The sequence below is a fragment of the Hemiscyllium ocellatum genome (assembly GCF_020745735.1).
Source record: "Hemiscyllium ocellatum isolate sHemOce1 chromosome 27 unlocalized genomic scaffold, sHemOce1.pat.X.cur. SUPER_27_unloc_17, whole genome shotgun sequence".
NCBI classification, from domain to species: domain Eukaryota; kingdom Metazoa; phylum Chordata; class Chondrichthyes; order Orectolobiformes; family Hemiscylliidae; genus Hemiscyllium; species Hemiscyllium ocellatum.
This window is the reverse complement of record NW_026867484.1, coordinates 172436-242721: the sequence shown is the minus strand read 5'-3', so window position 1 is coordinate 242721 and position 70286 is coordinate 172436. Positions and strand designations below refer to the sequence as shown.

At 45.9% G+C, this 70286-nt stretch overlaps 1 protein-coding gene and 16 non-coding genes across 17 annotated transcripts; 4 read left to right on the top strand and 13 right to left on the bottom strand.

Annotated features, from left to right (window-relative positions):
* The first annotated feature begins 728 nt into the window (after positions 1-728).
* On the top strand, positions 729-800 carry trnaw-cca (transfer RNA tryptophan (anticodon CCA)). The gene has a single exon. It is a non-coding gene; the product is annotated as a tRNA-Trp (tRNA).
* A 15052-nt stretch (positions 801-15852) lies between these two features.
* Positions 15853-15926, bottom strand: trnan-guu (transfer RNA asparagine (anticodon GUU)). The gene has a single exon. It is a non-coding gene; the product is annotated as a tRNA-Asn (tRNA).
* Positions 15927-19412: 3486 nt separating this feature from the next.
* LOC132807433 (zinc finger protein 664-like) lies at positions 19413-22526 on the top strand. The gene is made up of 3 exons (XM_060821606.1): positions 19413-19448; positions 21834-22034; positions 22284-22526. The coding sequence occupies exons 1-3, from the start codon at positions 19413-19415 to the stop codon at positions 22524-22526; spliced, it is 480 nt and encodes a 159-aa protein (XP_060677589.1).
* Positions 22527-28845: 6319 nt separating this feature from the next.
* trnaw-cca (transfer RNA tryptophan (anticodon CCA)) lies at positions 28846-28917 on the top strand. Its single transcript has one exon. It is a non-coding gene; the product is annotated as a tRNA-Trp (tRNA).
* Positions 28918-31830: 2913 nt separating this feature from the next.
* Positions 31831-31904, bottom strand: trnan-guu (transfer RNA asparagine (anticodon GUU)). The gene has a single exon. It is a non-coding gene; the product is annotated as a tRNA-Asn (tRNA).
* Positions 31905-35990: 4086 nt separating this feature from the next.
* Positions 35991-36064, bottom strand: trnan-guu (transfer RNA asparagine (anticodon GUU)). Its single transcript has one exon. It is a non-coding gene; the product is annotated as a tRNA-Asn (tRNA).
* Positions 36065-49652: 13588 nt separating this feature from the next.
* On the top strand, positions 49653-49724 carry trnae-cuc (transfer RNA glutamic acid (anticodon CUC)). Its single transcript has one exon. It is a non-coding gene; the product is annotated as a tRNA-Glu (tRNA).
* Positions 49725-50428: 704 nt separating this feature from the next.
* trnae-uuc (transfer RNA glutamic acid (anticodon UUC)) lies at positions 50429-50500 on the bottom strand. Its single transcript has one exon. It is a non-coding gene; the product is annotated as a tRNA-Glu (tRNA).
* A 638-nt stretch (positions 50501-51138) lies between these two features.
* trnae-uuc (transfer RNA glutamic acid (anticodon UUC)) lies at positions 51139-51210 on the bottom strand. Its single transcript has one exon. It is a non-coding gene; the product is annotated as a tRNA-Glu (tRNA).
* Positions 51211-51847: 637 nt separating this feature from the next.
* Positions 51848-51919, bottom strand: trnae-uuc (transfer RNA glutamic acid (anticodon UUC)). The gene has a single exon. It is a non-coding gene; the product is annotated as a tRNA-Glu (tRNA).
* A 638-nt stretch (positions 51920-52557) lies between these two features.
* On the bottom strand, positions 52558-52629 carry trnae-uuc (transfer RNA glutamic acid (anticodon UUC)). The gene has a single exon. It is a non-coding gene; the product is annotated as a tRNA-Glu (tRNA).
* Positions 52630-53254: 625 nt separating this feature from the next.
* Positions 53255-53326, bottom strand: trnae-uuc (transfer RNA glutamic acid (anticodon UUC)). Its single transcript has one exon. It is a non-coding gene; the product is annotated as a tRNA-Glu (tRNA).
* Positions 53327-53951: 625 nt separating this feature from the next.
* On the bottom strand, positions 53952-54023 carry trnae-uuc (transfer RNA glutamic acid (anticodon UUC)). The gene has a single exon. It is a non-coding gene; the product is annotated as a tRNA-Glu (tRNA).
* Positions 54024-54648: 625 nt separating this feature from the next.
* Positions 54649-54720, bottom strand: trnae-uuc (transfer RNA glutamic acid (anticodon UUC)). The gene has a single exon. It is a non-coding gene; the product is annotated as a tRNA-Glu (tRNA).
* A 638-nt stretch (positions 54721-55358) lies between these two features.
* trnae-uuc (transfer RNA glutamic acid (anticodon UUC)) lies at positions 55359-55430 on the bottom strand. Its single transcript has one exon. It is a non-coding gene; the product is annotated as a tRNA-Glu (tRNA).
* A 625-nt stretch (positions 55431-56055) lies between these two features.
* Positions 56056-56127, bottom strand: trnae-uuc (transfer RNA glutamic acid (anticodon UUC)). The gene has a single exon. It is a non-coding gene; the product is annotated as a tRNA-Glu (tRNA).
* Positions 56128-56765: 638 nt separating this feature from the next.
* On the bottom strand, positions 56766-56837 carry trnae-uuc (transfer RNA glutamic acid (anticodon UUC)). Its single transcript has one exon. It is a non-coding gene; the product is annotated as a tRNA-Glu (tRNA).
* Positions 56838-70286: the final 13449 nt, after the last annotated feature.

Below are 70286 nucleotides of genomic sequence, written 5' to 3'. Positions count from 1 at the left end.
ATATTGGGGAACCGAAGCATAAACTGGGTGACTGCTGAACAGAACATCTGCGCTCTGCCTGCAAAAAAGACCCTGAGCTTCCAGCTGCCTGCCAATTCCACACCCACCCTGTTCCCTGGCCAACATCTGTGTCTCAGGTTTGCTGTATTGTTCCAGTGAAGCTCAGCACCAGCAGAACGAAGAGCACTGGATATTCCACTTGGGGACCATACATCCCTCCGGTCCCAATATCGAATTCAATAATTCTAGGGCCTGAACTCCATAGTATCCTCGTCCCTCCCACACACACCAAGCCTTGTTATCACATCGTCTGTCATTCCACACTACTTAGCCACGAACAGTCTCCATTAACAGTTATTCACCCTCCCACGCAGATCGTTATCAACTCCTTTATCTGTCCAACAGTTCTTCCTTCGCTTTGGGCTCTGTCCTGATCTCCGCCTTCCTCCCACAATATCTCCTGCATATAAACCGACATTTTCCCAATCACCATCAGTTCTGTGGAAGGGTCACATGCTACTCCTGTTTTTTTTGTTTCTGATATACAGCATCCACACATTCTTTCAGATTTTCATTGAGAGAGAGTTGGAAATTGTTTCGAGAGACAGAAAGAGAGGGGGAGGAACAGAACAGACATGAACTGTTGATCTCCGTTGCTACTCAAAACGTAAAATCATTGAAGTGCGATCATTTCCTTTAATCATGAATAGAGACCTCCGGCCATCAGTGAGCTTGTGGCGCAACGGTAGCGCGTCTGACTCCAGATCAGAAGGTTGCGTGTTCGAATCACGTCAGGCTCACTGAAGTCGACCATTTATGTTTCAAACCAAGGAAGGAGTATGTTTCTCCGTTTTTCTGTGAGCCAAATCTTCTTTCCGGAAACTTTCGATCACAGGAAAGCTTTGCTATCAGTTTGATTTGTGAACACTGAATCAGGGAGGTGGTGTGCCCAGTGTTTGGGTAAATGCTCAGCTCCCCCCAGTGTGAGAAATAATAAGACAAACTGTTCATCACGGGATTTAAACACACAGCCGCTTCGTTCAGTTGGTGACAGCGCGGTGTGAATAACATTATACCGATATTTTTACAACATAATCTAGTGATTATCAGCTTTGTGTTTCAAACTATCAGGAGGTCCCAGCTCCTCCTGTCATAGCAGAGTGACAAACGAGTTCAGATAGAAATGTTTCCCACCAACAGCAAATCCTTTCCTCTCACTGGACACAGTTAAAATTATCTTTATTCAACAGAAGCAGCGGAAACTACAGTCTGACGGCCCCTCTCCACATTAACGGTGAGCCTGAATTTTATAAACGGTGTCAGTAAAATCCAATGGAGGACACTGATTTGGTTCAATCGTTTTATTTGCCAAGCGTAATTCACCGAGAGGATGCTGCTGTGTGAGACAGCGTGGGGAATTACAGCAGGGCCTCCTGCGCATGGAACACACCGCAACTGATGTGTTTCACCTTCATCAGTTTATCCCCATCTCGGAGAAGAGAGGTTTGATGATTCGGATCATAGCAGGCCGACAGAGAACAGGAGAAGAGCACTCAGACCTTCACAAGCTTGTCACCACAGCTGGGTCATCGTGGCCCGTGGATCAGTATGGGACAGTAATCTGCATCTACTGACTGGAAGCACAGCAAATTGGAGTGCTGGTGGGACTATCACACAGGAGAAAACGGCTTCGACCTATCAACTGGAGTGGCTCCCAATGCGCAACTCCGCTCACCTCAACTGAATAACTGTAACAAATTACTCAGTGATTCAAAGGAATACTCAGTTTTGAATCTGCATAGTGGCATGGACCTTCGAGAATGATGTCAAAACACCTTCATTTCTGTGATGGAGTATCCTGTTGGGTAGAATATACCCGTTGTCAAATTTTCCACGTTCTGTTGGTCTAACTCCGATTTCACTCAGAATCACAAAATGTCTGACAGCGCAGACTGAGGCCATGCAGCCCACCTTAGCTCTGCTGGCTCAACACAATATGTAAATACGTGTCTCATTCTGTCGCCTTCTCCCTGTAAATCTGCACATTGTTACATTGAACATGTCCACCGATTTCCCTTTTGTGTCCATTGAATCTGCCTCTTTGTCACTGTCAGACAGCGACTTACTGACCCCAGTCCCTTGAAAACGGTCTTCCTAATGTCACTTTTACTTATTTTCCTGATGACTTTAAATCTCTGCCAAAACGTTCTCGATCTTTTCAGGCCTGGGAGCATTTTCACTGCATTATTTCCTCTGTCTAAAACCCTCATGACGTGGAAAACTTCAATCAGACCAGCTTTCAGCCCTCTGTTCTCCAAAGAGAGCTGCCCCAAACTTTCCAATCTCCCTTCGTTGCTGACATTCCTCAGGACGGTACCATTCACTTCAACCTGTTCAGCGCCATCTGCAATCACTTCACTTCCCGCTTCCTGAAGTATCACCCTCAGAATTGAGCGTAATACAGGTGGAGGATTCATTCAGACTCGGATTGCACGGGCGAAAAATCTGCAATACTTGTTTTCACTTTGAGCAAGTGTTTCCCTTCGCCGTGTTCACTGCAATGGCAGCTCTGCGCCGTCCCTAATTCAGGCAGTCCGATCTTATTTAACAAAGCGGCTTTTTGAAAAACTGACGCAGCATTTTTGCTCATGTCAATTTAAGAAATGAGGGTTCACCTGAGATTGGAACCCGGCCCCTCCCACCGTCTGTATATGCTAGAAAACCCAAAGCTAGCATCATACTCCGAGACCAACTAGCCAAGAACCATGGGCGCGCCCAGCTCCTGAAGCAACTGAGACTTGCTGAGTACGAAATACATTGTACATTGCTCCGGGAATTACAAGCAGCATAGAGTTTCAAGAACATCTGCTTCTCAATCTGTCTCCCTGCTCGCAGGACTACTGGTGGATATTGAACCATTTTGTTTCGACTTGCAAGCTGTGTCTGGTGGAAGAAGGAGCCCACTCGCTCTTCTGCTCTCTCTCTCTCTGTTTCGTGAGGCAGGAGAAGTCGGTTACACTAATGCGTAGGAAATGGGCAACTTTGAACGTGTTCCAAAGGTCCTGTTAACAGAGAGATAGGAAGATACTGTGCTGTCGGGACAGAGAGAAATGGACACCGAGACTCTTCCCTCAGGTAAATTGATATGAGTGCATTTTTGTGCAGCCTGCTTAGTGTTCAGAATTTGTCTTGACACAGCAATCCTGCAGAGAGTCTTTTCTTACACGGCGTTGGTTTCTTTATTGCAGGAAATGGGGCAAACCAGCAAGTCATGTGTTACACTTCACCGGTTCATTGCCATCTGAGCGAAGATGTTTCACACGAGATCAGGACACACCGACAGAGAACAGGACAAGACAACTCAGAGCTCCACAAGCGTGCCAGCACAACTGTGTAAATTTGACTTGTGTATCGATGTGACATATTTAACTTTTGAGGAAGACACACAACCCTCACAAAGAAAAGAAATCATCCTCATTTTTGTCTTTCTTCTTTTACAATATGACCCTCTATTTTCAGATATTAAGATAGGGATAGAAGCTGCATTCTAATAATACTTGTGGTACAGTTAACTATCTCAATGTGCTTCACGTAAACATAATGAGAATTCCTTTAAAAATCACAAGACCGGAACACAGATTAAGACAGGTGACCAAAGACTTGGTCAAAGGGGCAGGTTTCGAGCAATCTTTTAAACAGGTTCAATTTCCCAAACATCAGAGGACAAAGACGTAAAGAGCAGACACAAAATAACAAAGGATGGGAAGCAACAGTTTAGACATAATGTCACAGGATGAGTAATCCAGGGAACATGCGTTCACAATCCCACCACAGCAAGAGATGAGATGTGAATAATTCAAATCATAAATGGGGAACACAAAGTTAGTCTCAGTATGGTATCGATGGCACTGACGTTAATTGTCATAAAAATCCATGTTCACAATGTCCTTTCAGGAGGGAGCTGCAAATGTGTTGCTGGTCAAAGCACAGCAGGTTAGGCAGCATCTCAGGAATAGAGAATTCGACGTTTCGAGCATAAGCCCTTCATCAGGAATAAGAGAGAGAGAGCCAAGCAGGCTGAGATAAAAGGTAGGGAGGAGGGACTAGGGGGAGGGGCGATGGAGGTGGGATGGGTGGAAGGAGGTCAAGGTGAGGGTGATAGGCCGAGTGGGGTGGGGGCGGAGAGGTGCCGGAGTGGGGTGGGGGCGGAGAGGTGCCGGAGTGGGGTGGGGGCGGAGAGGTGCCGGAGTGGGGTGGGGGCGGAGAGGTTTTAGGGGAACTGCCATCCTTATCTGATCAGACTTACATGTGACTCCAGACCCACAGCAATGTGGTTGACTCTTAAACTGCCCTCTGAATTGGCTCAAACAAGATACCTTGCAATTAGGGTTGGATAACAAATATCAACCTTGTGAAAGTGTCAGAACAGAAATTGCTGGAGAAACTCAGCCAGTCTGGCAATACCGGTGGAGAGAGAGAGAAAGAAACAGAGCCAATATCCTGCCCTGCGTCCAGAACTGTTGTGAAGAAGGGTCACAGCACTTCAAATGCTAACTCTGCTTCTCTCTCCACATGTGCTGCCATTCCTATTGAGTTTCTCCAGCAATTTATGCACTTTTGTGTTTCAGGTCTCCAGAATCTGCAGTTCTTCATTACACTGATGTAGGGAAGCTCAAATCCCATAAAAGAAAAAAGCAGAAGGGCTGGAATTACTCAGCAAGTCTGGCAGCAGCTATGGAGATAAAAACAGTTAGTTCTTCGGGTCATTGAAAGATCATACATCAGGGACAAACGTTTGGGAAGCTGCAAGAGTAAAAGGCACTAGTGTAACTTCAACATCTGGGAGAACTCTCTCAGTCATGGAGGTCAGACTGATTCAGCATTCTGGTCCTGCTCATTACTTGTTAACTTCTCAATTTGTTGTTCTTGTTATATTTCTACATGGTTGACACATTCCTATGTTTTAAAATGATATTCCAACCATACAGGAATTTTCCATGTAAGTAATCATACATTAGAGGGTTTGGAACGTGAATGTAACTTTTAAACAGAAAGTATTTATTCATACATGGAGTGTGGGCATCGCTGGCAATGCCAGCATTTATACCATCCTTAACCACCCTGTGGTTGGTTGGAAAAGTGAATGAAGGTGTCTGAGATTGTCTTGATCAGCACAGAAATCTCAAAGATGGGTCTGCTCAGGTAGAAGTACCCTTCACTCCCACAGCCAAGTCTGCATTCATTGCAATTATAGACGCCATCTAAAACTCCCAGGACAAGGACAGCATGGGATCACAATCAGAATAAAACTTCCTCTACTCTTAATTTGTAAGTGAAACTACTTCAACACTGTCCCCAACAAACACAGCCAAGACAGAGACAGCATTGGGTTAGATACAGAGTAAAACCTCCTCTACACTTCCCCATTCATATAGTTCCAAGACAATGACAGCAAAGGGTTAAATAAACTGTCGAGCGTCTTCCACTATGACTGACACTGAGTACGTTCTACACTAGTCCTCAAGGAAAATTCAGAACTGAGAATATTATCTGGAACTGAATTCACACCCCCTAATGGGAATGACAGCAACAGAAAATCATGTCGTGAAACACAGATAAAACACACACAATGTACAACAAAACTAGACTGTTATTGAGATCAAAGATATTTAAATGACAGGAAACATTGTCTCCGCAATGATCCGAATGAGTGCTGAACAACTTATTCACTTGAATAATATTCTCTGGGAATGCAATGTCCACCTCACTACTGTCTGTTCAGTTCCCCTGCTCTCGTTTAGGGCTGAGTTGCACATAGTGGCGTGGGGGGTCAAGAGGTTAGACAGTTAAGGTCAACTTAGATTGAGGGCATCCTGTGTCATGCCAGTGAGGTCGAGGGTCGCTGATTTACTCAACTTATAATCGGGGACAAGGGGATGTCAGGCTGGGCTTGTATCAGTTTGAGTTTAGAAGAAACAGATGATCTTATGGAGCCTTACAACATCTGGAGAGGACTTAATGTAAATGTAATGTCCACTCACTTCCACCCAGAGACTAGTCTCTCATTTCAGATAAGAGAGTCTTATTTTTCTCTCAAGTGTTCCCGAGTCTTTGAAATTCACTTCTTTAGAGAGCAGCATGTGGTGGTGGCACGGTGGTGAGCACTGCTGCCTCACAGCATCAGTGACCTGGGTTTGATCCCACCCTCGGGCCGACTGTGAGGAGTTTGCACATTCTCCCCTTGTGTCTGCGTGGGTTTCCTCTGGTGCTCTGGCCTCCTCCCACAGTCCAAAGGATATGCAGGTGAGGGTAGATTGACCATGGGAGGTGCAGGGTTACAGGGATAGGGTAACGAACTGAGTCTGGGGTGGGATGGTCAGTCAATGTTGACTCGATGTGCTGAATGGCCTACTTGCACGCAATTGACCTATATCAATCAATAGTGTACACTTGCTTTATGGTTACCGACATCCAATTACATTCGTGGTTTGGTTATTTCATCTCTTACGTTATCGTATTCAACCAACTACAACATCTCGAAACTTGTGTAATTACAATATCCAATATCTTCAGAGTACTTTTTCTTCTTGTCACGACCATTATCTTGAACTCTGACGTGTGACCTCTTCATTTCTGCCAAAGTTCCTTATTTGTCCCTACATTGTCATGGTTTTACTTTGTCGAATGTCTTCCTGGCTTTTGCAGTTAACACCCTATATTCCGCCCTCGTCAACTTTTTCCCTTACAATTGTGTACTAAGAATTTCATGAAAAACCTCAGAGTGTGGTGAGACTGTGGAACTTCCTACCACAGTGAATAGTTGGGTTGGAAGACATTACAACTAAGGGTAAGCAACCTAATACAAATGAATGTCACTGTCACCAGATTCACAACAGAGTGAAATTAAAACATGCAACGTCCCTCCATTTCTCAACTGTTCTTAACCAGACTTGATGAAGAACAGACCTTGCACATCAACATAATAATTTAAACAAAAACCCAACATTGTAATTTAAACACGGTACTTTTCCAGGGCAAATTTAAAGAAGATAATCTAATTAGTAGCAATGATTTAAATCCTTTGATCAAGTCCCCCACCATCTCAGAGACAGAAACTTAAGCGGCAAATTAAGAAAGATTTTTTTTAAACTTACCAATTCAAAGAAACAGTTTCCAACAATGGATTGCCAAGCCTTCGTGCAATCCTTGGACTATGAGTTTTTCACAGATACGTAACTGAAAATCTAATTTAAAGGCCGCTACTGAATGTGAATAGACACCCCAAAGTATTTAGCTATTTCTTACAGGCTGGGATTCATTCCCAGAAAGAGCCAACAATTCTTTAACTGGACAGTAGAATCAAGAGAGAACAGTGCCTGGACTCAACAAGCAGCAATGCCTAATGGAAGCAAAGTTGGCGGCGGGGCAAGGCGAGGCAAGGGCATAAATCAAAAAAGATCACTGACTCTCCCACTGCAACACACACTGTCAGAATGCACAGGGGCTCAGTCCTGGGAGTGACCCACAGCAGTTTCATCAAGAGAACCACACTTGATGAACAGATCTTGCACACCAGAATTATAATTTAAACAAAAACAAACAATTATGAATACCACAAATTTACTAGGGCAAAATTAAACATGATAATCCAGTTAATAGCAATGATTTAAGCCCTTGATCAAGTCCCACACCATCTCATAGACAGAAACTTAAGGCATAAATTAAGGAAGAGAATTTTAAAAATTATCAATTCAAGCAGTTTCCAACACTGGATTGCCAAGCCGTTGGGCAATCCTTCGACAATGAGTTGTTCACAGGCACATAACCATAAATTTAATTTCAAAGTCACTGCTGAATGCGAATCGACACTCTGAAGCATTCAGCTATTTCTTACAGACTGGGCTAGTTCCCTGACAGAGCCAATAATTCTTTAACTGGACAGAAAAAAAAACTAGAGAGAACAGCTCCTGGTCTCAATGAGCAGCAACGCCCACTGGAAGCAAAGTTGCGGGGTGGGGGAGCACGACAGCATAAAACTAAAAAAATCCGACCAACTCTCCCATTATAAGCACTGTCAGATTGGGCAGGGGGTCAGTCCTTGCAGTGACCCACAGCAGTTTCACCAGCAGAATCAGATTTTGGGAGCACTGGGGTGCCCGCTGGTGCTTCTGCAAGGTGCAGAATGATGAGAACCTCCGCCTGCACTTGGGGTAGGTGAACGGCCTCTCTCGGTGTGGCCCCGCCTGTGTCTCAGCAGGAGGGAGGAATTGCAGAAGGTCTTCCCGAACTCTGGGCAGAGTAAGGGCCTCCCCCCGTATGGACCCGAAGGTGGGATGCCTGGGTAAACCCTTCCCGCACTTCAGACAGGAGAATGGCCTATCCTCGTGTGGACCCGCTAGTGCCTCAGCAGGGCAGAGGTATCATTAAAGGCCTTTCCGCACTTGGAGCAGCTGAAGGGTTTTCTCCAACATGTGGACACGGCGGTGGTCAGCAGGACGGAAGAATAGCTGAATACTTCCTGCTTTCGGGGCAGGCGAATGGCCTCTCGCCTGTGTGGACCCGCTGGTGCCTCTGCAGAATGGAGGAACTGCTGAAGATCTTGCAGCACTTGGGACATCTGATGGGCCTCTCTCCCGTGTGGACCCCCTGGTGCTTCAACAGGCAGGAGGAATTGCTGAAGCTCTTTCCACACTCGGGGCAGGGGAAACGCCTGTTGCTCGTGTGGACCCGCTGGTGCCTCTGCAGTACAGAAGAATTGCTGAAGGCCTTCCCGCACTCAGGGCAGCTGAAGGGTCTCTCCCAAATGTGGACCCGCTGACGGCCCAGCAGGTGGCAGGAATTGCTGAAGCCCGTCCCGCACTCAGGGCAGGAGATCGGCCTCTCCCTGGTGTGACTGCGCCCATGAATCTCCAGGTCAGAAGGGAAACAGAAGCTTTTCCCACAGTCGCCACACTTCCATGGCTTCTCCAAGGGACGGGATTCCTTGGCTTTCTCCATGACCAAAGCTTCAGCTGCACACAAACGCGAGTACAGCATCTCCCTGCCGTGAATTCCTCTTCCCAGTCTGTATAACGTTTTCTGGCTCCACAATCAGAATGTTGCAACAGTCGGGTCTCTCTTCCAGTCTCACTGATGCTGAAAACGTACTGAAACAGGAACCAAAAAGCTTGGTTCCTTCTCACAGAATCAGAGTCGAAAATTGTTATAGTACCGATGGATTCAGTGACTGTCAGACACTGACGTGAAATTGAGGACTGGAGAGTCAGAGTCACAGTCAAAGTGCAATGCTGGAAAAGCACAGCAGATCAGGCAGCATCTGAGGAGCAGTAGAGTCAATGTTTCAGGCAAAGCCCTTCAGCTATTGATTTTGAAACTTCTGTCTTCAGATCTTCAAATAATCTGTAAAAAGAGATTACAAAAATCATCACTGTCAGTCCAGGTTAGAAATTCCAAACAAGCAATTCTACTTTCCGCTAAAGATTCTTTTCTTTTCCAAAACATTTAAAGCACCATCCCACCCTCTCTCACCCCTCTATTCTCACTCCGCTCAAACTAATTCTCCCGATGGTACTGATTCAGGATCTCACAGAGACCGAAAAGTGAAAACATCAAGATAGGCATCTCTGAATTTTGGCATCTTTCACGACATCTAGGAGCGAGTAAGTCTGCTTTTGGGAAGCAAAAAAAAAGTCAATTCAGGATGAACCTTCAATGAAGCTTCTTGAGAAACCACCAGACACGAAATGGTTAACATCTGGGGAGGTGGAAGTGGGGAGCTGGAGGAAATGAGATATCACCGACACCAGACAGAAACTGAACATATAGGCATGGCAAACATTACAAGCAAGCCAGGGTCATAGAGATACACAGCACAAAAACAGGTCCTTCAGTCTAACTCATCTGTGCCGACCAGATAGCCTAAATTAATCTCGTCTCATTTACCAGTACTTGGCCCATATCCCTCTGAACTCTTCCTATTCATATACCCATCCAACTGCCTTTTAAATGTTATAATTGGAACTACACCCATCACTTCCTCCGGCAGATCATTCCTTACACTTGCCTCCCTTACACCAAACATATTACCCACCTTTTCTGGACTTCTCCCATCTCTGGGAAATGACCTTGTCTATTTACCCTATGCTTGCCTCTCATGATTCGATTAACGTCTGTAAGGTCAACCCGCAGCCTCTGGTATACCGGGGAAACAGCTCAAGTAATGCACTACGTTTAGTTGTAGCTTCACACTCACCAAACCTTCCTCCCGTGTAAAACACTGTTTCCCTCCCCCCACACTGTCCATGGGAAAAGCCAAGAGCTCTGAGATTCTGGAGTTGGGGAAATGCCACGTAGAAGTCCTACAATGTGGAAATACGCCATTCAGCCCAACAAGTCCACACTGCCTGTCCAAAGTGTAACCCATCCAGACACATTCCTCTATCCCATTATTCCACATTTACTCCTGACTAATGCACACAGAGGGCCCGTTTAGTTCGGCCAACTCACCAGAACATTTTTAGATTTTGGGAGTAAACCAGAGCACCCGGAGGAAACCCACGCAGACACGGCGGGGAGAACGTGCAGACTCCAAACAGACAGTCGCCCCAAGCCTGGAATCGAACACGGGTCCTTGGTACTATGAGGCAGTGCTAATCACTGAGCTATCGTGCTACTACTGTGGGCAGAACGAGGTGGGGACTGGGACCTTTGTTAATTGTACCACACAGTGGGTTGTTGAGTCAGGATAAATCTCACGGGATCTCGGGAGAGCTAACCAACTGGGTACAAACTTTAGAAGTGCGTTGCTGTAGATGCTGGAATGCTTCTTGAAAACAACCAATGATGGAGATCACAGTTGGTCAGGCAGCGCTGTGCTACTCTATGACTGGATAGTGTGGATGTAGAGATGATGTTTCCACTCGGAGAAGGGTTGAGGATGCCAAGTCATTGAGGGCATTTAATACAGAGATTGGTTCTTGATTAGGAAGGGGTCAAGGGTTATGAGGAGACGGCAGCAGAATGGGATGGAGAAACATATCAGCCGTGATCGACAGGTGGAGCAGACTCGATGGGCCAAATGGCCTCATCCTGCTCCTGTATATTATGGTCTTAAAGCTGGGCAGATGACTTAAGGGGTTCTCACAAACTATTTCAGAATCCTGAAGAGGAGTTGTTGGACTCGAAACTTTAACTCTGCTTTCTCTCCACAGATGCTTCCAGTCCTGCTGAGTTTTTCCAGTGTTCTCAGTTTTTGTTTCAGATTTCCAGCATCCACAGTTCTTTGTCTTATTTATCACAGTCATTTCTTGCTCTTCCCAAGTGTTTGGAACTTCATCTCCCTGATCAACAAACTGTTCACTTACCGTAGAAATGACCACTACCTCCTTATCAGAGTAGATCACTTTGTTGCAAAATGATTGCCCAATTCTGTGACCAAAATAATTGCATTCGTAATTACTTACACCAGGGACTCTCAATATCTCAGGCAAGAACACAGCCAGATTGTTTCAGACAGTACATTTATGTGATTTGATACAATTCCTTATTCCCTACTTTACCAGGATGTTGCTGGGAATGGAGGGTTTGAGTTAAGAAGAAGCTGGGACATTTTTCCAACGGAGCCTAGCAAGTTGACAGATAACTTTATAGAGGTTTTTAAAATCAGGAGAGGTATAGATAAGGTGTCATTTTCAGGAGGCTCAGAATATTTTATTGCCCCAGAAGGTGTAAAAGTGGGTCAAAGCTTCAGCAGAAATCAAGCAGAGCTGAGAACAGACAACATCCAGCTCTGTGGGAACAGGGAGATCAGCTGACAGAGAAATCAGGACCTGACATCCGAGCTGACATCAGACTACCGTGTTATCAGTGTTTTGATTAGCAGTGCCCATCCTCTACCGTTACTGAGCTTCCCACTCGTCTTGGATGCCACGTATCACCTCGATATTCCGGATCCAATCCTTATCATTCTGAAGCGATATCTCTGTAAGGAGTCTCAGATCAGAATTATTCTCTTCAACATGTGCAGTCAATTAATTCGCTTTTGGTACAATGCAGCACACATTCACATACTGAGCTTTTAGTTTTAATTTTTGTGATGGTTAGAATCCAGTTTTGATTGCTAGTACATTTATTCTCCTTGTCCCTTTCTCTCATTCTCTGATGTTTATTTCCACATCACTCCATTTCTCACCGGCCTTGATTTGGATTCGCCATGTTAAATTGCCCAGTGTCCAGGGTTGTGCAGGTTAGGTGGGTTAGACATGGGAAACGTAGGGTTATCGTTTCAAAGTAATAGAAGCAGTAGGCCATTTGGCCCATCGACCCTGCTCCGCCATTCATTAAAATCATGGCTGATCTATCAATCACCTCAGCTCCTCCTACTTGCATTATCCCAACTACACTTAATTCCCCTACCACGCAAAAACCCATGCAACAGGGTCTTAATGAAGCTGCTTTTACTGCTTCCTTGGGCACAGAATTCCATAGATGCACCGACCTCTGGGAAAACCAGCTCCTCCTCATTTCTGTCCGAATTCTACTCCCCCCTAATCTTGCAGCCCAGTCTCAACCGCCAGCAGAAAAGACCTGATGGGATGGTGATGGTGGAATGGTTGGGAGGTGTGTCTCGTTGGTGTATTTTTGGAGGGCTCCGTGTGGACTCGATGGCCTGAATGGCCTGCTTCCACACTGTAGGGATTCAATGATATACTGCAGTTATGTTTGCCCCAGATCACAGCACCCAGAATGCCCCATCTTCCACAAATCGAAAGACAAATCCCACCCTGCCCTCTTGTATGTGTATTATCTAAATGCTTAATCATTTCTAGTGAATACAGCCCACACCTCCCACTGCTGCCAGCGACCTTTACAGTGCTGATGAAACAATGCAATACCTGCAGTACTGAAAATAGTAAGGCTTCTAACGATACCAGTTACTGATTCACTGCACCTTCTGATTGACAGCATTGGAAATGCAATGTTGGAGCCTGACAGAAATGAGCAGTTTAAACAAAAACCGACCTAACCCTTCACTAGGCTCCCCGCTCAGCACACTGTACTTACTGCCGGTAAACCTTAAAACACTACATCCCCACAGTGCAATGAATTCCCACTTTCTAACAAAGTCCTGGATGTCACTCACTCAGCTGCTATCTTACAAAAAAAAATGAAGATTTATGCTCCTTGTAAGGGCAAAACATCTTTGAAAGCTGCTTCTGAAAGTCCACTCTTCACAGCGACATTTTTGCTTTCACCAAAGATCATTAGAGTCATGCAGTACGAAAACAGACCCTTCGTCCAACTCGTCTGTGCGAAACAGATATCCAAAATTAATCTCGTCCCATTTGCCAGCATTTGGCCCATAACCCTCTAAACCCTTCTTATTCATATACCCATCCAGATGCCTTTAAATATTGTAATTGTACCAGCCTCCACCATTTCCTCTGGCAGCACGTTCCATGCACACATCATCCTCTGCATGAAAATGCTGCCCCTCAGGTCCGTTTAAAGTCTTCCACCCCCCTCCCCTCACCTCAAACTTATACTCTCTACTTTAGCACTCCCATATCCTGGGGAAACGATCTCCGTTATTCACCCTATACATGCCCCTTATTAACTTCGAATGGTCACAGACGCTCCAGGGAATACAGCCCCAGCCGATTCAGCCTCTCCCTGTAGCTCAAACCCTCTAACTCTGGCAACAACTTCCTAAATCTTTTCCGAACCCTTTCACTTTTCATAACACCTTTCCGACAGCATAACACCTTTCCGACAGCAGGGAAACCAGAACTGAGCGCGGTATTCCAAAAGTGGCCTTTCCAGTGTCCTGTGCATCCACAACGTTACCTCCAAACTCCTATAACTCAGTGTTCTGACCAAGAAAGGAAAGCGTACCAACGCCTTCCTTGCTATCCTATCTACTTGCAACTCCACTTTCAAGGAACTATGAACCTGCTTTGCAAGGTTTCTTTGTTCATCAACACTCCCCAGGAATTTACCATTAACCACATAGGTCCTGCCCTGATTTGCTTCATCAAAATGCAACAGCTCATATTTGTCTAAATTAAACTCCATCCGCCACTCCTTGGCCCATCGGCTCATCTGATCAATTGCAATTTATGTCAAACTTTCTTTCCTCTTATTCCCTCAAAGCTGAAAATCTCCATCCTACTCACTCTCCCTCCATTCTCACTTTGTTGAACCTAATCCCTGCTGTCCTCATCCTGAAGGGTCTGGTTCATGCTGATTAATAGGCCCACACTCGGGGGGATCTAACTGAAACGTACAGAATATTGAACAGCCTGGACAGAGTGGACATTGGGAAGATGTTTTCATTGGGAGGAGAGACTAATACCCATGGGCATAGCCTCAGCATAAAGGGAGAATGGGATTAGGAGAAATTTCTTTAGCCAGAGGGTGGTGAATCTATGGAATTAATTGTCACAGAAAGCTGTGGAGGCCAGGTCACTGAGTATGTTTAACACTGGGATGGAGTATCAGAGGTTGAGAGTTGCGGGGAGAAATTGGGAGAATGGGGCTGAGAAATGCAACAGCCAGGATTAATTGGGAGCAGGAGTAAACCACATGATCTTTCCAGCCTGCACCAGCATTGAACACGTCATAACTGGATATGAATATACCTACATCTAGGGTGGATAGGCTGGAACTTTTCTCACTGGAACATAGGAGATTGAGAGGTGACCTTGTCGAGGATTATAAAATCATGAGGGATACGGATGAGGTGAACAACAGGTGTCCTTTCCCTCAGCTGGGGGTTTCAGGATCAGGGAAGCAAATATTTTGAGGTGAGTAGAGAAAGATTTTATAAAGACAGGACAAGGGTTTTTTTTTTAGAGAGTGGTCTGACTGCAGAATGAATGACCAGAGAAAGTCATCGAGTCATAAAGATGTACAGCACAGAAACAAACTGTTTGGTCCAACTTGTCCATGCCGACCAACTATCCCAACCCAATCTTGTCCCACCTGACAGCACACGGCCCCATATCCCTCCAAATCTTTACTATTCATATACCTCGCCAAATGCCTTTTAAATGTTGCAATCGTACTAGACTTCACCACTTCCCCTGGCAGTTCATTCAAAAAACGCACCATCCTCTGCGTGAAAAAGATGCCCCTTAGATCTTTTTTGCATCTTTCCCCTCTAACGCTAAACCCATGCTCTCTCGTTCTGGATTCCCCAACCCGGGAAAAGACTTTGTCTATTTATCATATCCATGCCCTTCATGATTTTATACATGCACAGTTACAACGTTTAAAAAGACATTTGGACAAGTACATGAATATGAAAAATTCGAAGGTTTATGGGTCAAACACTGGTAGGTGGGACGAGTTTAGTTTGAGGATATACTCAGCATGGAGTTTAGTTTGAGGATATACTCAGCATGGATGAAGGGTCTGTTCAGTGCTGTCTGACTCTGTGACTGACCTGTACTAGCCTTAGAACCATTTTCTTACCTCCCCCCAAAACCATCCACTTCTTTGTTGTTCAAAACTCAGATGAACTTAGCCTTGAATATGTTCAATGACCCCACTTCTGAACTCAATTACTCTTCGTAATATATCACTTGCCTTGCTCATTGCCTGCTGCATCTGCCCGACAACTGGCATTGACTGGAGGGTCTCTGAGACCCCTTTGTACATCCTTACATCATTCCTGGTGAAGGGCTGGTGCCCAAAACTCACTGTCCTGCTCCTCAGATGCTGCCTGATCTATTGCGCTTTTCCAATGCCACATTTTTCGACTTTCACCTCTTGTCCTCACTTTCTCCACATTCCAATATATCACCATTTAAACAATTCACTGATTTTGTTTTTAAAAAAATCCAAACACTCCATCCCTGGGTGGTTTCGAACAACCAACCTTTTGGTTAACAGCCAAACGCGCTGACCAATTACGCCACAGAGACAGGTACCAGCACTAGCCCCGCAGTCTCTTTGAGGAAGCTACTATTCAATTCATAATTCAACTTGCCCCGCCCAGAATTACCTTTGTCTTCTTTCAGTTTTTCTTTTCCATAATAAAGCCTTGGACATTCATTGTGGAGACATGTGGACAGTCTGATCCCACCATCTGCAGGCACATCCATGTCACGAGGAATTAGCTCTCCTACATCGGGGCCATTGCCCTCCGAGCCTTTCAGTGTTTTGCCTCTTACCAAATTTTCTCATTGGCCCCGAGCCACATTGCAGCACTGCACTTGCCATGTGTTTGCCAATTGAGAAACAGACCTGGACCAAATTCGGGAAGAGGCAAATCACTGAGTTCTGAACAAAAAACCGTAGCACACTCAAAACATCGGCTTTGTTTACCTTTCCACAGATGCTGCTCGACCCGTTGGCTTTCTGCAGTATTCGCTGTGCTTGTTCTACACAAATGTTGCTTTCCATTAAAGAACTTCAAACCCTGTCCTCTGGTAACTGATCCTGGTCAGTGGTAATAGGTTCTTCTGATCATTAACCTGCCCAGTCCCACCACTTCTTCTCCCATCATTGCCAACAGCCCTAGAAATCTCCAGTTAACCTTCTTTGTTTCAAAGAGAACATTCCCAAATTGGGAATGTCTCAACAAAATGGAAATTCCTCATCCCTGGACATGATGCAAGTGTTACAATAGGGAGGAGATTTTGGCAGAATATTGTCAGTTAGCAGGTGGAATAATTTTCAGGAAGTAAAAGAGAAATCCCAGTCTCCAGCTTTGTGAAGCTTTAGAAACTCTTTGGGAAGTGGAATTAGAGGAGAATGAAGGATGAACTGTCCGACTGAGCAGAGACAGTCCAGACACCGTCCACTTGTTTAAGAGGCCGGGAGATTGACTCTGATATTCTCAGGACATGAACTGATCTGAGACATTGAAAGAATTCTCTGCATATCAGGAATTCAAACCCCTTCACAGCTGGGGGTCAATGAGAAAATTCGGTAAGAGGCAAAACACTGAAACGCTCGGAGGGCGATGGCCCCGGTGTAGGTGGGATAGTTCCTTGTGACATGGATGTGCCTGCAGGTGGTGGGATCAGACTATCCCCGGTGGCTCCACAGTGAATGTCCAAGGCTTTATTATGGAAAAGTAAAACTAATAGAAGACAATGGTAATTCTGGGCGGGGCAGGCTGAATTATGAATTGAACAGTAGCTTCCTCAAACAGACTGCGGGGGTGGGGCGTCCAATTCTGTCTCTGTGGCTCAATAAATCAGTGCGTTCGGCTGTTAATCGAAAGGCTGGTGGTTCCAGACCAGCGAGGGACAGGGTGTTGTGTGTTCCTCGCTCCTACCGCTGCGAATTTCGCGTTTTTAATGGTGTCAGGAAAATGTTTCCCAAACGGAAATCTTCTCCACTGAGGAAGGACAAAGGAGTTTCTGAACTGATTGAATTTCTAACGTAAAGGACTACGGATGCTGAGAATCCAAGACAGAAACAGAAACTGCTGGAGAAACTCAGCGGGTTTGGCTGTACCTGGGGAAGGCAAAAAAAGTTCTGAAATGTTGTCTCTGATTCTCTTTCCACGGATGCTGCCTGACCTGCTGAGTTGCTCCTGCAATTTCTGTTGTTGTTTTTAACTGAATGTCCATTTCATCTTTCGGGATGAAACATCCAGACTCGCCATGTGCAGATATTTAACACTTTCGAAACCTGTGAAGTGATTGGTTTCAAACAAACTCTGCAATGATTCACTCTTTCTCAGCTCCACAGGCAGAGAGACCTAGGAAATGAAGCTGTCAGTGTGGTTCTGTATTGGTGGGCCGAGTGGTTAATGCGATGGACATGAAATCCATTGTGGTTTCCCCACGCAGGTGTGCACCCTGCCGACTACAGTTGAGAAACGTCGTCAAAAGGAAAGGGAGATTGCTCCACGGTTTTTTAAGATACAAATCAGTGGAGGAGTTGAAATATTTCAATCACATTGGGACTGGTCGGGAATCTGCAACCCACTGCCTGTCAGGGTGGAACAAGCAGATACCCGCAGAGCTGCTTTTGAGGCTATGTGCCAAGTGTTTGGAAATGAGACTTGAACAGTGAGGGGCTGGAAATCGAGATCGAAATGAAGCAGGCACCTGAGGACAAGGGTGTTTTATTTGTCAGTGAAAGATACTGTTTCACAAAGTTGGGACTGTGGAAGGGAATCAGTGACGCTGATTATCTTTGGTTGTTGACCTTGTGACTGTTCCCATTGCTGCACATGTCCGTGTTAACGTCAGAATTCTGCAGCATGGCAGCGTCAGGCACGCACAGGGCCGGGCGCAATGGTTGACGCATCTGTCTCCACCTGCCTGTTTGAAATGCAGCTCACAGCTTCTTCACACACCCCAATTAATCTTTCTCATTGTCCTGAAGCCGGTATACTGTTTGAATTCCTGATCTGCAGGAACAAGACTCTTTTCACTGTCTCGCGTCAGTCAGTGTTCCTGAGAACATCAGTCAAGTCACAGCGTTGTCAGATGAGGGGAAGCTGAAATAGCCCCACACGCTGCTCACGAGCACATTTCACTTTCCCCAACTCACCGCCCCAACCACTGCGGCTCCTGGGAATGGAAAGGTAACAAACACCAAAACCCAGTCTCAGCTTTGTAAATCTTCAAAAAATAAGAAAACTGCTCATCCCTTCGGATCTTCTATCCTGGGCTGACAGCGTTTATTTTAAACGGCTGTCCAGTCAGTGCCGATTCGTTTTGGCTGAAAAAAAATCTTTATTATCTCATCCCAGCATTTCTTGCCACAGAGAACTGTGCGGCAGAGTTCATGCATATATTTTCTTGGATGGTATTTTGGGAATAACATGCGTTTGCGGGTTGTTTTTATCAGGTATTTCAGGTTCATTAGCAGCTGTTTAAGTGCGTTGGTAGATTTGTGGGCTACCATGATGCTGAGAGGGTTGAGTTGTCTGGACATCATTTCCCAGATGTCTTTAATGTAAAGTAATGTGGCTAGGGTTTCTGCAGACGTTGTGTCAGTTTGTTGATGTGAAATCGGCACACTGGGTTTATTGTGTAGGCAAAAGTGAGGACTGGAGATGCTGGAAACCAGAGTTAAGATCAGAGTGGTGCTGGAAAAGCACAGCAGCTCAGACAGCTTCCGAGGAGCAGGAAAATCGACGTTTTGGGCAATAAAACTTCATCAGCGACAGGACGTCTCCAGGGTGGAGGAATAAATTGAGGGGGTGCTGGGCCGAAGGTAGCGAAGAGTACAATAGATGAATGGAGGAGGGGATGAAGGTGAGAGTTCAGAGAGAAGGGTGGAGCGGATAGGTGGTCAGGGAGATTGGCAGGTAGGACAGGTTAGCTGTAAGGTTGGACCTGAGGTAAGGTGGGGGGAGGGAACATGAGGAAACTGGTAAAGTCCACATTGATGTCCAGGGGTTGAAGTTATCCGAGGTGGAACCGGGTGGGGAGGGAGCGGCGATGGAGGAGGCCCAGGACCTGCATGTCCTGGACAGGGTGAAATGGCTCGTTGAAATAGCATCCTGATGCAGATTTGTTGGGATGATTGCTTCTGCAGCTTAAATACTTGGTTCGCGCGTGTTGTTTTCCTGAAGACGCTGTTTTGAATTTACCATTGACTGTTCGCTCTACTGTGACATCTAGAACAACAGCACTTCGTTGTTGTTCTCCTCTTTTGTGAATTTTTATGCCAGTAAGGAGATTTTAATGGTGTTGTAGGTTACCTCTAAGTTGTTCCATTATCTCTGCATTATTGCTTCTGTTAGGAATCCTGGTATTGGTGGTTTCATGGGTGTTCCGTTGATTTGTTTGTTAGTCTTGTTACTGAATAGGAAGTGGGAGCTAAGGCACAGCTCCACGAGCTTGACAGTGTTATCTTTGCTGATGATTTCGGTGCTGTTTCGTGTTTGTGTCTTTGGTTCTTCAAGTAGTGTCTTCAGAGTTCTTTGGTCACGTTGATGTTAATGGATGTGAACAGGGCTGTATGTCAAAGGACAGCATTATTCCATTCTCTTCTATCTTGGTGTCTTTGGTGTTCAAGAATTCTTGGATGGAGTAACTGGAGTGGCGGGAATCTTCAACTTGGTGTTTTCGTTTTCAGTGGAGGTCTTTGACTAGTCTGTATATTGGTGTTCCAAGTGGTGAGACTGTGGCTTGAGGGGGACTCCTGGTTTGAAGAGAAGGAGAACAGCAACAAAGTGCTATTCTTAGATGTCACAGTAGAGCGAACAGTCAATGGGGAACTTCAAACTAGCGTCTACAGAAAAACAACACACACAAACCAAATACTTAACCGCAGAAGCAATCATCCCAACACCCACAAACGAGTGAACAATCCTCACTCTCTCCGCGGAGCAGGTAAGGGCTGTTTGGCAGTGTCTGTTTGTAGACACGGTCACGTTTGTTTGACGGTTTAAATTATAGGTTTTTTTTAGAAAAAGCGCGGAGCAGACCCGGAAGCTGGTGTAGCGCAAACTTACCTGGGTAGGTTGTTTTTCCTATAAAGGCGCGCAGGAGAGTCCCAGAGATGTGACTTGACTCTCCAGTCTCCCCAATGTTATAGAGATCGCATCGGGAGCAATGGATACAAAAAAATTACATTGATGGATGTACCGGTGAAAGTCTTCTTACTACCGCAGCCCGGATTTGATTCCCGGGCAGCGAGGCCATTTTCAGTAAAAGTAAAAAGTAAGGATGTATGTCTCCCTGGTCGTCTAGTGGTTAGGATTCGCCGCTTTCACTTCCGCGGCCCGGGTTCGATTCCCGGTCAGAGAAGCGGTTTTCAGCGGGTTTACGGGCCATCCATTATTCTCAAATGCGCTGTGCAGTTGCTTATTGATCTTCGTCGTTCTTAGGTGCTGCCGTGTGAAGTAGCTCGTTAAAATAACATCCTGATGCAGGTTTGTTTGTATGCGTTGGGATATTGCTTCTGCAGCTTAAGGACTTGGTTCGCATGTATTGTTTTCCTGTAGACGCTGTTTTGAATTTACCATTGACTGTTCGCTCTACTGTGACATCTAGAACAACAACACTTTGTTGTTGTTCTCCTCTTTTGTGAATTTTATGCCAGTAAGGAGATTGTTGATGGCGTTGTAGGTTTCCTCTAAGTTGTTCCATTATCTCTGCATTATTCCTTCTGTTAGGAATCCTGATATCGGTGGTTTCATGGGTGCTCCGTTGATTTGTTTGTTAGTCTTGTTACTGAATAGGAAGTGGGAGCTAAGGCACAGCTCCACGAGCTTGACAGTGTTATCTTTGCTGATGACGTTGGTGCTGTTTGGTGTTTGTGTCTTTGGTTCGTCAAGTAGTGTCTTCAGTTTTCTTTGGTCACGTTGATGTTAATGGATGTGAACAGGGCTGTATGTCAAAGGACAGTATTATTCCATCCTCTTTTATCTTGTTGTCTTTGGTGTTCAAAAATTCTTGGATGGAGTAACTGGAGTGGCGTGAGTCTTCGACTTGGTGTTTTCGTTTTCAGTGGAGGTCTTTGACTAGTCTGTATATTGGTGTTCCAAGTGGTGAGACTGTGGCCTGAGGGGGCTCCTGGTTTGAAGAGGAGGAGGACAACAACAAAGTGCCATTCCTAGATGTCACAGTAGAGCGAACAGTCAATGGGGAACTTCAAACGAGCGTCGACAGGAAAACAACACACGCAAACCAAATACTTAACCGCAGAAGCAATCATCCCAACACCCACACACGAGTGAACAATCCTCACTCTCTCCGCAGAGCAGGTAAGGGCTGTTTTGCAGTGTCTGTTTGTAGACACGGTCACGTTTGTTTAGCGGTTTAAATTTAAAAGTTTTTTTTAAAAAGCGCGGAGCGGACCCGGAAGCTGCTGTAGCGCAAACTTACCTGGGTAGGTTTGTTTTTCCTATACAGGTGCGCAGGAGACCCCTGAAAATTCATCAGCGCAGTCACACCAGGGAGAGACCATTCTCCTGCCCCCAGTGCGGGAACAGCTTCACCCACTCCTCCCACTTGCTGGCACACCAGCGTGTCCACACCGGGGAGAGACCCTTCCCCTGCTTTAATTGTGTGAAGGCCTTCAGCAAATCCTCTGACCGACTGAAGCACCAGCGGGTCCACATGGGGGTAGGCCATTCAGTTGCCCCGAGTGCGGGAAGGCCTTTAGCGATTCCTCTGCCCTGCTGAGGCACCAGCGGGTCCACACTGGGGAGAGGCCATTTGCCTGCCATGAGTGTGGGGAGGGCTTTACCCAGCCCTCCCAAATGCTGACCCACCGGCCCGTCCACCCGGGGGAGAAGCCGTTCTCCTGCTTAGTGTGCAGGAAGGGCTTTGCTGTCTCCTACAACCTCGTGGCCCCACCAGCGGGTCCACACGGGGGAGAGACCGTTCTCCTGCCCAGAGTGCGAGAAACGCTTTAACCGCTCCTCCAACATACTGACCCACCGGAGGGTCCACACGGGAGAGTGGCTGTTCAATTGCCCTGAGTGCATGAAGGGCTTCAGCAATTCTTGTGCTCTGCTGACCCACCAGCGGGGCCATACAGAGGAGAGGCCACTCAGCTGCCCTGAGTGTGGCAAGAGGTTCACATATTCCAGCAACTTGTGAACACACCAGCGGTGGCACCGGTGCTCCCAACAATCAGATTCCGCCAGTGACACTACTGTGGACTAAACCTTCTGCCCCAGTCTGACAATGGGTGCAGTGGGAAAGTTGGTGGACTTTTTAAAAATGAAAATTTCTGGACTGCACATTGCCTCGCACCCCAATTGCAACCCCACGGTATGTGGTTTGCACAGCTTCCTCATAGAGCCATGGACCGGGTTTGATACTACTCTTGGCGTGACTGTCTGTGTGGAGTTTTTACGTTGTCCTGCCTTGACTGCGTGGGTTTCCTTAGGGTGTTCCAGTTTGCTCCCACAATACAAAGATGTACAATTTAGGGTGAGTTAGCCGAGCTAAATTGTCCATAGTGTTCAGGGATATGTAAGTGTGGTGCACTCGTCAGGGGTAAATGTAGACTGGTCAAGAGTGTGGTGCTGGAAAAGCACAGCAGGTCAGGCAGCATCTGAGGCGCAGGAGAATCGATGTTTTGGGCATGAGTCCTTCATCAGGAATGATTCCTGAAACATTGATTCTCCTGCTCTTCGGATGCTGCGTGATCTGCTGTACTTTTTAAGCACCACTCTCGACTCTGATCTCCAGCATATGCAGTCCTCACTTTCTCCAAATAAATGTAAAGTAATAGGGTTAAGAGAATGGGTCTGGGTGGGTAACTCTATGGAGGGTTGGTGTTGCCTTGTTGGGCCAAAGGGCCTGTTTACATTCTGTAGGGATTCTGTGATTCCATAAACTTTGCTTCTAGTTGGCGACACTCCTCGGAGTCTGGGACTGCACGTTCCCACTGAAACGATCCGCAGAAAGGTAAGACCACTGGAGCAGACATTAGGCCATTCAGCCAACTGAGTCTGCGCCGCCATTTGTTAGAAACAAATAAATTGCGGTTGCTGGAATCCAAAGTAAGCAAGCAGGAGGCTGGGAGAATGCAGCAAGCCAGGTAGCATTAGGAGGTGAAGTTAGCGTTTCCGGTATTACCCCTCCTTCAGGACTGAAGAAGGGCTCTTCCCAAAACATTGACTTGTTTATCAGAAACAAATTACCAGGATGTTGCCGGGTGTTGGAGGGTTTGAGCTGCAGGGAGAGGCTATTTGGCTGGGTGAGAGATTTAAAAGGGACGTAAGGGGCAATGTTTTCATGCAGAGGGTAGTGCGTGTATGGGATGAGTTGCCAGAGAAAGTAGAGGCTGGTACAATTATACCAATTAGAAGGCATCTGGTTTCGGACATGAACAGGAAGGGTTAAGAAGGACATGGGCCAAATACTGACAAATGGGACCAAATTAATTTAGGATGTCTTGTCAGCATCGATGAGTTGGACCGAAGGGTCTGTTTCCGTGCTGTACATCTTTCTGTCTACCTGTCCTGATGTAAGTTTTAAAATGGAGTCCAAGTAACTTTGAATTGCTCAGTCTTGTTGAACTCACTTCTTGAAAGGGTTCAAATTAATCCCTCCAAGTGATACTGTTTGAAAATGCCGTGTTGGGCAAAATATCCCATTAAGTTCGACGCAAACCTACAGCTGAAGACATCAGAAGTCACACAACTTCGGGTTGTGAGTTCATGGCGGGTTGTGAGTTCATGGAATGCCCTGCCAGTAGCAGTGGTGAACTCTCCTTCTTTATGGTCATTTAAGCGGGCATTGGATAGGCATTTGGAAGTTATTGGGCTAGTGTAGGTTAGGTAGGATTCGGTCGGCGCAACATCGAGGGCCGAAGGGCCTGTACTGCGCTGTATCTTTCTATGTTCTATGTACAACACCAGGTTACTGACCAATAGGTTTATTTGAAATCACAAGTTTTAGGAGCATTGCTCCTTCTTCAATGTTGCTTCTTCGTCACTTCACTGACAAAGGAGCAGTGCTCTGAAATCTCGTGAGTTCAAATAAACCTGTTGGACGCTAACCTGGTGCCATTTGACTTCTGCCCTTGTCCAGCCCAATCCAACACCAGCACGTCCACATCAGAGTTGACTAATGAGATCAGATTTTATTCAGTGTGATTAAGTGAGATGCTCATCTGAAAACTCAAAACTGTTGGAGAGACAAAGAGACACGAGTCAGAGTGCAACAGCACGGAGACAGGCCCATCGGTTCAAACTGGTCCATGCCGACCAAAACATCCATCAACAGTAACCCCATTTCCTTGCACTTGGCCACTATCCTTCTAAGCCTTTCCTCTCCATGTATTTGACCAAATGCATTTTAAATGTTGTTAATGTACCTACCTCAACCACTTCCGCTGGCAGCTCATTCCATACACAAACCACACTCTGAAAAAATATGTGGGGTAAAAATTTTACAATCTCTCCGCTCTCACCATGCAAATGTGTCCCCAGTCTTGAAATTCCCACATACTTGAGAAGAGACAACAATCCTTAAACCTATCTATAACCCTCTTGGTTTTATGAACTTCAGACCATAAGACCATAAGACATAGGAGTGGAAGTAAGGCCATTCGGCCCACCGACTCCACTCCACCATTCAATCATGGCTGATGGGCATTTCCACTTACCAGCATTCTCCCCGTAGACCTTAATTCCTCGTGACATCAAGAATCTATCAATCTCTGCCTTGAAGACATTTAGCGTCCCGGCCTCCACTGCACTCTGTGGCAATGAATTCCTCAGGCCCACCACTCTCTGGCTGAAGAAATGTATCTGCATTTCTGTTCTAATTGACCCCCTCTAATTCTAAGGCTGTGTCCACGGGTCCTAGTCTCCTCGCCTAATGGAAACAATTTCCTAGCGTCCACCCTTTCCAAGCCATGTATTATCTTGTAAGTTTCTATTAAGTCTCCCATCAATCTTCTAAACTCCAATGAATACAAACCCAGGATCTTCAGCCGTTCCTCGTATGTTAGACCAACCATTCCAGGGATCATCCGTGTGAATCTCCGCTGGACACTTTCCAGTGCCAATATGTCATTCCTAAGGTGTGGGGACCAAAACTGGACACAGTACTCCAAATGGGGCCTAACCAGAGCTTTATAAAGTCTCAGTAGTACAACGGTGCTTTTATATTCCAACCGTCTTGAGATAAATGGCAACATTGCATTCACTTTCTTCATCATGGACCCAACCTGCATGTTTACCTTTAGAGAATTCTCGACTAGCACTCCCAGATCCCTTTGTAATTTGGCTTTACGAATTTTATTACCGTTTAGAAAGTAGTCTATGCTTTTATTCTTTTTGCCAAAGTGCAAGACGTCGCATTTGCTCACGTTGAATTCCATCAGCCATTTCCTGGACCACTCTCCCAAACTGTCTAGATCCTTCTGCAGCTTCCCCACTTCCTCAGTGCTACCTGCCTGTCCACTTAAAACTTCGTATCATCGGCAAACATCGCTAGAATGCCCCCAGTCCCTTCATCCATATCATTTATATATAATGTGAACAGCTGCGGCCCCAACACTGAACCCAGCGGGACACCGCTTCTCACCAGCTGCCATTCCGAAAAAGAACCTTTTATCCCAACTCTCTGCCTTCTGTCAGACAGCCAATCCTCAATCCATACCAGTAGCTCACCTCGAAGACCATGGGCCCTCACCTTGCTCAGCAGCCTCCCGTGTGGCACCTTATCAAAGGCCTTTTAGAAGTCTAGATTGACTACACCCAGTGGGTTTCCCTGGTCTAACCTACTTGTCATCTCTTCAAAGAATTCCAACAGGTTTGTCAGACACGACCTCCCCTCACTAAATCCATGTTGACTTGTTCTAATCTGACTCTGCTCTTTCAAGAATTTAGAAACCTCATCCTTAATGATGGATTCTGGAATTTTACCAACAACTGAGGTTAGGCTAATTGGCCTATAATTTTCCATCTTTTGTCTTGATCCTTTCTTGAACAAGGGGGTTACAATAGCGATCTTCCAATCACCCTGACTCCAGTGACTTTTGAAAAATCTCAACCAATGCCTCCGCTATTTCCTCAGCCACCTCTCTCATCCTCCGCTGCTCCAGGGGGAAAACATCCAAGCCTGAATTCCAATTTGTTAATAATGGCGCAGTGATGATTTCAGCTGTGTGTGTGTCAAAGATCTCTCATTTCGAAGCCAATGCGGCGCCACGCAAGTTTATCTGACTTTAAAACGAATGGTACCCCATTCATTTAAAATATCTATGGTTTCTGTGCAAAGTCAGTCCTCATTGGAAAACAGCCAATAGTGTCTTAAGTCCCATAGGCTGCTTCTGACTAGGAGTTTGTATGCTCTGTTTTGAGATGTAGGAGTAAAACTTCACAGTAAAAGATTAATGCAGCCTTTATTCATGACTCATTATTAAACACACATTCTCCATTTACAGTTGTAATTGAGAGGCTTCTCTGAATTAGTCGACGTGTTTGTAACAAGTTGTGAAACGTGAAAGGGTTCTAAAAAGACTTACAAAGATACTGCCAGGGTTGGAGGGTTTGAGCTGCTGCAAGAGAAAATAGACTGGGGCAATTTTCCCTGAAGGGTCAGAGGCTGAGGGGTGACATTACAGCCAGTTTTGCGGTAGAAGCGTTTTAGGAAAGAAAAATCTCAAACCTTTGATGCCTTTGCCAATATCTGTTGGCCATTAGTGAATTCCCTAAGCCCAAACCAATCAGACCCTCTGCCTTTTACAACCCCGATGCGAAAAAAAATTAAGAACAACATAATCTTCTTAAAGGAGTAACATCATCACAACAGAGAGCACACAAGCTGAAACATTTCTATGAAAAGGTCGTACAGTTAGCAGGATGAGATAATGACTTTTCAATTTAGCCAATTAATTTAAATCAGGTCCTTTGGCTTCCAAAACCTATTAAATTTAAATCTGACAGCAGAGGACCAATCCTATCGTAAAAACCCAATATAGCATCAAGGGTAGAAAAGAAGGGGACAGTTGGACACAGCCCCAGTGCTAACTCCCCATTGCTAGATCTAAGAGTCCTCAGCACGAGAGAGAGAAATCAGCCCTGACAGTCATCTGTGAATGAGAGAGCATCATTTACAAAAAAAAAGCAGAAGAGCAGGAATTGGAGGAGACATTCTTGACAAAAGTTTCAATAGAAGGATGCTTAGAATATTCTGGAAGACATGTAACCTGGCTGTAATCAGAGAGACTAAATTCTATTTTTTGTTATATTAGTGAGTCTTGTATTTATTGGAACAGCAGATGACAAGAATCCTGTTTTATGCCAAAATGGTCAGTATTCGAAAGGATGTATTCAGTTTGTTAATAGATTAATTCAGTTGTTCACCATTCAAGTTGGATTGGTAAATTACTTTTTGTTCATTTTAAAGTGTCAGGGATTTATTTTTGTTTGTAAGCCTAGAGCAGTTGACACCACCTTTCACACTAATTTTACAGATTATAGGGCAACGCGCCCCTCTTTTGGTGTTTCGGTTTGAGATCTCAGAGAGGGGAGGGGATTCAGCATTCACTTTATAACAGTATTGATGTGCCGTCCTGCTAAATGCAAATGAGTCATTATTAATCCCAGCCTCCCACTCTGGTTGTGGGTGAATAGCTTTAATTTGAATACTGATGCAGAAACTGCACAGACAACCAACTGTTGAAACAATGCTTTACACTTTATTGTAGGTAGCAACCATAAAACAAAACCCCTCAAGTAAGCAAGTTCAGCCTCTCCACCCACACCTCCCCCACCCCATCCCCAAACCCCCAATCTTGGCTATCACCCAGGTGTTTAACAGTGCCCATCTCTGGAAGTTTACCAGTGTTTGATACAGTGTTGTTCTTCCAAGTACTGCTGCTAAATCATTCTGGAGTTGAATTCTGTTGGAGTTCCCTCACTTTCAAATTTGTGGTGCCACATTTTTTTAGATTCTGACACCACCTCCCCACGATTCTGGAGACCCCTGGTCTGTAGCTTACCTTGTTATCCTTGAGGGTTCTCCACCTGTTTGAAGCAGCGTGTCCTGCAATTAACCCCTTTACGTCAAGGCCTTCCTTCTACAAGCAGAATTAATTGTTCTTTTGTCACACAGTTATTAAAGACCATTGTCTCATCTGTCCAAAGAAACAGCTCATTGTTTTGCCTCCTCCTTCCCAGCGATGGTTAATGTATGTTATTTGTGAACTTCCAAGGAGCAGTTTCTCATTGGCCCTTTCGTTTCTTGGTCCAGAAAGAGTTATTGCTGACTCATGAAGCTATTCTTTCAGATTTTTTATTGAGAGAGAGTTAGAAATTGTTTCGACAGACAGAAAGAGTGTGGGTGAAACATAACAGACATGAACTGTTGATCTCCGTTGTTAGTCATAACGTAAAATCATTTTCGTGCGATCACTTCCCTTAAGCATGAATAGAGGGTACCCATCACCCGTGAGCTTGTGGCGCAACGGTACCGCGTCTGACTCCAGATCTGAAGGCTGCGTGTTCGAATCACGTCGGGCTCACTAAAAATCAGCTTCTTACATTTCAAATCAAGAAAGGATTATGTTCACTCCGTGTCTGTTGAGTGAAGTCTTCCTTGTGGAAACTTGCGCGAACCTTTGCTGTCAGTCTGATTTGTGAACACTGTGTCAGGGAGGTGGTGTGCCCAGTGTTTGGGTGGATGCTCAGCTCCCCCCAATGCGAGAATGAAAACACAAGCTGTACATCACGGGATTTAAACACGCAGCCGCTCAGTTCAGTTGATGACAGCGCGGTGTCATTATACCGATATTTTTACAACATAATCAAGAGATTACCAGTTTTATGTTTCAATCTATCAGGAGGTCCCAGCTCCTCCTGTCATAGCAAAGTGACAGCGAGTTAATGTATGTTATTTGTTAACTTCCATGGAGCAGTTTCTTGGTCCAGAAAGAATTATTGCTGACTCATGAAGTTATCAAAGTTCTGGAGTTTACAGGACCACACCACATTCCTCTCTGCCTCCCCCAGGAATAACGATTGCTCCTGAGATACTCGCAGTTCCTGACATTCCTTGGTATCCCCAAGTACAATCCATATGTCAGGAAATCACTGGTGCTGCCCTGACACCAGATAGTCGCTGTTGGAACAGAAGGATTAGGGGGAGAAAATGCAGAAATCCGAAATGCAAAGAGACTTGCGAGTTCAAGCCCAGGATTTTCTCAATGTAAAGTTGCAGGTTGAGATGCACTTTCGCCCGCAACTGCCGAATGTGTGACACCAGCTCGTTTACCAGCTCCCTCCTCGCTATCTAAGGGGCCAAACTTACCTTCCAGGTGAAGCAGCAATTTACCTGCACGACCCATAACCCAGTCTACTGCATTTGCTGCTCGCAGTACAGGCTCATCTCCATTGGGGAAAACGAAGCATAAACTGGGTGACTGCTTCACAGAACATCTACGTTCTGCCTGCAAAAAGACCCTGAGCTTCCAGTTGCCTGCCAATTCCACACCTCACCCTATTCCCTGGCCAACATCTCTGTCTCAGGTTTGCTGTATTGTCCCAGCGAAGCTCAGCACCAGCAGAAGGAAGAGCAGTGGATATTCCACTTGGGGACCACACATCCCTCCTGTCCCAATATCGAATTCAATAATTCTAGGGCCTGAACTCCATAGTATCCTCGTCCCTACCATACACACCAAAGCCTTGTTATCACATCGTTTGTCATTCCACACTCCTTAGCCACGAACAGTCTCCATTAATAGTTATTCACCCTCCCACGCAGATCGTTATCAACTCCTTTTTCTGTCCAACAGTTCTTCGCTTTGGGCTCTGTCCTGATCTCCGCCTTCTTCCCACAATATCTCCTGCATATAAACCGACATTTTCCCAATCACCATCAGTTCTGTGGAAGGGTCACATGCAACTCCTGTTTTTTGGTTTCTGATATACAGCACCCGCAATTCTTTCAGATTTTTGTTGAGAGAGAGTTGGAAATTGTTTTGAGAGACAGAAAGAGATGGGGAAGAAACAGAACAGACATGAACTGTTGATCTCCGTTGTTACTCATAACGTAAAATCATTGTAGTGCGATCACTTCCCTTAAATATGAATAGAGGAAGCCACTGGCACGTGAGCTTGTGGCGCCACGGGAGTGCGTCTGACTCCCGATCCAACGGTTGCGTGTTTAACTCACGTCAGGCTCACGAGAGGTCAGCTCCTTACATTTCAAATGAAGAAAGGATTCCGTCTACTCAGTATATCTGTTGAGCCAAATTTTCTGTGTGGAAATTTAGGATCACACATGAAGCTTTGCACAAGCTTACCTGTGCAGGTTTTCTTCCCGATAAAGGCGCGCAAGAGAGTCCCGGAGATGTGACTTGGCTCTCCAGTCTCCCCAATGTTATAGAGATCGCATCGGGAGCAATGGATACTAAAAAATTAGTTTGATGGATGTACCGGTGAAAGTCTTCTTACTGCCACAGCCCGCGTTCGATTCCCGGGCAGAGAGGCAATTTTCAGCAGAGCTACAAGAACGAATCTATGTCTCTCTGGTGGTCAGGATTTGGCACTTTCACCACTGCGGCCCAGGTTCGATTCCTGGTCAATGAAGCAGTTTTCAGCAGGTCTACGGGCTATCCGTTCTTCTTAAATGCGCTGTAGAGTTGTTTATTGAACTTCGTCAAAGCCTCAAAAGAGTCTCAGCGAACACAACTCCCCGGCCAGGGCTCCAGCCACCACCCTGTCCGTTAACAGACAAACGTGCTGACCCATTGCGCCACCAGAACAGGCAGTGGGTTGTAGATTCCCACCAGTCCCAATGTGAGTGAAATATCTTGCCCCCCTCCACTGACTTGAATCTTAAAGAAGAAGCCGGGGAGCAAGCTCCCTTTCTTTTCGAAGACATTTCTCATTTTGTCGTCGGCAGGGGTCACACCTGCGTGGGGAAACCGCAATGTATTTCAAGTTCATCGCATAAACCACTCCGCCCACGAATACAGAACCACACTGGCAGCTTCACTTCCCAGATCTGTCTGCCTGTGGAGCTGAGAAAGAGTGAATCATCGCAGAGTTTGTTTGAATCCATTCGCTTCACAGTGATTCGAAAGGGGTAAATATCTGCACACGGCGAGTCTAGCTGTTTCATCCCAAAATATGAAATGAACTTTCAGTTAAAAACAAATCTAGAAACTGGAGGAGGAACGGAGAAGGTCAGGCAACATTTTTGGAACGAGAATCAGACACAGTATTTCAGAATTCCGTTTTCTCCGACAGGTGCTGTCAAACCTGCCGAGTTTCTCTTTTTTGTCTCGGATTCTCAGCATCCGCAGTCCCTAACGTCAGACATTAATTCAATTGAGAAACCCCTTTGTGGGGAACGGTTCCGTTTGGGGAACATTTTCCTGACCCCATGAAAAGCACAGAGCTTCGAAGCCAAGGAAGAGCAGCCAACAAAGCGTCCCTGGGTGGGTTCAAATCAACAACCTTTCGGTTAACAGCCGAACGCGCTGACCAATTGCGCCACAGAGACAGGTTTTGGCAGGGGCTGCGCAATCGCTTAGAGGAGGCTGTTAGTGAATTCATAATTCAGCCTGCCCCGACTAGAATTACAATTGTCGTCTATCAGTTTTACTTTTCCTGAATAAAGCATGAGACATTCATTGTGGAGACACTGGGGACAGTCTGATTCCACCCTCTGCAGACACATCCATGTCACGAGGAACTAGCTTTCTTACTCCGGGACCGTCGCCCTTCGAGCCTTTCAGTGTTTTGCCTGTTCCCGAGTTCCCTCATTGGCTCGGAGGCGAGAAGGGGTTTGAATTCCTGATGTGCACGAACGACAATTCTTTCAATGTCTCAGATCAGTTCATGTCCCGAGAACATCAGAGTCAATCTCCCAGCCTCTTCAACAAGGGGACGGTGTCTGGACTGTCCCTGCTCAGTCGGACGGTTCATCTTTCATTCTCATCTACATCCGCTTCCCAAAGAGTTTCCAAAGGTTCACAAAGCTGGAGACTGGGATTTCTGTTTTGCTTCATGAACATTTTTCCAATTTCTAACTGACAATATTTTGCCAAAATCTCTTCCCAAGTGTACGCCATGCTTCATTTCCAGAGATGAGGAATTTCCATTGTGGGGAGACATTCCCAAGGTTGGGAATGTTCGCTTTGGAGCAAAGAAGTTTAACTGGAGATTTCCTGGGGCTGTTGGTAATGATGGGAGAAGAAGCGGTGGGAATGGGCAGATTAATGATCAGAAGAACCAATTGCCACTGACCAGAGTCAGTTACCAGAGGACAGGAATTGAAGTTCTTGAATGAAAAGCAGCACTTGTGCCTAATAAACACAGAGAATACTGCAGAAAGCCAACAGGTCGTGCATCATCTGTGGAAAGGTAAACAGAGCTGACGTTTTGAGTCTGGTACGTTGTTTGTTCCGAACTCGAGTTTCCTGCATGGCAATCAATTCCCAGACTTGAGAAAACGTGACTTTATTGAGACGGGTTTTGTGAAGTTTGAGCGATAATGCAACCAACAGGAAGTCATTTAAAATCGCCGGCGAAGAAAGCATAGTCAGCAGGTTACCACCCTGGGCGGGGGAGCCCCAAAGGATCTCTACGCCAGCACCTTAAGTATTCGGCCACAACTACACGCCCAAAGTTATGATCTAAAATTTCTCATGGAATTGCTCTAACAGGAAAGGTGAGTACTGGACTTGTCCTGTCCGCGCCATAGCCCCAACGTATCCTGTTCCGCTGGATTTGATCAGGACAGAGGAGTCTGATGGGAAATCGAATTGAACTACACACATTGATGAGGGACAGAGCGGGTGGGAAGGATCCATTTCCATGCGTCGAGAGATGAATAATCAGGGCCGAAAATAAGGAGCCACTTCAAGAAATTTGGGGTTCATTCAGCAAAGCTAATGTAGAACTGTTCACAGAAAATGGCGATGAAAGTCTCTCGAGTTATTTTGATGAGAAGTGTTCATGATGCTAATACAATCGAAAGGATGAAGGACGATTGGTAAATGTATTTGGTGACAGTTCTGTTCATGCCTTGTGAGCAAAACCTGGATCTGAAGGAATAAAAGGGACATTAACAATATCGATCTGAAATTGGATACGTGACAAGAAACAGAGCCAATATCAACAGTTGGCTTTTGAACTGGAGAAGGTTTCTCGTGAAATTAGCTTAAGGCTTGAGGTATGCAAGGTCAAGATAATTTAGGTAAAACACGGAAATGCTATCCTCATTAGCAGACAGTGAAAGGATTACAAGACGCAAATTAAGCATTTTCGACAAGTGGTACAGGGGACTGGGAAGAAAAGTATTATAAACTGTGAACAACAAAGTTCTGGAGTACAACACTTACATTCAAAGACCGAAAACATCCAGATCCTGATTAATCAGATTGCATTGTGGTGCTTTTCTGCAAAACATCCACTTGCAATATCCGACAAAAGAGTGACAAAACCTATCCCTGTCAGCCCAGGATAGAAAATCCGAAGGGATGAAGGTTTGCTTATTTTCTGAAGATTCACAAAACTAAGACTGGGTTTTGGTGATTGTTTCCTTTCCACTCCCAGGAGCCACAGTGGTTGAGGCGTTGAGTTGGGGAAAGTAAAATGTGCCCGTGAGCAGCGTGTGAGGCTATTTCAGCTTCCGCTGTGACTTGACTCCGATGTTCTGAGGAACATTTATTGACGCGAGACAGTGAAAAGATTCTCATTCCCGCAGATCGGGAATTCAAACCGTATGCCGGCTCCAGGACAATGAGAAAGATTAATTGGGGTGTGTGAAGAAGCTGTGAGCTGCATTTCAAACAGGTAGGTGGATACAGATGCGTCATCCATTGTGCCCTGGCCCTATGCGTATCTAACGTCACCATGCTGCAGAGTTCTGACGGTAACACGGACATGCGCAGCAATGGGAACATTCACAAGGTCAACAACCAAAGATAATCAGCGTCACTGCTTCCCTTCCACAGTCCCAACTTTGTGAAGCGGGGGGAGGCGGCATGTAACACCAAAGGATCTCTACGCCAGCACTTTAAATGGTCGGTCTCAACTACACGCCCAAAGTTGTGGTCAAAAATTTCTCATGGAATTGTTCTCACAGGATAGGTGAGTACTGGGCTTGTCCTGTCCGCGCCATAGCCCCAACGTATCCTGTTCCCCTGGATTTGATCAGGACAGAGGGGGCTGATGGGAGATCGAATTGAACTACACACATTGATGAAGGGATAGAACGGGTGGGAAAGATCCATTTCCATGCGTAGAGAGATGAATAACCAGGGCCGAAAATAAGGACCCACTTCAAGAAATTTGGGGTTCATTCAGCAAAGCTAATGTAGAACTGTTCACAGAAAATTGTGATGAAAGTTGGGGCGGAGGGTTGGAGAAAGTAAAATGTGCCCGTCAGCAGCGTGTGGGGTTATTTCAGCTTCCTCTCATCTGACAACGCTGTGACTTGACTCCGATGTTCTCAGAGATAATTATTGACGCGAGACAATGAGAAGATTCTCATTCCCGCAGATCGGGAATTCAAACAGTATGTCGGCTTCAGGACAATGAGAAAGATTAATTGGAGTGTGTGAAGAAGCTGTGAGCTGCATTTCAAACAGTTAGGTGGACTCAGATGCGTCATCCATTGCGCCCCGGCCCTTTGCGTATCTTACGCCACCATGCTGCAGAGTTCTGACGTTAACACGGACATGCGCAGCAATGGGAACAGTCACAAGGTCAACAACCAAAGATAATCACCATCACTGATTCCCTTCCACAGTCCCAACTTTGTGAACGAGTACCTTTCACTGACAAAGGAAACACCCTTGTCCTCAGGTGCCTGCTTCATTTCGATCACGATTTCCAGCCCCTCACTGTTCTAGTGTCATTTCCAAACACTTGGCACATAGCCTCAAAAGAAGCTCTGCGGATATCTGCTTGTTCCACCCGAACAGGCAGTGGGTTGCAGATTCCCACCAGTCCCAATGTGAGTGAAATAGTTTTCCCAATCCACTGACTTGAATCTTAAATAAGAAGCCGGGGAGCAAGCTCCCTTTCTTTTCGACGATATTTCTCATTTTGTAGTCGGCAGGGTTCACACCTGCGTGGGGAAACCGCAATGGATTTCAAGTCCATCGCATTAACCACTCGGCCCACGAATACAGAACCACACTGACAGCTTCACTTCCCAGGTCTGTCTGCCTGTGGAGCAGAGAAAGAGTGAATTATCGCAGAGTTTGTTTGAATCCAATCATTTCACAGTGATTCGAAAGGGTTAAATATCTGCACACGGCGAGTCTAGGTGTTTCATCGCAAAAGATGAAATGAACTTTCAGTTAAAAACAAAACTCGAAACTGCAGGAGGAACTGAGAAGGTCAGGCAACATCGGTGGAATGAGAATCAGAGAAAACGTTTCAGAATTCCGTTTTCTCCGACAGGTACTGTCGAGTTTCTCTTTTTGTCTCGGCTTCTCAGCATCCGCATTCCCTCACGTCAGACATTAATTCAAACCAGAAACCCCTTTGGGGAAAGGATTTCTGTTTGGGGAACATTTTCCTGACCCCATTAAAAGTTGATGGCTTCAAAGCCAAGAACGGGCAGCAAACACACCGCCCCTGGGTGGGCTCGAACCACCAACCTTTCGGTTAACAGCCGAACGCGCTAACCAATTGCGCCACACAGGCAGGTGCGAGCGTGGGCTGCACCATCGCTTAGGGGAGGCTGTTAGTGAGTTCATAATTCAGCCGGCCCCGCCGAGAATTACAATTGTCGTGTAACAGTTTTACTTTTAGATAATAAAGCCTGGGACATTCATTGTGGAGACACCGGGGACAGTCTGCAGACACATCCATGTCACGAGGAACTAGCTTTGGGCTCCGGGGCCGTCGCCCTTCGAGCCTTTCAGTGTTTTGCCTATTCCCGAGTTCTCTCATTGGCTCGGAGGAGAGAAGGGGTTTGAATTCCTGATGTGCACGAACGACAATTCTTTCAATGTCTCAGATCAGTTCATGTCCCGAGAACATCAGAGTCAACCTCCCGGCCTCTACAACAAAGGGACGTTGTCTGGATTGTCTCTGGACAATCGATAGGATGAATGTAGATTGGTAAATGTATTTAGAGACAGTTCTGTTCATGCCCTGTGAGCGAAACGTGGATCTGAAGGAATAAAAGGGACATTAACAACATCGATCTGAAATTGGATACCTGACAAGAAACAGAGCAATCACTAACAGTTTGCTTTTGAACTGGTGAAGGTTTCTCGTGAAATTAGCTTGAGGCTCGAGGTATGCAAGATCAACATAACTTAGGTAAAACACGCAAACACTTTCCTCATTAGCAGACAGTGAAAGGATTACAAAACGCAAATTAAACATTTTCGACAAGTGATACAGGGGACTGGGAAGATAAGTATTATAAACTGTGAACACCAATGTTCTGGAGCACAACACTTACATTCAAAGACCGAAAACATCCAGGTCCTGATTAATCAGATTGCATTGTGGTACTTTTCTGCAAAACTTCCACTTGTAATGTCCTACAAAAGAGTGACAAAGCTCAGGATGGAAAATCTGAAGGGATGAACGTTGGCTTATTTTCTGAAGATTCACAAAGCTCAGACTGGGTTTTGGTGATTGTTTCCTTTCCACTCCCAGGAGCCGCAGTGGGGGAGAAAAACACCATCTGATTCACTCCTGTCCCTTTTTAGTGAAGGAAACTGCCTTTGCAGGAAAGGGTCCACTCAGTCATCCCAGCTGCATGCTTTACCTGGCTGTACCAGGGATCCAGTAACAAACGGACAACTCAGCTGACCAACAAAGAAAGTGGGGTGGGGGGACTGGGTGCACTTTGAGCTGGAGGTGTTTTCTTTTAAAAGCACTTATTGTATGCCTCTTTTCCTGGTGAAATCTGAAGCTGTAACAAAATAAGGTCGTAGTAAAGGTTACCTGAACATACCGCCAGGTTCAGACTCTGCGAGGTCCAACAGGTTTTTGTTTTAAAGCTGCTCATTTCTTTCAGCCTCCAGCACTAATGTCATGTCTCAGAAGGATCAGTGAATGAGTAGCTAATCTTGTTAGAAATTGTATATTTTTCAGGACTACAGGTTCATTGTTTCATTGGCATTGCAAAGTTTACTGGCAACAGTTGGAGGTGTGGGCTGTATTCACTGGAAATAAAGTTTTAAAACCTCACAAACACCAGGGTATCGTCCAACAGGTTTATTTGGAGGCACTAGGTTTCGAAGTGCTGCTCCTTCATCAGGTTGCTGTGGAGTAGGATCACAAGGCACAGAATATAGTGCAAAAAGATTATAGTGTCATGCAACATAAGTGATGAATTGAAGAAACCTAGATTTCTGTTAAATCATTCATCTTTTAAAATGGATTGCAGATTTCGGCTAATTAATCTGTACATTCCAGAACTTCTTTTAAGTCACGTTTTCCAGGAAACTTAATGCTTTATAAAAGGAGATAGCACCTCACGTCATACAACGCATGAAAGCTGTGAGGTTAGAGTCTGTCTGTATCCCAATCTTGAGTCAGAATGGTTCTACTTCCAAATATATAATCCTGCAAATGCAAATTCACTCCAAATGCGTGAGTGCGTGCATGAGAGAGAGAGAGTGTGTGTAAGTGCGTGTGCATGCTGGGTAAAGTGTGTGTGTGATGGAGTATAATCATGTGCGAAGATGTATGCATTGGTGTGAGTGTAGGGACGTATTATTGTGTGTCTGAGAGAGAGCATGTCTACCGGAAAGGCTCTGCACGAGCGTGTGAGTGTGTAAGTGTGAGAGAGAGCATAACAGTGAAGTGGGGTTACCTGTCATGTGACATGAACCCAAAGTCGCGGTTGAGGCCATCCTCCTGGTTTGCCAAATTGACTATTAGCCTTTGCTGGGCCACTAAAAGTGATTAAGCAGTTACACAACACACATGGGAGAGGGCAGGGTGGGACTTGTCTTTCGATTTGCAGAAGGTGGGACGTTCTGGGTGCTGGAAACTAGGGAAAACACACACTGGAGGACCTTTGGCACAGAGAGATGGAGCTGGAAGCCAGGCTGGAGACACGTTGGGGGAATCACTGTGGATACAGGCCGTTTGGCCCACCAAGTCCATACTGACCCTCGGAAGAACATACCCCCCCCCCCCGAACCACCCGATAACCCCCACAGCTTATCCCTGAATTTCGAACGCCCAATCCATTCTAGCCTGCACATTTTTGGAACATGGGAGGAAAACCAAGCACCCAGAGGAAACCCACGTAGACAGGGAGTGGGGGAGGGGTAGGAAAGGGCAAAATCCACACTGTCACCATGAGGGTGGGTTCAAACCCAGGTCCCTGGCGCTGCAAGGAATCCCCTCTCCAGCACTCGGCAACCGATTGGCTTCTGCCCAATCCTGGTGACACTCCAGTCAGTTTGAGGAAATCAATTTGCTTCCATAGAGTTTCCACGGGTCAGGGGTCGTTGTTACCCGCCAGATTCAACAATCCAATGAAAGGCTCGTCTACAGCGAGAACACTAGTCCACATTTCGCCAAAGAATTAAAGTTCTCACTGCAATTAGAGCCCTTGAGCACTCCCACGCAGGCTGCGTGTATTCATGGGGATTCTCAATGCATGTTGATATTCGAAATTCCCCAATCCTGGGAAAAAAGATTGAGTGCATTCACCCTCTCCATGCCTCTCAGGATCTCTTCACCTCTATAAGCCCGCCCCAACCACCCGAGGCTCTTATGCTCGAAACAAATACGTCTTAGCTTGTCCAACCTCTCCCTGTTACTCAGACCTTGAGTCCTGGTTTCTTGTAAACGTCTTCTGCACTCTTTTCAAGTTTAATAACATCCTTGTTTCGCAAGGTGATCAAAACGAATCACAATACTCCAAGTGCGGCCTCACCAACATCCTGATTAACTGCAACATAACTTGTCAACTTCTATACTCAATGCCCTGACTGATGAAGGCCAGTGAGGCTTAAGCCTTCTTCACTGCCCTGTCTACCTATGTTGTTGGACATATCGGATCTGCTCCAAACTGGATAATCTAACTGATGTGACAGGAAACCGCTTCCTTTCTTGAGACAAGTCTCCCAGAGAGAACTTGCTGGCTGACTGTCTGAACTACTGAACCTCAGTGCCCTACTGCCCTCAGGAGGGGGGTCCACATATTTGCGTAAAGTGGTGCTCGAAATTTTTATCATCTTTGGGATGGATCTCCATTCATTCAGTGCTATGGAGTCATGTAGGCCAGAAACATACCCTTCAGACCAACCAGTCCATGATCCCCAACTAAACTAATGCCCCCTGTCTGCTCTTGGCCTATAACCAGTTTGTTAATAGTTGTGTTTATTTTTTAACTGTAACGATTGGATAAAAAAATTGCTGATAATTGATTTTAGAGTGTTGCGGATTTATTTTTATCACTAGAACAGGTTACACCACTTTTCAGGCTAATTTTACCTAATGTAGGGCAACATGTTCCTCTGGGTGTTTCTGTTTGAGATCTTGAATGCTGCTATGATGTCCTGCTGAATGCAATGGAGTCAATATTAATCCTAGCCTCACTGTGGCTGTGGGTGAATTGCCTTAATTTGGCTCCTGACTCAGAAACTGCGCAGAGAATCAACTGCTGAAACAATGATTTACACTTTATTGTATGTAGCAACCAAAGATAACCCCCCCGCCCTCAAGTCACCAAGTTCAACCTCACTCCCAACTTGGGGATCACCCAATTGATGGCAGAATTTAACTGACTTTCCACCGACAATATCTGTCTCTGGAAGTGTTCAGGGATTCACTGCAGTGTTGTTCTTCCAAGTACTGCTGCTGCATCTTTCTGGGTTTAAATTCTGGTGGAGATTCCTCACTTTGAAATCTGTGGTGTGATGTTTCTTTAGATTCTAACACCACCTCCCCACATTGCTAGAGACCTCCAGTGTGTAGCATACCTTCTTAGCCTTGAGGTTTAGCTGTCTGTTTGAAACAGACTGTCCTGCAATTAACCTCTTGGTGTCAAGGCCATCCTTCCACAGACAGACTAACTTGTCCTTTTGTCACGAGTTTATTAAAAACTTATCTCATCTGTCCCAGGAAACAGCTTGTTGTTATACATCCTTCTTCCCAGGAATAGTTAACTAGCAGAAATTAGGCCATTCAGCCCATTGAATCTGCTCCACCATTCAATCCTGGCTGATAACTTTCTCATCCCCATTCTCCCTGTAACCCTTGATACTTAAGAATGATTATATGGTGGAGCAGACTCAATGGGCTGAATTGCCTAATTTCTGCTTCTGAGGGCTTATGATTTTGCAGTTTCTCAGTGGCCCTTTTGTTTCTTGGTCCAGAAAGAGTTATTGCTGACTCAGGTAGTTTGGAAAGTTCTGGAGTTTACAGGACCACACCATATTCCTCTCTGCATTGTCCAGGAATAACTATTCCTTCTGAGATATTGGAAATTCCAGAGAAACCTTGGTATCCCTGAATAAAATCGGTTTGTCAGAAAATCTCTGCTGCTACTCTGGAACAGAAGGATTATGGGGAGAAAATTCAGAAATCAGATGTGCAAAGAGACGATGGAGTTCTATTCCAGGATTCTCTCAAGGTAAACTTGAAGGTTGCATCACTAGTTGGGGAGGCAAATGCAATGATGGCATTTATTTTGATCAGACTTGAATATAAAGGCAGGAATGTACTTCTGAGGCTCTGTAAGGCTCTGGTCAAGCCGCATTTGGAGTATTGAACGCAATTTTGGGCCCCATATCTCAGGAAGGATGTACTGGCCCCTTTATTATTAACTATTCAATTCAGCTCATTGAATCAATTCTGCCATTTATTCAGATCACGTTAGCTCTGGTAAACATCAACTCCACTTTCTGGCTATTTCCACATAATCCTCAATTCCCTCACCAGTTAAACAAAAACTGACAGCCTTGAATGTACTTAACGACCCAAGCTCAACAACCCCCTGTAGTAACATGTTCCACAGATTTACTGCCCCCAGTAAAAATTCCTATCTGTCTTCAACATGCAATCTCTCATTTGCAGGTTATTCCCTCTGGTGCTAGACTCACCCACAAAGGTAAACTTTTCCACATCAAGCCTGTCAAGTCTCCTCAGAATCGTTTGTGTGAAAATAAGGTTACCTCTAAATCTTCTCACTTCTAATAAGTATAGGCCCAACCAATTCACTTCTCTTCATATGATATTCTTTTCATCTAGGTCAAACTTCTCTGGACTGCCACCAAAGTCAGTATATCTTTCCTTGGGTAAAGGACCCACCCAGTGTTCAGTTTTGGCCTGACTGTTGCCTGATAGAGGTTCACTATAACCTCCCGACTTTTATACTCTATTTAAAGGTCAACCTCCCATTTGCCTTCCCTATTACTCACTGAACTTGGATGAAGAGATGCATGGGTATGGGCTTCCAAATCCCTCTATTCAACAGCTTTCTCCATTTAACATTCAACACTGTTCCTCCTGGCAAAGTGCACAACCTCTTTTCTCCAAATTCTATTCCATTTGCCATTTGCTTAACCTGTCTATATACCTCTGCAGATATTTCATGTCTTCTCACCACCTGCCTTCCCATCAACCATCTTTTCTGCAATCTTGACAATAATGCATTCACTTTACTTATCCAAGTAAATAATTGTAAATAATACATATTGTAAATAATTTTGGCCCCAGCACTGATTCCTGTGGCAAACTACTGATTACAACTTGCTATCCTGAACATGCCCCTTATCCCAATTGTATCATTGGTTAGCCAATCCTCTATCCATGCCTCTTTGCTTATTATTTCATGAGATGTGAATATCATTGGGTCTGCCAACAACCCTTCCCAAACTATCCTTGAAAATGTGGCGCTGACCTGCCACTTAAATTGCTTCACATTATGATTTGGTCTGCAATAATGTTCAGCAGCGAGTTCCAGGTTTTTGATCAATAACAAAGAAGCAATGCGATATATTTCACAGTTGGAATGCTGTGTTCACACTTACCTGCTCTTAGTAGTTGAGGTGATGGCTTGGAAGTGCTTTTGAAGAGCCACCAATTAATCAAGCCAGAATGATAGATTGTGGCCAGAGATTCTGCTTTTTGACTTTCATCATCAATCTACATTCTTTCCAGCCAAGATTTTAGTCTGAAACTGCCACACAATTCCTCCTGTTATAGCTTCAATCAGCTATAATAATATGACGATTCTTGGGATGATTTTTCACACCTGAGTGCAAAATAAATACAGGTCATTGTTTCCAGCTCTGCTGGAACAAAAAAACCCAGCAAATTGGTGGATAATTACAGTTAGTGCAAACAAAGCTAGCGATCGATAAAGACTAACCCTGTTTACTTCAATGGCCAAATTACATTTTGAAAACCAAGTACACTCAGACAACTTGTAAAAGTGGTTCATAGGAGGAGAAATGGGGCATTGAAGAGGAGTGAAATGATTGCTTTTGGTCACCGCCACCATTGTCTGAAAAAGATGTTGAAAGGATTCTTAAAAGGTGGGCAACAAAGTGGAGTGGTATAACATTTCAGACTCCGCAAAGTGTAAGATCACTATCTAGTGGAAGAAGAAGACATTTCTTAATTCTCGAAGAACGGGGGAACAAATGGGGAATAAATCTGAATTGGGAACTCTTTCTTATTAAGGATGTTCCTTCACCACAGTCTTGGTTCAGAGCATAAGTTCTTCATCAGGAATGAAGGTTGGTCCAACGGGGCTGAGAGATAATTGGGAAGGGGATGGGGATGGAGGGGAGGTAGCTGTGAATGAAATAGGTCGATGGAGGTGCTGATTTATCGTGAGAGGTAAGACAGGAGGGTGGAGCGAATAGGTGGGAAGCAAGATGAAAATGTAGGACAGCTCAAGAGACCAATGCCGAGTTGGAAGGTTGGATCTGGGACAAGGCGCGTGGTGTGGGAGTGAGGGTGAGGAGAAATATGGAAACTGGTGAAATCGATATTGATCCCATGTAGTTGCTGGATCCCAAGGCGAAAGATGAAGTGTTCTTCCTACAAGCGTCAGGGAGCTAGAGCTTGGAGGGGGATGCGGCACAGGACTTGCATGCCCTTGACGGATTGGGAGGGGAAGTTAAAGTATTCAGCCACAGGGCGGTGGGGTCGTTTAGGTTTGGGGACTTGGAGCTGTATTTTGAAATGTTCTGCAAGTTGGCATCCAGTCTCCCCAATGTGGCAGAGCAATGGACATATAAATAAATCTTATAAACAAATTGTATAAATTTTAGCATGCTGGAGTTATTATCTTTAATGAAGATAACGAAAATATTAATAAAATTGGGTGACTGTTTGAAACGGTTTGTTGGTCAGGCTCAACTCATCCCCTTGAAATGAGACAATGCCATTGATAGCGGTGAACTGCTCTTTTTGCTGTAAAATCACAAGTTCTTGATTTATTTTCACAACTTACTGGTATTCACACCTGCACATTCAATGTCAAACTCTGACATCAGAAATGAAATTACACCATTAATTTTGACTGACAATATTCGAACAAACAAATTAGTAGCACACAGTGAATACCAAGCCTGATAAATATGAAATCAAATTTGACCAAAAAAATACACAATCAAGATGGGAGATAATAAATGGGGGAAGGGCAGAAGGCAAGAAATGCAGCATCAAAGAAGGTGCTCCTCCAGGGAATGTATTTTACGAACTACAACTGCTAAATATAAACAAACACTCTGACATGACCCTCCGGTTTTAATGTGAACCAAAGCCCCATACAGTAGGTACCATTTAAATAAGTTAATAGATACAAGCCTTGAGCAAATCCAGCCCCGCTTTTGGAACTCGGAGTTTTCTCCAGCTCCGGGGGGTTGTTGAGCTCCTGGGCTCTAGCTGCCACTGCTCTACTGAAGAAGCTTTGGGAAGCAGATGCAAAGGCAAGATACAGAACAGAGCACCTTTGCCAAGGAAAGCAGCTTATGGAGACATTGAGCAATAGCATCACATGGTCTTGACCCCTCGGTTATGCGCCCAACACACTCATACTGCACTACTCTGCTTCAGTGCTCCCAGTCACCGGATTGTGGATCAGTTTAAAGTCGATCCTCTATCTCTGATAACATCGCTGCACAAGGCAGTGAAGAAAGGTTTAATCACACTAACCTTCATCAGTTAGGGAATTGAGTATAGATGTTGGCAAGATATAGTGTAGTTATATAGAACGTTGATGAGGCTGCACCTGGAATATTGTGATCAGTTTTGGTCTCCTTGGTATCGTGTGATTTCTGACATCTTCAACTCTGGGTTTGTGTTGAACTTGATAGGATATTTTGTCCAACTCAGCATGTTTAAACAGTATCGCTCGCAGGGAGTCATTTGAAATATTTGAGGAGGTGAGTTCAACAAGATTGAAGTATTCAAAGTTACTTGGACTCTCTTTTAAACTTACATCAGGACCAGTAGTCAGAGACACATACAACATGGAAACAGACCCTTCAGTCCAACTTTTCCATGCTGACCTGATATCCTAAATTAATCTAGTCCCATTTGACAGCACCTGACCCATATACTCTGGCAGCTCATTTCATGTATGTACCACCCACTGCATGAAGAAGTTGACCCTTTAATATATTTCGCCTCTCACCCTAAACCTATGCCCTCTAGTTCTGGACTCCTCCATCCCAGGGAAGATACCTTGATTTTTACCCTGTCCATCCCTCTCATGAACTTGTAACCTCTATTAGGTCACTCCTCTGCCTCCGATGCTCCAATGAAAACAGCCCCAGCCTATTCAGACTCTCCCTGTAGCTCAAACTCTCCAACCCCCAGCAACATTTCGTAAATCGTTTCTCATAGAGAAGTCAACGTTTCAGCCCTGAAGAAGCGTTAATACCCAAAATGCTGACTACTCCACATCTTGGTGCTGCCTGGCTGGCTGTATTCTCCCCACCTCCTGCTTGCCTACTTCGGGTTGCAATAGGTAGTGGCTCAGTGGTTAACACCGCAGCCTAACTGTGCCACAGATCCAGGTTTGATTCCAGCCTTGAGTGACTGTCTGTGAGGAGTTTGCACATTCTGCCAGTGTCTGCGTCGGTTTTCTCTGGGTGGTCCTGTCCAAAGACATGCAGGTCTGAGGTTTGATGAAGGCCTTCCTGCACTTAGAGCAACTGAACAACCTCTCCCCCATGTGGACCCACGAGTGGGCCAGCAGGTCAGAAGAAAGAGCAAAGCCCTTCATGCACTCGGGTCAGAAGAACGGCCTCTCCTCGGTGTGGACCCACTGGTGTCTCAGCAGGTGGGAAGAACTGCTAAAGGCCATCTCGCACTCAGGGCATGAGAACAGCCGTCCTGGGTGTGGATCAACCAGTGCGTCCGCATGGCAGAGGAATCACTAAAGGCCTTCCCGCACTCAGGGCAGCAGGAGGGCCTCTCCTCACTGTGGACTCATTGGTGCTTCAGAACCGTTTCAAATTTCACAATATCCTTCTGATAGGAGTGAGACCAGAATTGCACACAATATTCCAAATGTATTCCACAATATTCCAGTGTCCTGTCCAGCCACAACGAAACTTCCCAACTCCTATACTCAAGTTAGAGGATTGTGAAAGTTTTTAAAACTCACAAAATAAAATACGTAAAAAAGGGAAGGACAAACCGAATTTTTGAAGTCAACTTGGAAGCATCATTGAGAAATCAGCGGACTGGGTTTATTAGGTACCTGTTCTCCTTAAATACACTGTATACATCTTTCTCTTCTGCTCTTCGTAGTTCACAAAACCATGCTGAGTATCCTTGATCACATTATTCCTATCCAGATGTTCATAAATCCTATCCCTTACAATTTTCTCTAAGACTTTGCCCACAACAAAAGTGAGACTCACCGGCCTATACTTACTAGGGTTATCCGTACTCTGCTCCTTGAACAAGGAAACCACATTTGCTATCCTCCAGTCTTCTGGCACTATTCCTGTAGATAACGAGGTCATAAAAATCAAGGCCAATGGCTCTGCAATCTCTTCCCTTGCTTCCCAGAGAATCCTAGTATTAATGCCATCAGGCCCAGGGGACTTATCTATTTTCACCCTTTCCAGAAATTCCAATACCTCTTCCCTACATACTTCAAAGCCATCAATTTTCAATATTCATATCGGCAACAATGTCCTGTTCCTGAGTGAATACTGATGAAAAGTATTCATTCAGTGTCTCCCCAATCTCTTCGGCCTCCATGCGCAACTTCCCACTACTATCCTTGACTGGACCTATTCCTACCCGAGTCATTCTTTTATTCCTGACGTACCTATAGATAGCCTTTGGGTTTTCCCTAATCCTACCAACCAAGTACTTTTCGTGTCCCCTCCTTGCTGCTCTTAACTCTCTCTTTAGATCCTCCCTGGCTAACTTATAACTCTCAATCGCCCCAATTGAATTTCACGCCTCATCTTTACATAGGCCGCCCTCTTCACTTTAACAAGGGATTCCAATTCATTATTAAACCATGGCTCCCTCACATGACCCTTTCCTCCCTGCCTCACTGGTACATACTTATCAAGGACACTCAATAGTTGCTCCTTGAACAAGCTCCACATATCAATTGTCCCCTTCCCTTGAAGCCTAGTTTTCCAAGCCACGCATCCTAAGTCATGCCTCACCGCATCATAATTTCCCAGCCCCTAGCTATAAATCTTGCCCTACAGTGCATACTTATCCCTCTTCATCACCAGAGGAAAAGTCACCCAATTGTGGTCACTGTCCCCAAAGTGCTCACCTACCTCCAATTCTAACACCTGGCCTGTTTCGATACCCAGAACCAAATCTAGTACGGCCTCACCTCTTGTTGGCCTGTCAACATATTGTGTCATCTAACGTACTAGAGCTATAGCTTTCCCAGTCAATATCTGGAAAGTTAAAGACCCCCATAACAACCACCCTATTACTTACACTCTTCTCCTGAATCACCCCGGCAATCCTTTCTTCTGCGTCTCTAGGACTATTAGGCCTGTAGAAAACTCCTCACCTTTCCTATTTCTAACCTCAGCCCAAACTACCTCAGATGGCGAGTCTTCATTCATCGTCCTTTCCACCGCTGAAATACTATCCTTTACAAGCAATGCCACACACACCCTCTTTTACCCCTACCTCTGACCCTACTAAAACATTTAAACACTGGAACCTGCAACAGCCAATCCTGTCCCTGTTCTACCCATGTCTCCGTGATAGCCACAACATCGAAATCCCAGGTACCAACCCACACTGCAAGTTCACCTTCCTTATTTCGTATACTTCTCACATTGACGTATATACACTTCAAGCCACCTGCCTGTTTAGAGGCAACCTCCTTCGAGATTGATGCCATGTTCCTAACCTCCCTACACTCAAGGTCCTGCACCCTAAAGCTGCAGTCTACATGTCCCTGCAGAGTTAGTTTAAACCCTCCCAAAGAGCACTAGCAAACCTCCCCCAAAGGATGGTGGTGCACCTCAGGCTCAGGTGGAGACCATCCTGTTTATACAGATACCACCTTCCCCAGAAAGAACCCCAGTTATCCAGATACTGGAATCCCTCCCTCCTGCACCATCCCTGTAGCCATGCATTTAACTGTTCTCTCTCACTATTCCTCGACTCTCTATCACGTGGCACGGGTAACAAACCAGAGACAACAACTCTGTTTGTTCGAACACTGCGCTTCCAACCTAGCTCCCTGAAAGCCTGCCTAACATCCTCATGCTTCTTCCTACCTATGGCGTTGCTGCCAATGTGGACCACGACTTCGGGCTGCTCCCCCACCCCCTTAAGGAACCGGAAAACACGATCAGAAACGTCACTTACCCTTGCACCTGGGAGGCAACATACCAAAAGTGAGTCTCTCTCGCCCCCACGAAACCGGCTATCTGTGCCCCAAACTATCGAGTCCCCAATAACTCTTGCTCTGCTCTTCTCCAACCTTCTCTTCTGAGCAACAGGAACAGGCTCCGTGCCAGAGCCCTGAACCCCACTGCTTACCCCGGTAAGTCGTCGTACCAACAAGAATCCAAAATGGTATACTTGTTCTTGAGGGGAACGACCGCAGGATGTCTCTGCATTGGCTGCTTTCTCCAAGACCCTCACTGTCACCCATCTGTCTGCAATCTTTGGAGTTGCTACTTTCCTAAAGAACCGATCTATGACCCCTTCTGCCTCCCGAATGATTCTAAATTCATCCAACTCCAGCTCCAGTTCGCGAACATGGTCTTGGAGGAGCTGGAGATGGGTGCACTTACGGCAAGTGTAATCATCAAGGACGACCATGGCATCCCTCCCCTCAAACATGTTGCAAGAGGAACATTGCACTGTCTTCACTGCCATCCCTCTAAAAGTAACCTTTAAGAAAAACTAGGTCTGAAGAATACAACAAGCAAAATGCAGCACTGACCTGCTTACCACAATGGGTCTTATTATAAGGTTAGAGGAGGAGGGCGGGTGGGAGGCACTATCACTGTAGTGCCTCGGGATCCTCTCTTTTTTCACCAATAAAGGCGCGCAGGTGAGTCCCGGAGATGTGACTTGACTCTCCAGTCTCCCCAATGTTCTCGAGATCGGATAAAGTCTTCTTACTGCCGCAGCCCGGGTTCGATTCCCGGGCAGCGAGGCAATTTTCAGCACAGCTACAAGCGTGGATTTACGTCTCCCTGGTGGTCTAGTGGTTAGGATTTGGCGCTTTCACCACCGCGGCCCGGGTTCGATTCCCGGTCAGGAAAGCAGTTTTCAACGGGTCTTAATGCGCTGTACAGTTGTTTCTTGATCTTTGTTGCTCCTGGGCACTGCAATGTGAAGTAGCTCGTTGAAATAGCATCCTGATGCAGATTTGTTTGCATGTGTTGGGATGATTGCTTCTGCAGCTACAAAAGAGTGAACAATCCTCACTCTCTCGGCGGAGCAGGTCAGGGCTTTTTGGCAGTGTCTGTTTGTAGACGCGGTTATGTTTGTTTAACAGTTTAAATTTAATATTTTTGTATCCATTGCTCCCGAAGCGATCTCTATCACATTGGGAAGACTGGAGAGTCAAGTCACATCTCTGGGACTCTCCTGCGCGCCTTTATCGGGAAAAAAAACCTACCCAGGTAAGCTTGCGCTACACCAGCTTCTGGGTCCGGTCCGCGCTTTTTTCCCTATAAAGGCGCGCAGGAGAGTTGCGGAGATGTGACTTGACTCTCTAGTCTCCCCAGTGTTCTCGAGATCGGTGGAAGTCTTCTTACTGCCGCAGCCCGGGTACGATTCCCGGGCAGAGAGGAAATTTTCAGCAGAGCTGCAGGAGCCAATCTCCGTCTCCCTGGTGGTCTAGTGGTTAGGATTTGGCGCTCTCACCGCCGCGGCCCGGGTTCGATTCCCGGTCAGGGAAGCAGTTTTCAGCGGGTCGACGGGCTATCCAATCGTCTTAAATACGCTGTACGGTTGTTTATTGATCTTCGTCGTTCCTGGGTGCTGCAGAGTGAAGTAGCTCATTGAAATAGCATCCTGATGCGGATTTGTTTGCATGTGTTGGGATGATTGTTTCTGCAGCTGTAAACGAGTGAACAATCCTCACTCTCTCGGCGGAGCAGGTCAGGGCTGTTTAGCAGTGTCTGTTTGTAGACGCGGTTACCTTTGTTTTACCTTGTTTTTACCTTTGGAAAAAAGCGCGGAGCGGACCTGGAAGCTGGTGTCGCGCAAGCTTACCTGGGTAGGTTTTTTTTTCCCAATAAAGGCGAGCAGGAGAGTCCCAGAGATGTGACTTGACTCTCCAGTCTCCCCAATGTTACAGAGATCGCATCGGGAGCAATGGATACATCAAAAAAATTACATTTAAACTGTTAAACAAAGGTAACCGCGTCTACAAACAGACACTGCTAAACAGCCCTGACCTGCTCCGCCGAGAGAGTGAAGATTGCTCACTCGTTTGCTACTGCAGAAGCAAACATCCCAACGCATGCAAGCAAATCTGCATCAGGATGCTATTTCAAAGAGCTATTTAACACTGCAGCACACAGGAACGACGAAGATCAACAGACAACTGTGCAGTGCGTTTAAGACGAATAAAGAGCCCGTCGACCCGCTGAAAACTGCTTCCCTGACCGGGAATCGAACCCGGGCCGCGGCGGTGAAAGCGCCAAATCCTAACCACTAGACCACCAGGGAGACATGGACGCCTCTTGGTAGCTCTGCTGAAAATTGCCTCGCTGCCCGTGAATCGAACCTGGGCTGCGGCAGAAAGAAGACTTTCACCGGTACATCCATCAATATAATTTTCTTGTATCCCTTGCTCCCGATGCGATCTCTATAGCATTGGGGAGACTGGAGAGTCATGTCACATCTCCGGGACTCACCTGCGCGCCTTTATTGGAAAAAAGTGCGGAGCGGACCTGGAAGCTGGTGTAGCGCAAGCTTACCTGGGTAGGTTTTTTTTTCCCAATAAAGGCGAGCAGGAGAGTCCCAGAGATGTGACTTGACTCTCCAGTCTCCCCAATGTTACAGAGATCGCATCGGGAGCAATGGATACATCAAAAAAATTACATTTAAACTGTTAAACAAAGGTAACCGCGTCTACAAACAGACACTGCTAAACAGCCCTGACCTGCTCCGCCGAGAGAGTGAAGATTGCTCACTCGTTTGCTACTGCAGAAGCAAACATCCCAACGCATGCAAGCAAATCTGCATCAGGATGCTATTTCAAAGAGCTATTTTACACTGCAGCACACAGGAACGACGAAGATCAACAGACAACTGTGCAGTGCGTTTAAGACGAATAAAGAGTCCTCTGACCCGCTGAAAACTGCTTCCCTGACCGGGAATCGAACCCGGGCCGCGGCGGTGAAAGCGCCAAATCCTAACCACTAGACCACCAGGGAGACATGGACGCCTCTTGGTAGCTCTGCTGAAAATTGCCTCGCTGCCCGTGAATCGAACCTGGGCTGCGGCAGAAAGAAGACTTTCACCGGTACATCCATCAATATAATTTTCTTGTATCCCTTGCTCCCGATGCGATCTCTATAGCATTGGGGAGACTGGAGAGTCATGTCACATCTCCGGGACTCACCTGCGCGCCTTTATTGGAAAAAAGCGCGGAGCGGACCTGGAAGCTGGTGTCGCGCAAGCTTACCTGGGTAGGTTATTTTTCCCAATAAAGGCGAGCAGGAGAGTCCCAGAGATGTGACTTGACTCTCCAGTCTCCCCAGTGTTACAGAGATCGCATCGGGAGCAATGGATACATCAAAAAAATTACATTTAAACTGTTAAACAAAGGTAACCGCGTCTACAATCAGACACTGCTAAACAGCCCTGACCTGCTCCGCCGAGAGAGTGAAGATTGCTCACTCGTTTGCTACTGCAGAAGCAAACATCCCAACGCATGCAAGCAAATCTGCATCAGGATGCTATTTCAAAGAGCTATTTTACACTGCAGCACACAGGAACGACGAAGATCAACAGACAACTGTGCAGTGCGTTTAAGACGAATAAAGAGCCCGTCGACCCGCTGAAAACTGCTTCCCTGACCGGGAATCGAACCCGGGCCGCGGCGGTGAAAGCGCCAAATCCTAACCACTAGACCACCAGGGAGACATGGACGCCTCTTGGTAGCTCTGCTGAAAATTGCCTCGCTGCCCGTGAATCGAACCTGGGCTGCGGCAGAAAGAAGACTTTCACCGGTACATCCATCAATATAATTTTCTTGTATCCCTTGCTCCCGATGCGATCTCTATAGCATTGGGGAGACTGGAGAGTCATGTCACATCTCCGGGACTCACCTGCGCGCCTTTATTGGAAAAAAGTGCGGAGCGGACCTGGAAGCTGGTGTAGCGCAAGCTTACCTGGGTAGGTTTTTTTTTCCCAATAAAGGCGAGCAGGAGAGTCCCAGAGATGTGACTTGACTCTCCAGTCTCCCCAATGTTACAGAGATCGCATCGGGAGCAATGGATACATCAAAAAAATTACATTTAAACTGTTAAACAAAGGTAACCGCGTCTACAAACAGACACTGCTAAACAGCCCTGACCTGCTCCGCCGAGAGAGTGAAGATTGCTCACTCGTTTGCTACTGCAGAAGCAAACATCCCAACGCATGCAAGCAAATCTGCATCAGGATGCTATTTCAAAGAGCTATTTTACACTGCAGCACACAGGAACGACGAAGATCAACAGACAACTGTGCAGTGCGTTTAAGACGAATAAAGAGTCCTCTGACCCGCTGAAAACTGCTTCCCTGACCGGGAATCGAACCCGGGCCGCGGCGGTGAAAGCGCCAAATCCTAACCACTAGACCACCAGGGAGACATGGACGCCTCTTGGTAGCTCTGCTGAAAATTGCCTCGCTGCCCGTGAATCGAACCTGGGCTGCGGCAGAAAGAAGACTTTCACCGGTACATCCATCAATATAATTTTCTTGTATCCCTTGCTCCCGATGCGATCTCTATAGCATTGGGGAGACTGGAGAGTCATGTCACATCTCCGGGACTCACCTGCGCGCCTTTATTGGAAAAAAGCGCGGAGCGGACCTGGAAGCTGGTGTCGCGCAAGCTTACCTGGGTAGGTTTTTTTTTCCCAATAAAGGCGAGCAGGAGAGTCCCAGAGATGTGACTTGACTCTCCAGTCTCCCCAGTGTTACAGAGATCGCATCGGGAGCAATGGATACATCAAAAAAATTACATTTAAACTGTTAAACAAAGGTAACCGCGTCTACAATCAGACACTGCTAAACAGCCCTGACCTGCTCCGCCGAGAGAGTGAAGATTGCTCACTCGTTTGCTACTGCAGAAGCAAACATCCCAACGCATGCAAGCAAATCTGCATCAGGATGCTATTTCACACTGCAGCACACAGGAACGACGAAGATCAACAGACAACTATGCAGTGCGTTTAAGACGAATAAAGAGTCCTCTGACCCGCTGAAAACTGCTTCCCTGACCGGGAATCGAACCCGGGCCGCGGCGGTGAAAGCGCCAAATCCTAACCACTAGACCACCAGGGAGACATGGACGCCTCTTGGTAGCTCTGCTGAAAATTGCCTCGCTGCCCGTGAATCGAACCTGGGCTGCGGCAGAAAGAAGACTTTCACCGGTACATCCATCAATATAATTTTCTTGTATCCCTTGCTCCCGATGCGATCTCTATAGCATTGGGGAGACTGGAGAGTCATGTCACATCTCCGGGACTCACCTGCGCGCCTTTATTGGAAAAAAGCGCGGAGCGGACCTGGAAGCTGGTGTAGCGCAAGCTTACCTGGGTAGGTTTTTTTTTCCCAATAAAGGCGAGCAGGAGAGTCCCAGAGATGTGACTTGACTCTCCAGTCTCCCCAGTGTTACAGAGATCGCATCGGGAGCAATGGATACATCAAAAAAATTACATTTAAACTGTTAAACAAAGGTAACCGCGTCTACAATCAGACACTGCTAAACAGCCCTGACCTGCTCCGCCGAGAGAGTGAAGATTGCTCACTCGTTTGCTACTGCAGAAGCAAACATCCCAACGCATGCAAGCAAATCTGCATCAGGATGCTATTTCACACTGCAGCACACAGGAACGACGAAGATCAACAGACAACTATGCAGTGCGTTTAAGACGAATAAAGAGTCCTCTGACCCGCTGAAAACTGCTTCCCTGACCGGGAATCGAACCCGGGCCGCGGCGGTGAAAGCGCCAAATCCTAACCACTAGACCACCAGGGAGACATGGACGCCTCTTGGTAGCTCTGCTGAAAATTGCCTCGCTGCCCGTGAATCGAACCTGGGCTGCGGCAGAAAGAAGACTTTCACCGGTACATCCATCAATATAATTTTCTTGTATCCCTTGCTCCCGATGCGATCTCTATAGCATTGGGGAGACTGGAGAGTCATGTCACATCTCCGGGACTCACCTGCGCGCCTTTATTGGAAAAAAGCGCGGAGCGGACCTGGAAGCTGGTGTAGCGCAAGCTTACCTGGGTAGGTTTTTTTTTCCCAATAAAGGCGAGCAGGAGAGTCCCAGAGATGTGACTTGACTCTCCAGTCTCCCCAGTGTTACAGAGATCGCATCGGGAGCAATGGATACATCAAAAAAATTACATTTAAACTGTTAAACAAAGGTAACCGCGTCTACAATCAGACACTGCTAAACAGCCCTGACCTGCTCCGCCGAGAGAGTGAAGATTGCTCACTCGTTTGCTACTGCAGAAGCAAACATCCCAACGCATGCAAGCAAATCTGCATCAGGATGCTATTTCACACTGCAGCACACAGGAACGACGAAGATCAACAGACAACTATGCAGTGCGTTTAAGACGAATAAAGAGTCCTCTGACCCGCTGAAAACTGCTTCCCTGACCGGGAATCGAACCCGGGCCGCGGCGGTGAAAGCGCCAAATCCTAACCACTAGACCACCAGGGAGACATGGACGCCTCTTGGTAGCTCTGCTGAAAATTGCCTCGCTGCCCGTGAATCGAACCTGGGCTGCGGCAGAAAGAAGACTTTCACCGGTACATCCATCAATATAATTTTCTTGTATCCCTTGCTCCCGATGCGATCTCTATAGCATTGGGGAGACTGGAGAGTCATGTCACATCTCCGGGACTCACCTGCGCGCCTTTATTGGAAAAAAGCGCGGAGCGGACCTGGAAGCTGGTGTAGCGCAAGCTTACCTGGGTAGGTTTTTTTTTCCCAATAAAGGCGAGCAGGAGAGTCCCAGAGATGTGACTTGAATCTCCAGTCTCCCCAGTGTTACAGAGATCGCATCGGGAGCAATGGATACATCAAAAAAATTACATTTAAACTGTTAAACAAAGGTAACCGCGTCTACAAACAGACACTGCTAAACAGCCCTGACCTGCTCCGCCGAGAGAGTGAAGATTGCTCACTCGTTTGCTACTGCAGAAGCAAACATCCCAACGCATGCAAGCAAATCTGCATCAGGATGCTATTTCAAAGAGCTATTTTACACTGCAGCACACAGGAACGACGAAGATCAACAGACAACTATGCAGTGCGTTTAAGACGAATAAAGAGTCCTCTGACCCGCTGAAAACTGCTTCCCTGACCGGGAATCGAACCCGGGCCGCGGCGGTGAAAGCGCCAAATCCTAACCACTAGACCACCAGGGAGACATGGACGCCTCTTGGTAGCTCTGCTGAAAATTGCCTCGCTGCCCGTGAATCGAACCTGGGCTGCGGCAGAAAGAAGACTTTCACCGGTACATCCATCAATATAATTTTCTTGTATCCCTTGCTCCCGATGCGATCTCTATAGCATTGGGGAGACTGGAGAGTCATGTCACATCTCCGGGACTCACCTGCGCGCCTTTATTGGAAAAAAGCGCGGAGCGGACCTGGAAGCTGGTGTAGCGCAAGCTTACCTGGGTAGGTTTTTTTTTCCCAATAAAGGCGAGCAGGAGAGTCCCAGAGATGTGACTTGACTCTCCAGTCTCCCCAGTGTTACAGAGATCGCATCGGGAGCAATGGATACATCAAAAAAATTACATTTAAACTGTTAAACAAAGGTAACCGCGTCTACAATCAGACACTGCTAAACAGCCCTGACCTGCTCCGCCGAGAGAGTGAAGATTGCTCACTCGTTTGCTACTGCAGAAGCAAACATCCCAACGCATGCAAGCAAATCTGCATCAGGATGCTATTTCACACTGCAGCACACAGGAACGACGAAGATCAACAGACAACTATGCAGTGCGTTTAAGACGAATAAAGAGTCCTCTGACCCGCTGAAAACTGCTTCCCTGACCGGGAATCGAACCCGGGCCGCGGCGGTGAAAGCGCCAAATCCTAACCACTAGACCACCAGGGAGACATGGACGCCTCTTGGTAGCTCTGCTGAAAATTGCCTCGCTGCCCGTGAATCGAACCTGGGCTGCGGCAGAAAGAAGACTTTCACCGGTACATCCATCAATATAATTTTCTTGTATCCCTTGCTCCCGATGCGATCTCTATAGCATTGGGGAGACTGGAGAGTCATGTCACATCTCCGGGACTCACCTGCGCGCCTTTATTGGAAAAAAGCGCGGAGCGGACCTGGAAGCTGGTGTAGCGCAAGCTTACCTGGGTAGGTTTTTTTTTCCCAATAAAGGCGAGCAGGAGAGTCCCAGAGATGTGACTTGAATCTCCAGTCTCCCCAGTGTTACAGAGATCGCATCGGGAGCAATGGATACATCAAAAAAATTACATTTAAACTGTTAAACAAAGGTAACCGCGTCTACAAACAGACACTGCTAAACAGCCCTGACCTGCTCCGCCGAGAGAGTGAAGATTGCTCACTCGTTTGCTACTGCAGAAGCAAACATCCCAACGCATGCAAGCAAATCTGCATCAGGATGCTATTTCAAAGAGCTATTTTACACTGCAGCACACAGGAACGACGAAGATCAACAGACAACTATGCAGTGCGTTTAAGACGAATAAAGAGTCCTCTGACCCGCTGAAAACTGCTTCCCTGACCGGGAATCGAACCCGGGCCGCGGCGGTGAAAGCGCCAAATCCTAACCACTAGACCACCAGGGAGACATGGACGCCTCTTGGTAGCTCTGCTGAAAATTGCCTCGCTGCCCGTGAATCGAACCTGGGCTGCGGCAGAAAGAAGACTTTCACCGGTACATCCATCAATATAATTTTCTTGTATCCCTTGCTCCCGATGCGATCTCTATAGCATTGGGGAGACTGGAGAGTCATGTCACATCTCCGGGACTCACCTGCGCGCCTTTATTGGAAAAAAGCGCGGAGCGGACCTGGAAGCTGGTGTAGCGCAAGCTTACCTGGGTAGGTTTTTTTTTCCCAATAAAGGCGAGCAGGAGAGTAACCCGAGGCACTACCCGGGTAGTGCCTCCCTCCCGCCCTCCTCCTCTAACCTAATAATAATAACCAATGTGGTAAGCAGGTCAGTGCTGCATTTTGCTTGTTCTGTTCTTCAGACCTAGTTTTTTTTTGAAGGTTGCTTTTGGAGGGATTGCAGTGAAGACAGTGTAATGTTCCTCTTGCGACAGGTTTGAGGTGGGGGATGCCATGGTTGTCCCTGCTGATTACACTTGTAGGAAGTGTACCCATCTCCAGCTCCTCCAAGACCGTGTTCAGGAACTGGAGCTGGAGTTGGATGAATTTAGAATCATTTGGGAGGCAGAGGGGGTCATAGATCGGTGCTTCAGGAAAGTTGCAACTCCAAAGATTGCAGGCAGACGGGTGACACTGAGGAGGATTTGGAGAAAGCAGCCAATGCAGAGACCCCCTGCGGTCGTTCCCCTCAAGAACAAGTAACCCTTTTGAATCCTTGTTGCGTGGAGGACTTACCAGGGGTAAGCAGTGGGGTTCAGGCCTCTGGCACGGAGCCTGTTCCTGTTGCTCAGAAGGGAAGGGTGGAGAAGAGCAGAGCAATAGTTATTGGGTACTCGATAGTTTGGGGCACAGATAGGCGGTTTTGTGGGGGCGAGAGAGTCTCACGATTGGTATGTTGCCTCTAGGTGCAAGGGTAAGCGACGTCTCTGATCGTATTTTCCGGGTCCTTCAGGGGGTGGGGGAGCAGCCCGAAGTGGTCCACATTGGCACCAACGACATAGATAGGAAGAAGGATGAGGATGTTAGGCAGCTTTCAGGGAGCCAGGTTGGAAGTGCAGAGTTAGAATAGTCAGAGTTGTTGTCTCTGGTTTGTTACCCGTGCCACTTGATAGCGAGTCAAGGAATAGTGAGAGAGAACAGTTAAAAGCGTGGCAACAGGGATGGTGCAGGAGGGAGGGATTCCGGTATCTGGATAACTGGGATTCTTCCTGGGGAAGGTGGGACCTCTATAAACAGGAGGGTCTACACCTGAACCTGAGGGGCACCAGTATCTTTTGGGGGGACGTTTGCTAGTGCTGTTTTTGGTGGGGTTTAAACTAACTCTGCCGGGACATGGGAACCGAGACTGTAGCTTTAGGGTGCAGGACCTTGAGTGGAGGGAGGTTAGGAACATGGCATCAATTTTACAGGAGATTGCCTCTAAACAGGAATGTGACATGAAGTGTATATACTTCAATTTGAGAAGTATACGAAATAAGGTAGGTGAACTTGCAGCGTGAGTTGATACCTGGGAGTTCGATGTTGTGGCTATTGAGGAGACATGGGTAGAATAGGGACAGAATTGGTTGTTGCAGGTTCCAGTGTTTAAATGTTTTAGTAGGGTCAGAGGTGAGGGGAAAAGAGGGGGAGGTGTGACATTGCTTGTCAAGGATCGTATTCCAGTGGTGGAAAGGACGATGGATGAAGACTCGCCATCTGAGGTAGTTTGGGCTGTGGTTAGAGATAGGAAAGGTGAGGTCACCCTGTTAGGAGTTTTCTACAGGCCTAATAGTCCTAGAGATGTAGAAGAAAGGATTGCGAGGGTGATTCAGGAGAAGAGTGAAAGTAATAGGGTGGTTGTTATGGGAGTCTTTGACTTTCCAGATGTTAACTGGGAAAGCTATAGCTCGTGTACATTAAATGGGGCGGTGTTTGTCCAATGTGTGCGGGAGGGTTTCCTGACACAATATGTTGACATGCCAACAAGAGGTGAGGCCGTACTGGATTTGGTTCTGGGTAATGAACCAGGCCAGGTGTTAGAATTGGAGGTAGGTGAGCACTTTGGGGACAGTGACCACAATTCGGTGACTTTTACTCTGGTGATGAAGAAGGATAAATGTGCACTGCAGGGCAAGAGTTAAAGCTGGGGGCAAGGAAATTATGATGCGGTGAGGCATGACTTAGGATGCGTGGCTTGGAAAAGTAGTCTTTAAGGGAAGGGCACAATCGATATGTGGAGCTTGTTCAAGGAGCAACTATTGAATGTTCTTGATAAGTATGTACCAGTCAGGCAGGGAGTAAAGGGTCGTGTGAGGGAGCCGTGGTTTAATAATGAATTGGAATCCCTTGTTAAAGTGAAGAGGGTGGCCTCTGTAAAGATGAGGCATGAAATTCAATTGGGGCGATTGAGAGTTATATTAGCCAGGGAGGATCTAAAGAGAGAGCTAAGAGCAGAAAGGAGGGGACATGAAAAGTCCTTGGTTGGTAGGTTTAGGGAAAACCCAAAGGCTTTCTATAGGTATGTCAGGAATAAAAGAATGACTCGGGTAGGAATAGGTCCAGTCAAGGATAGTAGTGGGAAGTTGCGCATGGAGGCCGAAGAGATTGGGGAAACACTGAATGAATATTTTTCATCAGTATTCACTCAGGAACAGGACATTGTTGCCGATGTGAATACTGAGTCACAATCAATTAAAATTGATGGCTTTGAGGTATGTAGGGAAGAGGTATTGGAAATTCTGGAAACGGTGAAAATAGATAAGTCCCCTGGGCCCGATGGCATATATCCTAGGATTCTCTGGGAAGCAAGGGAGGAGATTGCAGAGCCATTGGCCTTGATTTTTATGACTTCGTTGTCTACAGGAATAGTGCCAGAAGACTGGAGGATAGCAAATGTAGTTCCCTTGTTCAAGAAGGGGAGTAGAGATAACCCTAGTAACTATAGGCCGGTGAGTCTCACTTTTGTTGTGGGCAAAGTCTTAGAGAAAATTGTAAGGGATAGGATTTATGAACATCTGGATAGGAATAATGTGATCAAGGATACTCAGCATGGTTTTGTGAACTACGAAGAGCAGAAGATAAAGATGTATATCGTGTATTTAAGGAGAACAGGTACCTAATAAACCCAGTCCGCCGATTTCTCAATGATGCTTCCAAGTTGACTTCAAAAATTCGGTTTGTCCTTCCATTTTTTTCCTATTTTATTTTGTGAGTTTTAAAAACTATCGCAATCCTCTAACTTGAGTATGGGAGTTGGGAAGTTTCGTTGTGGCTGGACAGGACACTGGAATATTGTGGAATACATTTGGAATATTGTGTGCAATTCTGGTCTCCCTCCTATCAGAAGGATATTGGGAAATTTGAAAGGGTTCTGAAGCACCAATGGGTCCACAGAGAGGAGAGGCCCTTCTGCTGCCCTGAGTGCAGCACCCGGGACGTCTGTTCTCAAGCCCTGAGTGCAAGATGGCTTTAAGCAGTTCTTCCCACCTGCTGAGACACAAGTGGGTCCACACCAAGGAGAGGCGGTTCTTCTGCCCCGAGTGCATGACGGGCTTTGCTCTTTCTTCTGACCTGCTGGCCCACTGGTGGGTCCACATGGGGGAGATGGTGTTCAGTTGCTCTAAGTGCAGGAAGGCCTTCATCAAACCTCAGACCTGCACGTCTTTGGACACGACCACCCAGAGAAAACACACGCAGACACTGGGAGAATATGCAAACTCCTCACAGACAGACACTCAAGGCTGGAATCAAACCTGGATCTGTGGCACAGTTAGGCTGCAGTGGTAACCACTGAGCCACTACCTATTGCAACCCGAAGTAGGCAAGCAGGAGGTCTGGAGAACACAGCAAGCCAGGCAGCATCAGGATGTGGAGTAGTCAGCATTTTGGGTATTAACCCTTCTTCAGGACTGAAACGTTGACTTCTCTATGAGAAAAGATTTACGGAACGTTGCTGGGGGTTGGAGGGTTTGAGCTACAGGGAGAGTCTGAATAGGCTGGGGCTGTTTTCACTGGAGCATCGGAGGTAGAGGAGTGACCTAATAGGCGTTTAAATTCATGAGAGGGATGGACAGGGTAAAAGACAAGGTATTTTCCCTGGGCTGGAGGAGTCCAGAAATAGAGGGTATAGGTTCAGGGTGAGAGGCGAAATATATTAAAGGGACAACTTCTTCATGCAGTGGGTGGCACATACATGAAATGAGCTTCCAGAGTATATGGGTCAGGTGCTGTCAAATGGGACTAGGTTAATTTAAGATATCAGGTCAGCATGGAAAAGTTGGACCGAAGGGTCTGTTTCCATGTTGTATGTGTCTCTGACTACTGGTCTTGATGTAAGTTTAAAAGAGAGTCCAAGTAACTTTGAATAGTTCAATCTTGTTGAACTCACCTCCTCAAATGTTTCAAATGACTCCATCCGAGCGATACTGTTTAAACATGCTGAGTTGGACAAAATATCCTATCAAGTTCAACACAAACCCAGAGTTGAAGATGTCAGAAATCACACGATACCAGGGGGACCAAAACTGATCACAATATTCCAGGTGCAGCCTTATCAACGTTCTGTATAACTACACTATATCTTGCCAACATCTATACTCAATTCCCTAACTGATGAAGGTTAGTGTGCCTAAACCTTTCTTCACTGCCTTGTGCAGCGATGTTATCAGAGATAGAGGATCGACTTTAAACTGATCCACAATCCGGTGACTCGGAGCACGGAAGCAGAGTAGTGCAGCATGAGTGTGCTGGGCACATAACACAGAGGTCGATTGGTCAAAACCATGTGATGCTATTGCTCAATGTCTCCATAAGCTGCTTTCCTTGGCAAAGGTGCTCTGTTCTGTATCTTGCCTTTGCATCTGCTTCCCAAAGCTTCTTCAGTGGAGGAGTGGCAGTGGCAGCTGGAGCCCAGGAGCTCAACAGCCCCCTGGAGCTGGAGGAAGCTCCGAGCTCCAAAAGGGGGGCCCAACTGGAGGCTGGATTTGCTCAAGGCTTGTATCTATTAACTTATTTAAATGGTACCTACTGTATGGGGCTTTGGTTCACATTAAAACCGGAGGATCATGTCAGAGTGTTTGTTTATATTTAGCAGTTGTAGTTGGTAAAATACACTCCCTGGAGGAGCACCTTCTTTGATGCTGCATTTCTTACCTTCTGCCCTTCCCCCATTTATTATCTCCCATCTTGATTGTATATTTTTTGGGTCAAATTTGATTTCATATTTATCAGACTTGGTATTCACTGTGTGCTATTAATTTGTTTGTTCAAATATTGTAAGTCAAAATTAATGCTGTAATTTCATTTCTGATGTCAGAGTTTGACATTGAATGTGCAGGTGTGAATACCAGTAAGTTGTGAAAATAAATCAATAACTTGTGATTTTACAGCAAAACGAGCAGTTCACCGCTATCAATAGCATTGTCTCATTTGAAGGGGATGAGTTGAGCCTGACCAACAAACCGTATCAAACAGTCACCGAATTTTATAAATATTTTCGTTATCTTCATTAAAGATAAATACTCCGGCATGCTAAAATTTATCCAATTTGTTTATAAGATTTATTTATATGTCCATTGCTCTGCCACATTGGGGAGACTGGATGCCAACTTGCGGAACATTTCAGGAAACAGCTCTAGGACTCCAAACCTAAACGACCCCACCGCCCTGTGGCTGAATACTTTAACTTCCCCTCCCACTCGGTCAAGGGCATGCAAGTCCTGTGCCGCATCCCCCTCCAAGCTCTAGCTACCTGACGCTTGTAGGAAGAATACTTCATCTTCTGCCTTGGGACCCACCAACTACAGTTTCCGTATTTCCCCTCACCCTCACTCTCACACCACGCGCCTTGTCCCAGATCCAACCTTCCAACGCGGCATTAGCCTCTTGAGCTGTCCTACATTTTCATCTTGCTTCCCACCTATTCGCTCCACCCTCCTGTCTTACCTCTCATGATAAATCAGCACCACCATCGACCTATTTCATTCACAGTTACCTCCCCTCCATCCCCATCCTCTTCCCAATTATCTCTCAGCCCCGTTGGACCAACCTTCATTCCTGATGAAGAACTTATACTCTAAGTCAAGACTGTGGTGAAGGAACATCCTTAATAAGAAAGAGTTCCCAATTCAGATTTATTTCCCATTTGTTCCCCCGTTCTTCTAGAAATAAGAAATGTCTTTTTCTTCCACTAGAAAGTGGTCTTACACTTTGCGGTGTCTGAAGTGTTATACCACTCCACCTTTTTGCCTACCTATTAAGAATTCTTTCAATATGTTTTTCGGACAATGGTGGCGGTGACCAAAAGCAATCATTTCACTCCTCTTCAATGCCCTATTTCTCCTCCTATGAACCACTTTGACATGTTGTCTGTGTGTATTTGGTTTTCAAAATGTAATTTGGCCATTGAAGTGAACAGGGTTAGTCTTTATCGATCGCTAGCTTTGTTTGCACTAACTGTAATTATCCATCAATTTGCTGTTTTTTTGTTCCATCAAAGCTGGAAAAAATTATCTGTATTTATTTTGCACTCAGGTGTGAAAAGTCATCCCAAGGGTGGTCATATTATTATAGCTGATTGAAGCTATAACAGGAGGAATTGTGTGGCAGTTTGAGACTATAATATTGGCTGGAAAGAATGTAGATTGATGATGAAAGTCAGAAAGCAGAATCTCTGGCCACAATCTATCATTCTGGCTTGATTAATTGGTGGCTCTTCAATGGCACCTTCCAAGCCATCACCTCAACTACCAAGAGCAGGTAAGTGTGAACACAGCATTCCAACTGTGAAATATATCGCATTGCTTCTTTGTTATTGATCAAAAACCTGGAACTCGCTGCTGAACATTATTGCAGACCAAATTATAATGTGAAGCAATTTAAGAGGCAGCTCAGCACCACTTTTTCAAGGACAATTTGGGAAGGGTTGTTGGCAGACCCAATGATATTCACATCTCATGAAATAATAAGCAAAGAGGCATGGATAGAGGAATGGCTAACCAATGATACAATTGGGATAAGGGGCACATTCAGGATAGCAACTTGTAACTAGTAGTGTGCCACAGGGATCAGTGCTGGGGCCAAACTTATTTACAATATGTATTATTTACAAGTATTTACTTCGATAAGTAAAGTGAATGCACTATTGCCAAGATTGCAGAAAAGATGGTTGATGGGAAGGCAGGTGGTGAGAAGACATGAAATATCTGCACAGGGATATAGACAGATTAAGCAAATGAGCAAACCTTTCGCAGATGGAATAGAATTTGGGGAAATGAGGTTGTGCACTTTGCCAGGAGGAACAGTGCTGAATGTTAAATGGAGATAGAGGGATTTGGAAGCCCATACCCATGCATCTCTTCCTCCAAGTTCAGTGAAAAATAGGGAAGGCAAATGGGAGGTTTACCATTAAATACAGTGTAAAGGTCGGGAGGTTATAGTGAACCTCTATCAGGCACCAGTCAGGCCACAACTGAACACTGGGTGGGTCCTTTACCCAAGGAAAGATATACTGGCTTTGGAGGCAGTCCAGAGAAGGTTGACTAGAATGAAAAGAATATCATATGAAGAGAAGTGAATAGGTTGGGCCTATACTTCTTAGAAGTGAGAAGATTTAGAGGTAACCTTATTTTCACATAAACGATTCTGGGGAGACTTGATAGGCTTGATGTGGAAAAGTTTACGTTTGTGGGTGAGTCTAGCACCAGAGGGAATAACCTGCAAATGAGAGATTGCATGTTGAAGACAGATAGGAATTTTTACTTGGGGCAGTAAATCTGTGGAACATGTTACTACAGAGGGTTGTTGAGCTTGGGCCGTTAAGTACATCCAAGGCTGTCAGTTTTTGTTTAACTAGTGAGGGAATTGAGGATTATGGCGAAATAGCAAGAAAGTGGAGTTGATGTTTACCAGAGCTAACGTGATCTGAATAAATGGCAGAATTGATTCAATGAGCTGAATTGAATAGTTAATAATAAAGGGGCCAGTACATCCTTCCTGAGATATGGAGCCCAAAATTGCGTTCAATACTCCAAATGCGGCTTGACCGGAGCCTTACAGAGCCTCAGAAGTACATCTCTGCCTTTATATTCACGTCTGATCAAAATAAATGCCATCATTGCATTTGCCTCCCCAACTAGTGGTTCAACCTTCAAGTTTACCTTGAGAGAATCCTGGAATAGAACTCCATCGTCTCTTTGCACATCTGATTTCTGAATTTTCAACCCATAATCCTTCTGTTCCAGAGTAGCAGCAGAGATTTTCTGACAAACCGATTTTATTCAGGGATACCAAGGTATCTCTGGAATTTCCAATATCTCAGAAGGAATAGTTATTCCTGGACAATGCAGAGAGGAATATGGCGTGGTCCTGTAAACTCCAGAACTTTCCAAACTACCTGAGTCAGCAATAACTCTTTCTGGACCAAGAAACAAAAGGGCCACTGAGAAACTGCAAAATCATAAGCCCTCAGAAGCAGAAATTAGGCCATTCAGCCCATTGAGTCTGCTCAACCATATAATCATTCTTAAGTATCGGGGTTACGGGGAGAATGGGGATCAGGAAGTTATCAGCCAGGATTGAATGGTGGAGCAGATTCAATGGGCTGAATGGCCTAATTTCTGCTAGTTTACTATCCCTGGGAAGAAGGATGTATAACAACAAGCTGTTTCCTGGGACAGATGAGATAAGTTTTTAATAAACTCGTGACAAAAGGACAAGTTAGTCTGTCTGTGGAAGGATGGCCTTGACACCAAGAGGTTAATTGCAGGACAGGCTGTTTCAAACAGACAGCTGAACCTCAAGGCTAAGAAGGTAAGCTACACACTGGAGGTCTCTAGTAATGTGGGGAGGTGGTGTTAGAATCTAAAGAAACATCACACCACAGATTTCAAAGTGAGGAATCTCCACCAGAATTTAAACCCAGAAAGATGCAGCAGCAGTACTTGGAAGAACAACACTGCAGTGAATCCCTGAACACTTCCAGAGACAGATATTGTCGGTGGAAAGTCAGTTAAATTCTGCCATCAATTGGGTGATCCCCAAGTTGGGAGTGAGGTTGAACTTGGTGACTTGAGAGGGGTGGGGGGGTGGGGTTATCTTTGGTTGCTACATACAATAAAGTGTAAATCATTGTTTCAGCAGTTGATTCTCTGCGCAGTTTTTGAGTCAGGAGCCAAATTAAGGCAATTCACCCACAGCCACAGTGAGGCTAGGATTAATATTGACTCCATTGCATTCAGCAGGACATCACAGCAGCATTCAAGATCTCAAACAGAAACACCCAGAGGAACATTTTGCCCTACATTAGGTAAAATTAGCCTGAAAAGTGGTGTAACCTGTTCTACTGATAAAAATAAATCCCCAACACTTTAAAATCAATTATCAGCAATTTTTTTATCCAATCGTTACAGTTAAAAAATAAACACAACTACTAACAAACTGGTTATAGGCCAAGAGCAGACAGGGGGCATTAGTTTAGTTGGGGATCATGGACTGGTTTGTCTGAAGGGTATGTTTCTGGCCTGCATGACTCCATAGCACTGAATGAATGGAGATCCATCCCAAAGATGATAAAAATTTCGAGCACCATTTTACGCAAATATGTGGACCCCCGCCCCCCCCCCCCACTCCTGAGGGCAGTAGGGCACTGAGGTTCAGTAGTTCAGACAGTCAGCCAGCAAGTTCTCTCTGGGAGACTTGTCTCAAGAAAGGAAGCGGTTTCCTGTCACATCAGTTAGATTATCTAGTTTGGAGCAGGTCCGATATGTCCAACAAACTAGGTAGACAGGGCAGTGAAGAAGGCTTAAGCCTCACTGGCCTTCATCAGTCAGGGAATTGAGTATAGAAGTTGACAGCTGAAAATGTGTTGCTGGTCAAAGCACAGCAGGCCAGGCAGCATCTCAGGAATAGAGAATTCGACGTTGACAAGTTATGTTGCAGTTAATCAGGATATTGGTGAGGCCACACTTGGAGTATTGTGATTCGTTTTGATCATCTTGCGAAACAAAGATGTTATTAAACTTGAAAAGAGTGCAGAAGACATTTACAAGAAACCAGGACTCAAGGTCTGAGTAACAGGGAGAGGTTGGACAAGCTAAGACGTTTTTATTTCGAGCATAAGAGCCTCGGGGGATTGGGGCGGGCTTATAGAGGTGAAGAGATCCTGAGAGGCATGGAGAGGGTGAATGCACTCAATCTTTTTTCCCAGGATTGGGGAATTTCGAATATCAACCTGCATTGAGAATCCCCATGAATACACGCAGCCTGCGTGGGAGTGCTCAAGGGCTCTAATTGCAGAGAGAACTTTAATTCTTTGGCGAAATGTGGACTAGTGTTCTCGCTGTAGACAAGCCTTTCATTGGATTGTTGAATCTGGCGGGTAACAACGACCCCTGCCCCGTGGAAACTCTATGGAAGCAAATTGATTTCCTCAAACTGACTGGAGTGTCACCAGGATTGGGCAGAAGCCAATCGGTTGCCGAGTGCTGGAGAGGGGATTCCTTGCAGCGCCAGGGACCTGGGTTTGAACCCACCCTCATGGTGACAGTGTGGACTTTGCCCTTTCCTACCCCTCCCCCACTCCCTGTCTACGTGGGTTTCCTCTGGGTGCTTGGTTTTCCTCCCATGTTCCAAAAATGTGCAGGCTAGAATGGATTGGGCGTTCGAAATTCAGGGATAAGCTGTGGGGGTTATCGGGTGGGTCGGGGGTGAGGGTATGTTCTTCCGAGGGTCAGTATGGACTTGGTGGGCCAAACGGCCTGTATCCACAGTGATTCCCCCAACGTGTCTCCAGCCTGGCTTCCAGCTCCATCTCTCTGTGCCGAAGGTCCTCCAGTGTGTGTTTTCCCTAGTTTCCAGCGCCCAGAACGTCCCACCTTCTGCAAATCGAAAGACAAGTCCCACCCTGCCCTCTCCCATGTGTGTTGTGTAACTGCTTAATCACTTTTAGTGGCCCAGCAAAGGCTAATAGTCAATTTGGCAAACCAGGAGGATGGCCTCAACCGCGACCTTGGGTTCATGTCACGTGACAGGTAACCCCACTTCACTGTTATGCTCTCTCTCACACTTACACACTCACACGCTCGTGCAGAGCCTTTCCGGTAGACATGTTCTCTCTCAGACACACAATAATACGTCCCGACACTCACACCAATGCATACATCTTCGCACATGATTATACTCCATCACACACACACTTTACCCAGCATGCACACGCACTTACACACACACTCTCTCTCTCATGCACGTACTCACGCATTTGGAGTGAATTTGCATTTGCAGGATTATATATTTGTAAGTAGAACCAGTCTGACTCAAGATTGGGATACAGACAGACTCTAACCTCACAGCTTTCATGCGTTGTATGACGTGAGGTGCTACCTCCTTTTATAAAACATTAAGTTTCCTGGAAAACGTGACTTAACAGAAGTTCTGGAATGTACAGATTAATTAGCCGAAATCTGCAATCCATTTTAAAAGATGAATGATTTAACAGAAATCTAGGTTTCTTCAATTCATCACTTATGTTGCATGACACTATAATCTTTTTGCACTATATTCTGTGCCTTGTGATCCTACTCCACAGCTACCTGATGAAGGAGCAGCACTTCGAAACCCAGTGCCTCCAAATAAACCTGTTGGACTATACCCTGGTGTTTGTGAGATTTTAAAACTTTATTTCCAGTGAATACAGCCCACACCTCCAACTGTTGCCAGTAAACTTTGCAATGCCAATGAAACAATGAACCTGTAGTCCTGAAAAATATACAATTTCTAACAAGATTAGCTACTCATTCACTGATCCTTCTGAGACATGACATTAGTGCTGGAGGCTGAAAGAAATGAACAGCTTTAAAACAAAAACCTGTTGGACCTCGCAGAGTTTGAACCTGGCGGTATGTTCAGGTAACCTTTACTACGACCTTATTTTGTTACAGCTTCAGATTTCACCAGGAAAAGAGGCATACAATAAGTGCTTTTAAAAGAAAACACCTCCAGCTCAAAGTGCACCCAGTCCCCCCACCCCACTTTCTTTGTTGGTCAGCTGAGTTGTCCGTTTGTTACTGGATCCCTGGTCCAGCCAGGTAAAGCATGCAGCTGGGATGACTGAGTGGACCCTTTCCTGCAACGGCAGTTTCCTTCACTAAAAAGGGCCAGGAGTGAATCAGATGGTGTTTTTCTCCCCCACTGTGGCTCCTGGGAGTGGAAAGGAAACAATCACCAAAACCCAGTCTTAGCTTTGTGAATCTTCAGAAAATAAGCCAACGTTCATCCCTTCAGATTTTCCATCCTGAGCTTTGTCACTCTTTTGTAGGACATTACAAGTGGAGGTTTTGCAGAAAAGCACCACAATGCAATCTGATTAATCAGGACCTGGATGTTTTCGGTCTTTGAATGTAAGTATTGTGCTCCAGCACATTGGTGTTCACAGTTTATAATACTTACCTTCCCAGTCCCCTGTATCACTTGTCGAAAATGTTTAATTTGCGTTTTGTAATCCTTTCACTGTCTGCTAATGAGGGAAGTGTTTGCGTGTTTTACCTAAGTTATGTTGACCTTGCATACCACGAGCCTCAAGCTAATTTCACGAGAAACCTTCTCCAGTTCAAAAGCCAACTGTTAATAATGGCTCTGTTTCTTGTCACGTATCCAATTTCAGATCGATGTTGTTAATGTCCCTTTTATTCCTTCAGATCCAGGTTTCGCTCACAGGGCATGAGCAGAACTGTCTCTAAATACATTTACCAATCTACATTCATCCTATCGATTGTCCAGAGACAATCCAGACAACGTCCCCTTGTTGTAGAGGCCGGGAGGTTGACTCTGATGTTCTCGGGGTATAAACTGATCTGAGACATTGAAAGAATTGTCGTTCGTGCACATCAGGAATTCAAACCCCTTCTCTCCTCCGAGCCAATTAGAGAACTCGGGAACAGGCAAAACACTGAAAGGCTGGAAGGGCGACGGCCCCGGAGTAAAAAGTTAGTTCCTCGTGACATGGATGTGTCTGCAGACTGTCCCCGGTGTCTCCACAATGAATGTCCCAGGCTTTATGAAGGAAAAGCAAAACTGTTAGACGACAATTGTAATTCTCGGCGGGGCCGGCTGAATTATGAACTCACTAACAGCCTCCCCTAAGCGATGGTGCAGCACCGCGCACCCGCTTGCCACTGTGGCGCAATTGGTTAGCGCGTTCGCCTGTTAACCGAAAGGTTGGTGATTCGAGCCCACACAGGGGCGCTGCGCTACCCTGGCTCTGAAACCGTCAATTGTTCATGGGCTCAGGAAAATGTTCCCCAAACAGAAATCCTTTCCCCAAAGGGGTTTCTGGATTGAATTAATGTCTGACGTGAGGGAATGCGGATGCTGAGAAGCCGAGACAAAAAGAGAAACTCGACAGTACCTGTCGGAGAAAACGGAATTCTGAAA

Coding starts and splice junctions, on each gene's coding strand:
- LOC132807433 (XM_060821606.1), top strand. CDS start 19,413: ATGGAGGAGGCCCAGGACCTGCATGTCCTGGACAGG. Junction 19,449..21,833: donor ACCTGCATGTCCTGGACAGG/GTGAAATGGCTC, acceptor TTTCCTATACAG/GTGCGCAGGAGACCCCTGAA. Junction 22,035..22,283: donor ACCGACTGAAGCACCAGCGG/GTCCACATGGGG, acceptor TGGCCCCACCAG/CGGGTCCACACGGGGGAGAG.